This window comes from Mustela putorius, unplaced genomic scaffold (genome assembly GCF_011764305.1).
Source record: "Mustela putorius furo isolate JIRA1106 unplaced genomic scaffold, ASM1176430v1.1 tig00000460_pilon_pilon_pilon, whole genome shotgun sequence".
NCBI classification, from domain to species: domain Eukaryota; kingdom Metazoa; phylum Chordata; class Mammalia; order Carnivora; family Mustelidae; genus Mustela; species Mustela putorius.
In genome coordinates this window covers 16,152,774-16,224,862 of record NW_025421389.1, presented here as the reverse complement: position 1 = coordinate 16,224,862, position 72,089 = coordinate 16,152,774, and the positions used below count along the sequence as shown (strand labels likewise).

Genomic DNA, 72,089 nt, shown 5'->3' with positions numbered 1-72,089 from the left:
AAGTTATGTGTATGTAATTCAGGAGACTGAAGGAAAGACTGTACATAGAGTTCTTCATGTCAGGAAGAAGTACAGTCATATAAAACCTAAACTGATCCCTGAAGGAATGGCTATCCCATTGTTTTCCTTCACTTTGATCTCTGATCTATATACTAGAGAGATAATTAACCGCTTATTTATTTAACAACACAAGAGTTGGAATTATATTTTCTAATGTAGGAAATATAATTCCCAATAAAAATCAGCACAGATTTTTAAACATGCATTATTTGGGCTACACATTGAATAAAGCTATGGGTAGAAATAACCATTTTCATCAACTGCAAAAATACACATGCCATTTAAAAATTTTCATGATAGTGAAGCAATACAAACTCTCATCCACAAGGCACCTGTTGTCATCTTTTTTCTCTGCTTTTGGGTAAGTGCAGTCTATCTGTCAATTGATCCATCAGTTCATCCATCCATCCATCCATCCACCCATCCATCTGTCTGTCTGTCATTAAGGAAGCATGTATTATATCTTAAGAGCATGACCTTAGAGGTCAGATCAGAATTAAAAATCCTAGCTCTTCCACTTATACCATTGGTAAACTTGGAAAAGCCCATTTCCCCTTTCCTTGTTTAATTCTATAAGTGGGGACAATCATTGTGCTCATTTCACAGGACTATTGTAAGGATTAAATAAAATCACATAGTCCATAACAGCACACAATCAACATTGGCTATTATTTTCCATCAAAGCATGTGGTATGGTCCACATTATCAGGCAAATCCAGTGATTGCATTTGTGCCTGAGGTCTGAAGTAAACCCGTAGCTTCCCAAGACTTGTCCCATAGCAGATCTCAGTCCCCAGATTTGAAGCAGCATGATAAAGGCCTTTTGTCCCGGGGCTCTTGGTGACTGTCATCAGCCACAGGGAAAGGTAGAAATAAGGGACATGACCAGAGCTCTTCCAGATGCCTAGGGCTCATGTGAGGGGATCCTTTCTAGTGTCACCTTCCTTCCACTCAGTTTTGCTTTAATAATCTGTTTATCAAGTGGAGACAAGCATTCCAAATGATACGTCACCTTCCAGAATTGTTCAGAAGGCTTCAGAGGGTGTGGAATGAAATTTGGTTTCCCGCTGGACCCCGAATGGGTAGAAGACCCAACATTATAGCTATGGCTGCCATCTGGCTACTTCCTTCTATACCACCAATCATGGCATATCTGTGATCTTATCCCTCCCAATTTTTGTCAGTGCTGAAGAGACTACTCTTGCTAATGCAAACAGGCTTTCTGGGGACTGAACAATTTCCTGGTCATGAGATTTTCCTTGTTAAACCTAGGAGAGCTGAGGGCAAACTGAGACAGGTGGTCCTCCTCAGGAAGGTTCTAAACCACATAGAAACTAAATAATCTCTCACCATAGAGCTATAGAATCTATTGTGAAAGAATTTCAGAGAAAATTCTTAGAGATTTCCTAGACACTTTCTTGCTTACACAGCATCCAAGGGCACAGTGTAAAATTACTGGCATGGCCTAGAGAACAAGGAGCTTTGTAATATGGTGTCGACTTATTTCCCCAGCCTCCCCTGTCTGTGCTCCATCCCACAAATTTGTGCTATGGCCAGACATTCTTTCCTGTTTCCTTTGGCATCGGTCCCTTTAATCTAGAAGGTCCTTGCTCTGCTGATGCCTGAAAGTTTTCTACTCATCTTTCAGTGTCTCATTCATGTGTGATCTACTAAGGAAAGTCTTTGCTCCCTTTTTCCGAAATGGTCAGTCGGTCTTTGTAGCCTCCACAGTCCTTCACGTTTCCCTGGGCTCACAAAACATGCAGCCATTTGCCCTTCTGGATGCCCAGGTTCCCCCATTAGACTATGAGTTCCAAAGGGGCTTTGTCTCATTTTCTTTTCATCCCATGTTTGTGGCATATCTTTCACTGAAAGATTCTTTTTTTTTTTTTAAGGTGCATTTATTTATTTTAGAGAGAGAAAGAGAGAGAGTGGAAGGGAGCAACAGAGGGAGAGGGAGAGAGAAACCCAAGCAGACTCCATGCTGAGTACAGAGCCCCACACTGGGCTTGATCCCACGACCTTGAGACCATCACCTGAGCAGAAACCAAGAGTTGGATGCTCAACTGACTGTGCCACCTAGGCTCCCCTTGCACTGAAAAATTGAAAAAGTCTTAAATCCTATAGAAGAAATGCATTCCCCTCTGTCTGGATGTCCCTGTTATCTAGACACTGAATCCAGGATAGTATCACTTAGGTCTTAATGTAGCTCCTGAAATCATAAGAATTCCAACCAAAGGTCATTATTTACTAATCAAATTATTTTGAACAAATCTCTTAATATTCTTAGTCTCAGTTTCTCCTTTGTTAAAAACAACAACAACAACCACCAGAGAGAGACAAAGAGAGGGAAGAGAAGGTGGTATAGATTCCCACCCAAAGAAGAAATCGCAATCTCTCTTGCATCCATATCAATTCACATTTTAAATTTAATTCTTACACATAGAAGATCAATTTTTATGCAAACCTAAATTCCCTTTTGTCCTGTTCTTTTTCTCTTGTCTCCCCACTGCCCTGCCATCTCGGTCTTCATTCATTTTTATAATTTCTTCTCTCTGCATAGAAATAATAATTTCTCCCCTGGGAAATCCAAAAAGTACCCTCCTTTCCCCATTAGAAACTAAAACTTCTCCAGTTACATGATGTGTACAATTTAGTCAGGATCACATGATATTATCAACTTACGATAGACTCATCTGTGTGATGGGAAAAGAAGCAGGCTCCACATGCAGTCCTGGGGAAAGGGACATTAGTACCCAAACACTAGCATTCTCTGGCCGTTCCAAACCCTGGATGAGCTGAACGAGGCTTAAGCTAGAGGCTGAAACTCATCTGGGTCAGAAAACTCTGAGAGGTCTTTGGTGAGCAGAGCATAAAGGTCCTGCCCTCCTCACCATGTATTTGTCAAGCCCAGGCTGTTAGGAGATCTTGGCTGAGCTCTCTGTTCCCAACCTCTCACAGCCTTCTAAATAAGTATGTATCTCAGAAGAGTTTCCATCACTCTACCTCTGCCTGCCTTCTGGAATCTTCTCTGCTCATGGTCTCTACCTGCCTTTGACTCAGCCATAGCGCCATAGCCTTCTGCTTGCTTCAGCTCCTTGCTCTTTGCAGTTTCTTGGGGAAGCCCCTTTTTGAGCTGGGCAGGAGCCCTGGGCTCTCTGATACGCCCCAGCTTGATTTCGTCACTGTGCTCTTTTTGTACACTTCTCTGGGCACATCTGTCCTCTTTGTAGCCTTGTTCAAAGGGTTGGCCGAGATGTCTGTTGGCTTTGAGCTCTGGAGTCTCTTTCTGGAAAGCAGCTTCTTCCTTCCCCTAGTCTCCATGGGGGCTGATGTCACTTCTGCTTCCCCCTTCAGGGGCAATTAACTTGCATGAAAATAAGGCACACTGGGGATTTGTTAACAGCAAAATGGGAGCTAGGGCTTTTCCAGGAAGTTTGCTTTGTTGCTGGTAGTGTCCCTGAAGCACAGGATCCTGCTGAGAGCATACACCTACCTGATCAACTGATAGGAAGGACCACTTCTCCTGTTTCTCTCTCTTGTAAATAGGAGATAAAGTTGCCTTATTTGTTTATCCCATAAGGATGTGGAGATGGAATTTGAAAGCACTTTAAAGCCAAAAATGTTACATGAATGCCATATGTTAATTACCTAAAAGTGCCCTTTGAATTTCACTCAGCTTGAAAGAGTAAATTCCTAGGACTGGCAACACTGTTTCAGACAGAAATGTCTTATCTTCCAATAGGCAAGTAAGAGACTGAGCTAGGGGTGCCTGGGTGGCTCAGCTGGTTAAGCAACTGCCTTAGGCTCAGGTCATGATCCTGGAGTCCCAGAATGGAGTCCTGCATCAGGCTCCCTGCTCAGCGGAGGGCCTGCTCCTCTCTCTTGACTTCTCTGCTCTTCTGTGCTCTCTCTCCCCTTCTCGCTCTCTCTCTCTCAAATAAATAAATAAAATCTTAAGAAAAAAAAAGAGAAAGAGAGTCTGAGCTAGATGGAGCATGCAATTTTGGCAATTCTTTTAAAGTCAAACACACTAGAGCTGGAAGGCCCTCTGGAGGAATAATCCAGAGCTACCCCCCCCCACCCCCACCCCATTTCACACTTAAACAGAACAGTTCTAAAGAGATTAAGTTAAAAGAAGAAAGATGATACTGTGTAGGTAGTGGAAACAATCTCCTACAAATCGGTGTAGATAGATGATAAGGAACCCCCCATCTATGAGAATAGAGGAGCCGAATAGAGCTGGGCTAACTATAGACCAGAAAATTACCTTGCAGTATTTCCTAGCTCACCAGCGGGGAGTTGCAATTGGTGTTTTCAGCAATTGAGAGAACCCGCACATTGCCTGTGGAGTAAGTAGGGAGTGTTTTGATAGAGAGGGGCACATGGAAGCCCTGGGGCTCTTCACTTCCAACAAAGTAGTCATCAAATCTTTTGTGTCTTTGGAGAGGCTCACAGAGATTGAGACTATTATCAAAGATTCAAAGATTCAGGATGGAAATCTCTAGGTCATCCCCACTTAAGTCCCGTTGGACAAGTGCGAACAAGAGAGAGTTGGAATCTGTAGTAATGAAGTCCTGACTATCTCACAGCTCCAGATCTAGACGTGGTCCTGCTAGATTGTACTGGCACAGCCTTCGGCACTGCTGCACCTCCAACTCAGAGAGACATCTAATTTGAAACAGTTTCCAAATATGTAGGAGTACATCAAAACTTTCAATATACAGAAGTTGTTTTTTTTTTTTTTTTAAGATTTTATTTATTTATTTGAGGCAGTTAGAGAAAGAGCACAAGTAGACAGAGTAGCAGGCAGAGGGAGAGGGAGAAGCAGGCTCTCTGCCGAGTACAGATCCAGATGGGGGGCCTATCCCGGGACCAGGGAATCCGGGCCTGAGCTGAAGGCAGCTGCTTAACCAACTGAGCCACCCAGGCACCCCCAACGTATGAAAGTTTTAAAGTACACCTATGTATTGTGAAAGTTTTACAAATTAGATGTATATATAATGCATACATAATACACATATAAAAATGCTAATAAAAATGTGCATAACCATCATCCAATATCAGAATAAAATGTTATAAGAACCATGAAGCATCTTTGTCCTTTTCTTCCATGACGTCCTCTGCTCTCCCCATGAGAGGTAATAACTATCCTGAAATTTGTTACTCCTTCCCTCGATTTTCTTTTGACAGCTCACCAAATATGTGTTCTTTCGTATTTTGAATTTCATATAAATGGAATCATATAGCAGTATTCTTACCTAAAAGATATGTTTTTGAGACTCCCTGATTTTTTTTAAAATTTTTAATTTTTTATAAACATATCTTTTTATCCCCAGGGGTACAGGTCTGTGAATCACCAGGTTTACACACTTCACAGCACTCACCATGCACATACCCTCCCCAATGTCCATAATCCCACCCTTCTCCCAATCCCCCTCCCCCCAGCAACCCTCAGTTTGTTTTGTGAGATTAAGAGTCACTTATGGTTTGTCTCCCTCCCAATTCCATCTTGTTTCATTGATTCTTCTTCTACCCACTTAAGCCCCCATGTTGCATCACCACTTCCTCATATCAGGGAGATCATAGGATAGTTGTCTTTCTCTGCTTGACTTATTTCGCTAAGCATGATACGCTCTAGTTCCATCCATGTTGTCGCAAATGGCAAGATTTCATTTCTTTTGATGGCTGCATAGTATTCCATTGTGTATATATACCACATCTTCTTGATCCATTTGTCTGTTGATGGACATCTAGGTTCTTTCCATAGTTTGGCTATTGTGGACATTGCTGCTATAAACATTCGGGTGCACGTGCCCCTTTGGATCACTACGTTTGTATCTTTAGGGTAAATACCCAGTAGTGCAATTGCTGGGTCATAGGGCAGTTCTATTTTCAACATTTTGAGGAGCCTCCATGCTGCTTTCCAGAGTGGCTGCACCAGCTTGCATTCCCACCAACAGTGTAGGAGGGTTCCCCTTTCTCTGCATCCTCGCCAGCATCTGTCATTTCCTGACTTGTTGATTTTAGCCATTCTGACTGGTGTGAGGTGATATCTCATTGTGGTTTTGATTTGTATTTCCCTGATGCCGAGTGATGTGGAGCACTTTTTCATGTGTCTGTTGGCCATCTGGATGTCTTCTTAGCAGAAATGTCTGTTCATGTCCTCTGCCCATTTCTTGATTGGATTATTTGTTCTTTGGGTGTTGAGTTTGCTAAGTTCTTTATAGATTTTGGACACTAGTCCTTTATCTGATATGTCGTTTGCAAATATCTTCTCCCATTCTGTCAGTTGTCTTTTGATTTTGTTAACTGTTTCCTTTGCTGGGCAAAAGCTTTTGATCTTGATGAAATCCTAATAGTTCATTTTTGCCCTTGCTTCCCTTGCCTTTGGCGATGTTCCTAGGAAGAAGTTGCTGCGGCTGAGGTCGAAGAGGTTGCTGCCTGTGTTCTCAAGGATTTTGATGGATTCCTTTCGCACATTGAGGTCCTTTATCCATTTTGAGTCTATTTTCGTGTGTGGTGTAAGGAAATGGTCCAATTTCATTTTTCTGCATGTGGCTGTCCAATTTTCCCAGCACCATTTATTGAAGAGGCTGTCTTTTTTCTATTGGACATTCTTTCCTGCTTTGTCGAAAATGAGTTGACCATCGAGTTGAGGGTCTATTTCTGGGCTCTCTATTCTGTTCCATTGATCTATGTGTCTGTTTTTGTGCCAGTACCATGCTGTCTTGATGATGACAGCTTTGTAATAGAGCTTGAAGTCCGGAATTGTGATGCCACCAACTTTGGCTTTCTTTTTCAATATCCCTTTGGCTATTCGAGGTCTTTTCTGGTTCCATATAAAGAGACTCCCTGATTTTTATGGCCGTGGTTTATTCATCTTTTTTTTTTAACCTCTATGTTTCTCTTTTATGAATAAAGCTTGTTTTTCATCTCTCTTTCCTTTCACAATATTCTCTTTCCAGACAACCCTTAAATTTTGAACATTTTTTTGGCTAGGTGTAAGCAGAGCCGCTAAGGATATGTTTACACATGGTAGAAAACACACATGTACAAAATCTATGTTGGTCCTTGGAGAGAGTCTGCTGGACCACACAGTGACAGATCTATACCTGTGTTGGAGATCTCATATTCACACCAATTTTCACATTAACTAGAGGGTAAGAGAGGTCACGGGATCCGCTTTTTTACTAGTACTTGGTATATACACAGATGACACATTTAAAAAAAATCTACTATTGATAACATACATTTATATATTATCATAGTTTAAATATGCACTTCTGTGATTACTAAGGAGGTTGAGCATGTTTCTTTGGTTTCCCTACCTTTCTTATATTCCATTTCTCTGAAAAGTCTATATGCTTTTTCTTATTACATTTATTTGTTTTTTTTACCTCTTGATTTATATACATTTATCTATAATACAACTACTGCTACATTTTGTCTCCCACTTAGTTTATGTGTAGTAAATATACTCAATGTGGAACTTAGCTGTTCTGTTTTTATAATGTCTTTTGATAATTCGGCCACATCAAAATTGAGAATTTCTACTTGATTCATTTTGTGTCTTTTAAAGAGAAATCCTTCCCTACACATCGTATGGATTTACTGAAAGCTTTTTTTTTTTTTTTAATCACATACGTGACAGGTATAGTTTTGGATCATGCTTTTTTTTTTTTAATTTTTTATTTTTTATAAACATATATTTTTATCCCCAGGGGTACAGGTCTGTGAATTACCAGGTTTACACACTTCACAGCACTCACCAAAGCACATACCCTCCCCAATGTCCATAATCCCACCCCGTTCTCCCAAACCCCCTCCCCCCAGCAACGGTGGATCATGCTTTTTATGTAACAGTTTCACTGTAGTGACTTTGTTCACTCACGAGCCCACAGGGTATTATGCTGGGTAACTATACCAGTGACATCATGCTAATAGGAGCTGGTATGTAGGAAATAGAACATAGCCCAGATGCCCTGTGAATATGTTCACATTCATATGTGAACGGCATTGTGGGAGTCGAGCCTACAGAAACAAACTGCCACCTCAGTGACATTTCTGGTCATCTATTTGCCTTGTGGGGAGTTAGGCTAGTTCACAAAATCTAGTCCAATTTGATAATGCTTAGCAATGTCAGCTTGCACTGTGCTCAAGTTTCTTTTATTTCATTTTACTCCTGAAGTACCAAATAAGTAATTCCAAGGATCTTGTGATAGACTGACATAGGACGAAGGACACGACTCCCCCTGGCGTGTCAATTTCCACATGGGGGGGCTCTTCAAGGTTTCATTTTCTTGACCCACTACATGATGAAAAATATCTGGCCTGTAATAAAACATAAAATTCTAGAATTATTGGCTTTTATCCCCCTGCTGAAAATTTATTTGCACTAAAACAAAAGGCAGTAATTTTTCTACTCCGATCTCTTCCTTACCCAGACAGTGAATCTAGGTAATTCCATGAGAAGCCCCTGCATATGACTATATCTGTATGTAAAAATGAATCATAAATGACTGAAGCAATATATTGCAAGATCAAAACATGGTGGTGTCTTGGGCGCCTGGTGGCTCAGTGGATTAAGCCTCTGCCTCGGCTCAGGTCATGATCTCAGGGTCCTGGGATCGAGCCCCGCATCGGGCTCTTTGCTCAGCAGGGAACCTGCTTCTCCCTCTCTCTCTCTCTGCCTGCCTCTCTGCCTACTTGTGATCTCTGTCTGTCAAATAAATAAATAAAATCCTTAAAAAAAACAAAAAAACAAAGAAAACCCCATGGTGGTGTCTTGCAGAAACAATGGTGTGATTCATCTCATTGACGACATTGACATGCTGAGCGACCTGATGAGACAATGTGTGGAAGAAGACAAGTCCTTAATGTTAGCTATTCCCTCATAACCAGTTGCAAAATAAGTCTTGTACCTTCGACATGTATTTCTACATTGGTTTGGTATGTGTGTATTTCCATGTTTTATTTTCCTCTGCCCGGTCCATTATTATATCTAGGATGTGTTCATGGTAATTTTACTGTTTTGTCCATAGGGCACACGATGTTGAACTCAACTTGCCTCAGAACCAATGATAGAGTTGGATCTGGGTGGAATAAATGGTGATATCTCAGAATGGCTCCATGTGTGAAGGGAGCGACGTGAGGACTACAGTCATGCTGTAGTTGGTGCTGACATCGTGTGTGTGTAAGTAGGCAGGGAAGGATGTATACAGATGGTGTGCAGTCATTGCAGTGCACAGCCATGGATCTTTACTGGCATACTTATTTGTTCCCAGGTTGGCTGTGTATCATTGAAATCCTCTTCCTGTAATTGGGGCTGCATTTTGCCATAGAAACAGCAATACCAGATGCTTTCCCATTCCCTCCAGCAAAAAGGGACACAGACATGGGATCTAGACTTGAGCAATGGATATGTCAACTTAGACTTTGGGTCAGAAGCAAGGGCAGTAAAAGGCACATGCTAGAGAGGATGATTCAGAGGATGGCCATGACAGGGTTAATAACACAGAGATAGGAAAGGTAGGGTGACAGCATCCTGCAGGGTGGTAAGGGTTCATGCCTGGGGTGACGGTAAGCTGCTATGGACTGGAGCCCTCCATGAAACGTCAGTGGGCCGTCGTCACATATTTATTAGGCACGATTTTGCAATAATTCTGCCTATTCCTATTTCCTGTTCCTCCTCCAAATTTGATTCATTGGTTTTTCTAGGGGTTTCCTACGAGAGAGAGAGAGAGAGAGAGTATGTGAGTGTGTGTGTGTGTGAGAGAGAGAGTATATGGGGGAAATGTGTTTAAACTGAAATATAAAGTTTTGTTTAGCTTCCTTTTTTACTTAAACTATATAATATCAGCATCTCTATACAGGTCAGTAGATCAAGATTCAATTCCTTTATTTCTGGCTTTTGTGTATAAAATAACAAACAAGATTTTAAAGTAATTAGATTACATCTCATATGCTACATTAGTATTTTCATCTTTTGAAAATATTTTGTCTGTTTTTCACACCGCCATTCTCAACTCCAGATTAATAATCTCATTCATATCCTTTTATCCCTTTCTCTATATCTTTGTAATATATGGTTTGTGATTATTTGCTTTAAGCAAATGAGACAACGTTAATCACACTTCTAGGCATCATGTTCCCTCCCCCATTGAAAATATCCCATGAAAGCCACCTAGAGTTAATTGGAATGGGTGTAACTCAGTCTTTTAGTAGCTGCTTAAGATTTCATGATGTAACAACACCATGATTTATTCTTTCTAGGGTTTTCTACTTGGTTTTCAGTTGTTTTTCCACTAGAAACCATGTATCAACACACATGTTTGAATGAAGACACCATATCCTTGTGCTTTAATAATCAAGAATAGATTCCTGGAGTGGAATTACTGGAATTAAGAGCACACACGATCTTAAATTCACTAACTAATGTTGTATTGCTTTCCTAAAGAAGGCTCTGTAACTATACAGATTTGTACCAACACTATGGGGGAGGAAATGTTCTCCTTCATCCAAGCCAGCAAGATATGTTGATATTAATAACTTGAGTTAGTTACCTTAATTTTAATAGTTCTGACAAACCAATAAGAAAAAGACTATTACCTTAAAACAAAGAAATCAATATAGTGCATGAAAAGCTTATTTATAAACTAAGATCCACTTTTTTTTAAAAAAAAGATTTTATTTATTTATTTGACAGAGATCACAAGTAGGCAGAGAGGCAGGCGGGGGCGGGGGTGAAGCAGGCTCCCCGCTGAGCAGAGAGCCCGATGGGGTTTGATCCCAGGACTCTGGGATCATGACCTGAGCCGAAGGCAGAGGCTTTAACCCATTGAGCCACCCAGGTGCCCTTAAGGTCCACTTTAATATGTCAAGTGTTACACAGGCTTATAAGACCATAAAAGTTATAACAGCAATGCAATCTATTACATGTGCAACAGGGAAATAGGTATCCTTAGGTATTTCCTTAAGAAAAACTACTCTAAAGCTCTAAACAACCAAAAAGGGTTAGAAACTTTCATGTTTTAAACATAGCTTAAAAAGATGGTGGAAGAGAGAGTTGCACTGAGATGGAGAGTGGGGACAGGTAGAGACCATTTATGGATTCTGGTCAAGTTAAAGTTGAGAGTCAGCACTGTTGAGAGAAAAGGTAACTGTGTCCTCCTTCGTTCCTCTTAGGTATAAATACAAGTTTCAGAAAGACATGAACTGTTCTCGGGAGGGTTCAAAAAAGCAAACACAGTGGGACATCTATGCATGATTATTAAAAACCTTTCATTAGTCTCTTGCTCGTGTTTTTCTGCTCATCAAGGGAACCTGGAAACCCAAGAGGAATCCTTCCCCTGGGTCACCAAAATAAGTTAATTCCCTACCCATCTAGCCATGCTAGTTTCCATTCCCTGAACTTCAACTAGTTTGGTTCTTGAATAGAAATGAGCCACTTTCATCAAAGAATCACAGGTATGTCTGTTCTTTGAGTACAGCCTCAAAAATGATAGAAAAAATTGGAAGAAAAAAAACAGATGAGTTTTATATGGAAATGAATCACATACTGTAAGGTGAGTTTTTAAAATGGTAGATTTCTCTTAGTTTCTCTTCTTCCCCTCTTGAACTTTCCCTGAGAGATAAGATGCTTGGGCATTGTTAGACATCTTTCTACACTGGGTTATCAAGTCTCACGTTGACACTGTCTATGACTCTGTATCCCATCTCTGTTGTCTGCCTGTTTCTCTCTTTCTTTACACACACACACACACACACACACACACACATGCACGCACACACATGCACACACACACACATGCACACACACACTTATTAATTAAAAGCCTACTAATAAGGACAAAATTGTTGCAGCATGGACAAACAAATGAAACATTGCTAATCAATAGTCCTGCCTTAAATCTCAGGCTACTCTGTAATTCACCTGATGAAAAAGTTCACCTGATGAAAAGGTTCATATTTCATCTAATGTGAATATGGAGATACCCTGGGTATGGGATCCACTGGTAAAGTAGAAACTTCAGATACATTTGTACCAGTTCTTGAATTCTGATATCCATATAGGTGATTATGACAATTTTGTCTCTGTTATTTATTCGCCTATTGGAAAAATATAGATTAACATTTTTTGTGGGTGCTTGTATATTTGACACACAACATCACACTGTTTTCGGGTATACAACGTAGTGATCGACTTTCTCTGTAGTTTATGCTCTGCCCACCATAGGCGCAGCTACCATCTGTCATTATACAATACCATGAACTGTATTTCCTATGCTAGGCCTTCATTCCTGTGGTTTATTCATCCCCTACCTGGAAGCCACTCTCCATCCATGAAAATTACAGCTTAGATGTAGCTTAAGCCACATTGTCTAGACACAGGATACATTTTGTTTAAGCTTTGCTGGGATCAGTAATCTGGGCTTCTCTCATATTGTGGAGCCAGTTTCACAGTTTTCCTCAAAGAATTAATTAATAATGATCATGAACTGAACATGAATTTGGTTAAATTTTAAAAATATCAACTCTGTCTCAATTTTCATTGTGTAGAATCCCAACTTTTCTTGACATCAAGCTGGCAACATCCTTTCCTCTGGTGTTGGCTCTATTCTTCCTATCTCAGGTAGTAGGTCTTAAATAAGAGCCATATCCTTGATGGAGATATTTTCTCTTTTAAAGATGTTGCCTTATGGTAAATAGGAGTTTTCAAAACCCTGCCCTTAGGATCCTAATTCCCCATCAGTCAAGAAACTGTGTCCACCTTCACTTTCTGTAGTTAGAAAACACAGTTACAAGAACAACTGAAAAAAAAAAAAAAAGATGTTGCCTGAATTTATGAGTATGAGAAGTAGAAGATAGAGGAAAGGATATCATCTCTAACAACGCGAAATGGAAAATATCTAGCTATTTAAGATGGAAGGATATATGTTAAAAAACTATCAATGGATTGATTTGGGAGAACACATATTAAGTTTATGTTCTTAGGGCCTAATAAAGGATAGCCTAGTGTAAAAGTATGGAACCGCAGTGTACAGGGCTTGGTATTTTCTGAATCAGATGGAAGAGCATGGGGATCATGTCATGGAGTTGAGTTTCCCAACCTCTGCTGAGGGAAATCCTTTTCTAAGCAGGTGGTGGTTGTAATGAGACACTAATACTGGGGATGAGACCTTCCTCAAAGGTCTAGCTTGGAAATTGAGAAGTCTCACAGCACAAAGAGAATTTATTCTTCCTCTCATTCCCCCCTCTCTATAGATAGTTTGGGGGATAGATAGATAAATATATATTTAGTTAGGCAGGAAGTTCTGTATCACAAGGCAGCCATTTTGTATGATTCATTATTATTTTTTGAGCAGCTCCCAAGTGCCAATACTTTATTAAGGATCACATCTATTATCTTATTTAATACTTGTAACATTTCAACTCGTATTACTGGCCTCAAGTTATATATGACAACTCCCTCACAATTATTCAGCTGTAGTGTAGACCTTTGAAGTATGCATTGCTATCAACAATAAAATTCTGAACTCATTAAGTTACCACATGAACTCTGGAGACAAAATAAAATTCCAAAACCCCCTTCCCTCCATTGTTGCCCCATGGTGTTCACTCCCCGTCTCCCTGCTATGTGGCCTCCTCTTGAGTATGGGTGAGACTTGTGACTTTAATGGGTTATCACTCATGATGTGTTCTGTTACATCACACTTTATCACAGCAAACTGGGAGAGGTTCTCCTACTGGCTTTATAGAAGTAAGTTGCTGTGTTAGATGGGACATCAAGCTGGCAACACAGAGCTTGGTTAGGGTAGTTAGGACTTGTGGGTGGGCTTTAAAACTGGGACTGAGGATCCCTATTAACAGCCAGCAAGAAATACAGATACCTCAGCCCTAAAACTGCAAGGAACTGAATTCTGCCAACAATCTCCATTGGCTTCACAGAGAAACCCATGCCTCAGATGAAATTCCAGACTTAGCTGACATCTTGATTTTAACCTTGAGCAGAACACCCAGCTCACCTGACTCAAGCACTGTAAGAAAGGAAATTTGCATTTCCTTTGTGCTGCTAAGTTTGTGGTCGTTTATGATATATAACTATAGATTAATACAATGGATTTCTATGACTTTCTACTGCATAGATCTGTGTGTGCCTCAGTTTGTGTGCAAGTGCTTTTGCTTACCTATGAGGGCGGGGTGGGGGGGTTATGTTGAAATCATTCTATCATCTTTACCAAATAATTTTTGTAACAAGCTAAGTTGAGTTTGACTCTAGAATTATCTACCATGGGATGATGAAGATGACACATGAAAATGGGTTTTCGGTTTTCAATTAAATGCTAGGTGCTCTCTCTATTCCCATAGGGAGAGACACAAAAGGCGTGGAAAATGACAAATGTGAGCCTCGTCACAATGTTCTTCCTCATGGGCCTTCCCCATGCTCCAGCAATGGACATGCCCCTCTGGGGAATCTTCTTGGTGATTTATGTACTCACTGTGGTGGGGAACCTCCTCATCCTGCTGGTGATCAAGGTGGATTCCCACCTCCACACCCCAATGTACTACTTCCTGACCAACCTGTCCTTCATTGACATGTGGTTCTCTACCGTCACTGTGCCCAAAATGCTGATGGCCTTGGCATCACCAGGAGGCAGGGCCATCTCCTTTCCCAGCTGTGTGGCCCAGCTCTACTCCTTCCACTTCCTGGGGAGCACCGAGTGTTTCCTCTACACAGTCATGTCCTATGACCGCTACCTGGCCATCAGTCACCCACTCAGGTATGCCAGCATGATGAGTGGGAGGACATGTGCCCTCCTGGCCACCAGCACGTGGCTCAGTGGCGCTCTGCACTCTGCTGTCCAGACCACACTGACATTCCGTCTGCCCTACTGTGGGCCCAGCCAGATCCAGCATTACTTCTGTGATGCCCCTCCCATCCTCAAGCTGGCCTGTGCAGACACCTCTGTCAATGAGATGGTGATCTTTGTCAACATTGGGGTCGTGGCCTTGGGCTGCTTTCTCCTGATAGTGTTGTCCTATGTGTCCATTGTCTGGTCCATCCTGAAGATCCGCACCTCAGAGGGGAGACACAGAGCCTTTCAGACCTGTGTCTCCCACTGCATTGTGGTCCTTTGTTTCTTTGGCCCTGGTCTTTTCATTTACCTGAGGCCAGGCTCCCGGGATGCTGTGGATGGGGTTGTGGCAGTTTTCTACACGGTGCTGACACCCCTTCTAAACCCTGTGGTATACACTCTGAGGAACAAGGAAGTGAAGAAAGCGTTGCTCAAGGTGAGAAGTAAGTCAGTATTCACTCAGCATAAATAAAGAAGAAAGGCCAGATATGACTAGCTTCTTTTGTTTTTGTTTAGAATTAAATTAAACCACCAACATGAACATTATACTTGTAAGGAACATTTCAATGATCCCATCTTAATTTTTTAATTAAAATTTCATGCATTTTAAAAAGTTTTCCCTCTTAATTTCTTGCCAGAATCCCAGTAAAAGCAACCGCAACCATTTAGGTGGTAATCTAAGAGGAAGGATGATGGCTTATTCTTGTTTATGTTCTACCAAGTAAATCATCAGAAAAAGGTTACTCCTATCCTCAAATAAGTATTTTGCGGAACTGCTCTTCAGTACAACTCACATATATTTTATTTTGCCAATTTAAATCAAACAATCTAAAAATCTCTTTCAATTTTCAAGCCATTATATTGAAGAAAATCACATGTAATATTTGTAATTCATTATATAACATAGTATCCATCTGATGAAATTCTACATTATATAATATCACACCAAAAGAACCTGATTCTCAAGAATGCCTTTATCCACATTTATAAGATGACAAAAACTCCATAACTCTAATTTTTTCACTTTGACTTTCAAGTTTTTTTAAAGTAAATATTTATCTATTTATGTGTTCTATGCACTATTTTACTGGATTACAACTGTCTAGATTGTTGTTTCATATTTACAGAGCTCCTGACTTTTATCTTAAATGCAAAGCTTCTAATTTCAGCAGTCTTCAAATTGTTTTTGTGAGTAAATAAGGGACAAATAGCAAATATGTGAAAAATAATAAAATAATCTTTGAAAAAAACACTACCAATAAATATTGAAATTATTTTCCAGTTCTAGAACAATACCTAGTAATCAGACCTGTGTGATTAGGTTATCAGTAGTTCACATTTGTTTGACTTAAAGTGTAAAATGAACTTTGGACACTGGGGAGTTAAGAGTTGGGCCATGAACCTCAAAGGAGTCATTCAAATATATGCCTATATTATAGCATAAAGTAGTTTTTCTGAAAATAAATGCTTAATTTAAATGTCACATGTATCCTGTTAATGCAATAAATGTCAACACTGCCTAGCATACCAAGAAGAGAAGAAGAGAAACTGATGGGCACCTGTTAGAACTGGAGATTGCTTGTCAGACTGCTCAGATTTGCAGCACCTGACTTCCAGAGATGCTTTAGCGAGACAACCATCTGTGCTATATTGTATCTCTTGCTCTAAGTAAGTCATGAGGCTATGCTGGGAAGAAAATTGTACTATCTATACAGGTATGAGCACTGTAAGCCACAAAACAGTGATTTATCTAAGAGGTCAACTACTAGAGTTCACTTCAATAAACCAGACTGATATGGCTTAGTCTATGATCCTACTCAACTTGCAAAGGAGAAAACTGAGGATGAGTTTGATCAAACTTACTTAGCCAATGGATTCACATGCATTCTTTCTAGTGTCTTGTAATATCATACTATTCTACTTAACTCATAGTAGCACAAAATGTTATGGGACATTGACTGAATGTTATGTTATGTAATAAGCAATAGAAACAGCCAAAGAACTGATAAAGTACCTGCATTCATGAAGGTCATCATCTGGTGTGGGTGCTACATCTGGTGATGTAGCATCATCCAGAGGACATGGTGATAAGTGTGGGTACCCAAGGAGAGACCCATTAAGAGTTTTAAAGTGGAAATATGCTGAAAGATTCAAAATTCTCTGATAAAACATATTAAACGAAACATGTGGAAAGTAAGTTAAGTGTGTAATGATGATAGGTAAGATAAATATCAGTGTCATTTTTTAGTTGACATTGTTACTAAAATGATTGTAGAATCATGTACAGTTGTATGCAATAAAATGGAGAGATCCACGGCATCAATATGCTCAGTGTACCCCAATGGCAAGAATTTGTAAAACTGTAGCATAATATCACAACCAGGATATCAGCATTGATCTAATCCACAGATCTTGTTTTCATTTGCCCAGTTTTATGTGTACACTTGTTATGTGTGTGTGTGTGTGTGTAGGTGTGTGCTAAGTAGTACACAATCGTAACACCTGTGTAGTTTTGGGTGTCCACCACCACAGTAAAGATTCTGAACAGTTCCGTGACTGTAAGGGTATCTCATGTGAGGATTTTTATCGAATATAAATATTGACCACTGAATAAAGCTATCAAATATTGGTAGTTTGTTAGAGGGTTAGATAAAAGAAATTAAAAGTTGTTTTACTCACTCGAGCATTTTTTATGTTCTCTTTTTCCTCCTTCCTGCCTATGTCCACCTACTTACTAATTCAGTACATAAATCCATATTAACTGGCTATTGTGTGCTATGCACAATGAGTGCAACAGACATCCTTTCAAGGAATTTACAGTCTCAATAAAAAAGTTGGGGGAAATTCGAGGGGGAGACGAATCATGAGAGACTGTGGACTCTGAAAAACAATCTGAGGATTTTGGAGGGCTGGGGGTGGGGGTTGGGTGAGCCTGGTGGTGGGTATTATGGAGGGCACGTAATTGCATGGAGCACTGGGTGTGGTGCATAAACAATGAATTCTGGAACACAGAAAAGAAATTAAAAAAATAAATTTAAAAAAAGGAAGTGCAAAGGCATAAGAAGAGGAGTCAGAAAAGGTAGACAAGTCATAAAGGAACTTGTCTAGAACACTAGGAAAAAGGATTTTCATCTTGCACATTTTGGAAAGTTGTTGAAATACAGAAAATGCCACAGTAATATGATGGCATTTCCATTTAGAGGTATGATTAATAGCGGCATGGAAGATAGCTTGGAGGAAGGCAAGCTTTAAGAGAGAATGATAACTAAAGAGCCCTTTCAACTGCATCTCAGAAAAAAAGAAACGCACACTCACGACTCTCCAGGTCAACTACTCGTGTGGACAGGCAGCAGGCATCCTGACAGCATGGTGCAGCAGGTGGCAAATGGTAGCCAACTGTGTGAGGAGGTCGAGTTGATGAAGGAGTTTATGCAGTTGTGACATAACAAAGTAGAGAAAGTAATGAATGAGTTCTGAGGGTACAATCAAGCATCTAATTTTGGAACTGTTTGGGCTAAATACCTGAAGAAATTTTAAGTAAAATTTTCTAGTTGACAGTGTAGCTTAGGAGACTAGGGAGGTAAAGCCTACAAGGTTAAGTAAGCAAGAGAACGGGCCCCTGCGTTCTGTCGTTTGTGCTGGCCTTAAACATCCATTCCCTAAATGTGCAGAAAGAACCTTTTCCTGTTCCATGAGGAGCATAAGCAGGTACCAGCTCAGGGAAGAGAAACCTCCACCTTTCTTACTTTTCCACATAAGCCCAAGAAACATGGTTTGGAGAAATCTGTTTGTACAAATCTGTTGTTGCAACTCATTTGTCACAATAATACCCAAAGACCTTCTCAGAGATTGTAAAGTTAAAGAGCCCCTAAGACAGTGCTTGGAAGAGGAGCTACTTCTCGATGGTAAGGTCCTGGAGATACCAAGGGATGGGAGATCCTGAACATTGTTCCACCAATTCCCTAAGGCTATTGAACTATTCTTCTACAGAGATTACATGCATATAGCACCAGGAGCATATCCGAAGAAGATGAGATGGAAATGAAGTCAAAAGCCTTAACATGAATCATGAAGGGAGAGCTGGAGGGATTGGGGGACAAAGAGGCACACAGAAGGCACATAGTGCACATGGAAACACATAAACTGGGCATTTAAAGGCAGTGATGAACCTTGTAACTCATAGTAATCCAGAGTGTGGACACTTGGCATAAATATTGATGTATAGATCAATGGAGAAGCATATGAGTCTAGACCCACACATATCACTCAGTTGACTTTTAATCAAAATGCCAAACCACTTCAAAGGGGGAAAATATGTACTTTGAACAAATGATGCTTGGAAAGCTGGCTATGCATCTGTAAATACTGCATACACAGCAGTTATGTTAGATTGGATTACTGACCCAACTGTAAAAGCTAAAGTTATTACATTTGTATGGGGGAAAAATCAAGAGAAAATATTTGTATACACGAAGTATCACAGATCTCTTAGAAAGGATAGAAAAACATGAGCCATAAAAGTAAATGAAAAATACCCTTATTAAAATGCAAAAAAACTGTGTTCTCTGGATGAAATTAATGAAGATATGAGTAGGCAAGATACACACTGAATACACATTACTAATACACATTAGTAATGTATATATCTGAGAAAAAAATTCAAGCCCCAAATGTGTCAAGATACCTCATACGTCAATAATCAGAAACAAAGGACTAATGAGAAATGGGCATAAGAGTTGGGGGCTCACTCCACAAAGAAAAACATGGGTAGCCAACAGAAAGGTGAAAAAGTACCCAACGTTATTAATAAACATTGAAACCTCAATTAAACCATAATAAGATACTACCATACGTAATCAAATGGCTAAAATTAAAAAAAAAACTGACAACATCAAATATGCATAAAAATGCAAAGCAATTGGAACTCAGATACTTCTAGTGGGTATATAAAATGGTATAACCAGTTTGTAGCAAAATCAGATAATTTCTTAAGGTATTAAACCTACACTTGTAATTTGACTTACCATTTCACTTAGCAGTTCTAGCCTCTGATGTTTACTCAAGAGAATTGCAAACATCTGTCCACCCAAATATTTGCAAATGAATCTACAAAACATCTTGATAAATACCAGGCCCAGACTGGAAGCAAGACAAATGTTAAATAATGGGTGATAAATCATGACGTAGCTATACAATAGACTACCATCTGGTGAGAAATGAATGATTGATAGGCACAAATACACAGATGAACAAGAAAAACAAGGATGAGTGAGAGAAGCTGGTCACAAAAATGTATGTGGTGTGGAGAGGGGGGTGGGGTTATAGACACTGGGGAGGGTATGTGCTATGGTGAGTGCTGTGAAATATGTAAACCTGGCGATTCACAGACCTGCAACCCTGGTGATAAAAATACATTATATGTTTATAAAAAAATAAAAAAAAAATGTGTTTCTATAAAAAAAATTAAAAAAAAAAGTCTGTTCTATGAATCCTTGCTGGAAACTCCAACAACCAGATGTCATCCACAGTAAGAAAGCAAGCAGCTCAGTCTGGGTTTCAGACTGGTGAAGAGCAACAGAAGGCACACAAGGATTCCACTGTGGTGATGGGAAAGGTTTTTATCTTGATTGTGGGAGTAACCGACATTTATTAAAGCTTCAAACTGGCTACCTGAAATGGGTACATTTCAGCATATGTAAATTATATCTCTCTAAAGTTGCTTTTTCAAAGCAGGCAAGGAGAAAAGTCAAATTCCAAATTAAAAACAAAAAGAGAAAACATTACGTCTACACAGCAACGATGAAGTAGCAGTCAGTCTTAACCTCCCTCTGCAAAAGTATGAACTGCATACAATATACTCCTGCACCATAAAAATTATAACGGAAATTCCAAAATTGAATAAAATAGGGGCACCCGGGTGTCTCAGTTGGTTGAACCTCTGCCTTCAGCTCGGGTCATGATTCCAGGGTCCCGGGATCGAGCCCCGCATCAGGCTCCCTGCTTGGCTGGCAGCCGGCTTTTCCATCTCCCTCTGCCTGCCACTTCCTCTGCTTGTGCTCTCTCTCTCGCTCTCTCTCTCTGTCAAACAAATAAATAAAAAAAAATCTTTAAAAAAATAAACAGAAATAGGTTTTAAAAAACCCCAACCCACCCCAAAATTGAATTAAAAGATCCAGATTGAAGAAGTACGAGAAGGAATAAATAGTACTCATAAGGGGAATGTATAGGTAAAGATAAAACACTGTTATTTAAAGCACAAGTAATAATAAAAATCAACTAAGTAATAAAGTACCAATAATAATGTCCTATGAGGTTTATAACATAATAAGAAATAAAATATAGGACAAAATATAAAGTTAAATGATTGTAAGGGTTTTGGACTTTTTAGGATGTTGTAAAGTGCTAACGTAAGTAAATTATTATTTTTTTAAAGATTTTATTTATTTATCTGACAGACAGGGATCACAAGTAGGCAGAGAGGCAGGCAGAGAGAGAGGGGGAGGCAGGCTCCCTGCTGAGGGGAGCCCAATGTGGGGCTGAGGTTCAATCCCAGGACCTTGGGATCATGACCTGAGCCGAAGGCAGAGGCTTTAACCCACTGAGCCACCCAGGCACCCCTAACATAAGTAAATTATAATATTAAAAATTATATTGAATATCATAAAAAGATAAAGAATAATGAAAACAGGTAAAAACAAAAAGTAAATAAAGCAATGAAAACCCTTGTTAAATGCAGTAAATACTTTGATTAATAGAAGGAAGACAGAAAAATTATGGGAATAAAGAAAAACGAATTTAAGGTAAGAATTGAAAACAAGTAACAAAATGTTCAATTTAAATCTAACTATATCAGCAATTACAGATAAAATAACCACCTTAAATAATATAAAAATGATACAGACAGCCTGGAAAATTCTTAATTACCTAGCTTATTAGAAACTGTATTAAATACAAACAATGGAAATTAAAAAATGGAAAGTACCAGAATGGAAAATGTATGCCACAAAAACACCAGGAAAAAACCCAAGTCTATATTAATTATCAAATATGGTGAACTTTAAGGTAGGAAGTAAGAAGCAAGAAGGATATTTTTAAAAAAATTTATTGAAGTCCAGCTGATATACAATATTATATTAGTTGTAGTGATTTGACAATGATCTGTATTAGGAAATGCCATCAGGATAAGTGTAGTCACCATCAGTCACTACACAAAATTATGTATTTGCTGCGTTTAATCCCAGTGACATGTCATTTGATAACCAAAGTTTTTACGTCCTTGTTTCTTTCACCTGCTTCGCTCATCCTTCCACTTCCTCCCCTCCCACTAATCAGTTCTCTGTTTGAGCGATTTGTTATTTGTAGAGCCTGTTTCTGTTTTACTGTTTATTTGTTTTGTTGTTTAGATTCCACAGGTAGGTGAAATCATATGCTATTTGTCACTCTCTCTCTGATTTCTATCACTTAGCACAACATAGGTCCAACCATGTTGTCACAAATGCACGATTTCATTTATTTTGTGGCTAAGTATAAAGAGCATTTTATAAATATAAAAGAATCAATTTAACAGGAGGCTATTAAAATCCCAAATTCTTATGAATTAGCAAAACACCTTCAAAATATAGGACTTGTGAAAATTGCTTTTAATAAGTTCTTCTTCAGTGAAATACTATTTGAACAGCTGATTGAGCCTCAGCAATGATACAAGTCGACAAATATGGAAATACATTGCAAAGAGTATGAGAAGATAACTGTCAATCCAGAATTGTATGCTATTGAATGCAGAGAACTGGTGGCTGCCAGAAGGGCAGGTCTGGGGGCAGGGGTGAAGTGGGCGAAGGGGAGCAGAAGGTACAGGCTTCCAGGTATGGAATGAGTAAGTCCAAGGAGAAAAGGCACAGCATAGGAAATACAGTGAGTGATACTGTAGCAGCATCCTGTGGAAGCTATGTTTCCAGTGAACAGAGCATAATGTGCAGACTTATCCAATCACAATGTCATACACTTGAAACTAATGTAACATTGTGTATCCAACATGTTTCCACAAAAAACAAATATAATTGAATGTTGAGTAACTGTCAAATCTGAGTGTGAAATAGTAACATTTAGAGACATTAAAAATGAAGAGTTTCTAGCACTACTATAATCATACCAACTAACTTCAAAATACACAACACAATAATAAAACTTATCCTGAAATGAGCATTTGCGATATAAGAAGGAATATAAAGTTAAAAAAAAATCATACGTATTAGCAAATCTGAATAACTACCGTATCATGTAAAAATAATGCTCAGTTCTTGAGCTTAAAAAGTCATGATTTGTGACTTCTGGTTTCATCTCCAATATGTAAAGAGTTGGAAGCTGTCCTTGCCTTCTTAGAACAAGGCAGACTAGGGCACACTGAAAATCAAGGCTTTACAAGGATGTGTAATTAACATACAGCAGGCTGCCCATTGTGACTTTGCTCTTCTGTGTTGATTTTAGAATATCGTCCACCTATACATATTTTGTCACACTTTGTTACTGATTTCAATACCCTCATATCTTGTTTTCACATGTGTGAATATACAGCCAACCGGCAGCTTTGGAGGAGAACTAAATAGAATTCCTCCCATGTCTCACCCACTAATAGCTCACTCCGTGAGAGCCCTGTGTTTTCTGTTTCTATCAAATGATCTGAAGGGCAATCAGTAGGGCATCTGACCCCCTGTCATTTGCTGCACAAATTTCACTATTTTCAAGATTCTACTATGGCTTTCCCTAGCCCCTGCTGACTGTGGGTGAGCTGGAGGAATAGAGTGATAACGAATCTGTAGGGTTTCACCAATGTCTCCTTTGATCTAATATGTATGCCCCCTGGTCACTGTGATAATATGGGCATCCAAACATGGAAGCAAGGGCCCTGAAAATAATTTGATAGTGATAACTTTGAAGAAGGATATACTCTTATTTATATCTATTTTGATAATGTCCCCCTATTCTACCAAAGAGATATGGCTTTGTCTTAATTTTGCCCACAGCGAGAAAAATAGGGTCACACTGCAAACATTTGAGTTAGACCTTAGTCAGACTTCGTGCAGCCCACCTAATACTTCCTCACGTCTTCCTGGAGGACATGGTGGCATTATACCTTCTTGTGGCATTACACCTTTCCTGTGGTTGGGTGGGGGAAGATGCTGGCCCACATGTATGCCTGGTCAGGATACAGAGATTTTCAGACAATAAAAAGAAATGTGAAATGCCCTGGGTTTAGTCTCTTGTGTCCAAGTTTTCTTCTTGTTAGAATGAAAAGATTCAATATGCATTATGATTTGGCCTGGAAAACAGAAGCTCTGTAAATTTGGAGCAGACCCCAAAACACATAGACTGAAATCGTCTTTATGTTATTCATATTTTATATGTACTAATTATTTATTATGAGTTATGTCATTGAAGCAAGCGTTTGTTATCTGGATATGGTATTTTCCAGGTGGAAATTCACTCTACTACTTAATCTGTGTTAGATATCACGTCCTTTACTGTAGTACTCCATATGTACAGTAGGACACTGTAAGATTCACTTGTGTACTTGTGTGTTTCTCATTGAACTCTGGAGTTCTGGAGCATAGATACTGTCTTGATGCCCTTTATTTCCTGTGCCTTAAATATAGGTGTCACCTAATTTAAATTGTTGAAGGAATTACTGCACTGATTAATTTTTTGAGAAAGTATGAGCGAATGAACCAGTATCAACACTGGGATCATTATAAGAGTCACCTATTCATTCATAATTTGAGCCTGATTTTTTCTATTAGTTAATTACTTCTTATAATTCAGCTATGACATCTATAACATAGATGGTTTTCAACCACTAGTGAACTCAGAAAATATAGCTTCAATGAATCCATCAGACACATCATGCTTCTACCAAACAACATTTTCAAAATTCAGTGAAATGGTACCAGTCATTAAGAGCCTCATTAGAGAAGGTCAGTACTCCAGAGCTGCTATTTTGAGGAGAAACCCAGGAGAATACATCAAACTGTGACACGATGTGGTGAGACATTTGCTCACATTTCATTGGTCCCCATGTGGAATGTAGACACCAATTCTCCTGTATTTTATTCTTTTTTATTTTCCTCTTTTGGAAGCAGTACTAACAGCTCTTGGAGCATACTAACAACACAATGAAGTATTTACAAAAGAAGGTGTTCCAATTGTTATTTTAAAATGCAAAGGATTCATTATTAAAATTTTAAAATTATTCAACATTGTTCTTTATTTTCTGAAATTTCTTCATGCCATCCTACCTCTGTCTTCCTTCTCTATTTCTTCTCTTACCCCCTTCCCAATTGCATGAAGAAGAAATGTATGAACAGAGACTATGGGAAGGCCTTCCAAGTGTCAGGGTTACTTTCGTTGAGTCAATCATACTACAGAGAGACAAATGTTGAAGAAAAAGGAAAAAAGGATTTTGGTATAGACATAGGAAGTTTGATGTGATAGCTTTATCTCCAAATGGAAGCATCGAAAAAACTCAAGTTACCAGGGACTTGAACAAAGAAGGTAGGGACAGCATTGAGAGAAAGAGGTGGCATCTGTTTAGCAATGACATCTAATACGTTGAGTGTGAATCAGAAGTCAGGTCCCTCAAAAAGTAAATGTTTGGAAATAGAAGGGTCAGGAGCAGGGAGAATATTCTAAAGAAATAAGACCAGATTGATGTAGATGGAGACTAAGGGGCTAAGACAGTATTTTTCCCAAAGGAATCCATACCTTCATGTGGAACACATGACACATTTGCAATTTCACTTAGGTGGAGGTAGAGTAGATCATATGCTTTTCCTGGTCTATGGGGGAAATGTGGTTTCCAACAAAACTTACATTTCAGGTATAAAATACACGTAACTATTCAAAGATCTGTGTTTTGTTATTCCAATAATTACTGATGTTCATTGATATGACTCTGCTCTCCCCCAAATAGAAAGTTCCCGAAATTAGTGATTGTAATGTGCAGTAGAATTTGCCACCATGAGCTTTGGTACCAGATAGCCTGAAATTAAACCTTGACTATATTCCTTACTAGTGTGTGACTTTATCAAGTTATCTAAGCTGCCATCATTTTCTTTTTTATTTTTTTTATAGTAGCAGAACCTATCTTATAGCGTTCTTATAATAATTAATTTACAAAATGTCTAGCATTTATCCTCAGCTCAATAATGTTTACTGTGTTTGCCTCTGAATTATTCTAGAAAAACTTAATTCATTATAATTTTAATGTTTCAGATACTTTCCTATAAATTCCTTGAAGGCTAGTAAATATAGGGGTAGCAAATTTATGAAAATAGTTAATGAATCAGAATGATTACATTGTCCATAATTAGCTAGATTTATTATCTAGAAGGTGATTTAAAGAAATCAACATTCATGTATCTTCAAAAATATTATTTTGGTGGCTGGGAGTCATTGACAGAATTTGTGAAGAGAATGATTCTGAGAATGAGGCTATCTGACTGGTGGCCCCAGGTTTAAACTTTAGATCTCTAATTGGGAATGTACTGGGGTGCCTGGTGACTCAGTTAGTTAATCATCTGCCTTTGGCTTGAGTCATGGTCTCAGGGTCCTGGGCTGGAGCCCTATGTTGGGCTCCTGGCTCAGTGGAGACTCTGTTTCTCCCTCTCCTTGCCCCTCCCTGCCCTGCTCTGGCTTTGTCTTTCACTCTCAAATGAATGAATGAATGAATGAATGAATGAATAAAATCTTTAAAAAAGAATTATTATAAATCACTGTCACTTAAACCACTTCTATACACTCATTTAATCCTCATAACAGTGTTTTGAGAGAGGGGCATTTTTGAGATGGAAAATTGAGGTGTAGGTCATAGAATTATTTCCAAATATTGAGCCAATATTTGCTTTTGTTTGGGTGCAAGTATAGCATATCACCCATAATATGTGGATGCCCACAAGTGTGGGCCATGTAGCATTAAATAGGTATTTTCAGAGGGTTTTGTCCTTTCCAGGTTTTTTTTTTTCTGATTTGTAAAAGAAATGTTGTAATCCCATGAACAGGTTACTTAAAGATATTTTCATTTTTCTACCTTCTACATAGGAAATAGCATTGGCCCCAGCTTGTAATGTGGGTGTTCCTGTCCTAGACCAGGTTGTAATTTGGTACAGCTGGATTTCCAAGACCCTAAGAAGGCAGTAACAGGAACTCCCTGAGCAGACGACCAGCTGCCACCAGCTGCAGTAGAAGAATCCAGTGTTGAATGGTTTGGTGCTAACTGTGGACATCTGGTCAGATAGCATAGGAAATCAAAGTCAGAATATGTGGTGGAGATGAATGGTTACTGTCCTTCCCTTCCTCTTGATCTGCCTCACCCAGCCTGGGAAACTGCAGGACCCTGGCAAGGTGGCGGTTGTTGGCAGTTCCTGAGAGGAGCACGTCAGTACCACAGCCTGTCCCAACACACCCACCTGGAGAGTTAAGGAGCTACTCAGAGCTTAGAGCTCTTTCAGTGTGGGAGCAATGAACACGGTCACGATGTGCCAGGTGAGGGGTGGTCACACACAAACACAGATGTGATGGAGAAGGCAGTCACACAGCTGCAACCATGAATCAGTGACTCTGATATTTTCTGCTGTCCTTGGACACTATGCTTAGGAGTATAATTCCCAAGTTGTATACATAAACCTCAAGCAAAAATTTTTTTAAAAAGCATATTACAAACTTACGTAGATGACTAAAGCAACGCTGGTGTCTGAGTTCCAAGCAGAATACAGAATTTTTAAGAAGGCAAAACAATGTTATATGTCAACTGTAGCTCAACAAAATGGAACAAAAGACACAGAAAAAATTCACAGAGAAAAATTTGATAGACCAAAACTTAGCAAGTTCATCATCAATAAAATTTAATTCTGACTTTTAAAAAATTCCTCAGACAAACCTGTGAAACAAATATTTCTGAGTGGATGATTTTGGAGAACACTTAACACTGAGAACTACACATGTATATGTTGCACCTTGGTGACTGAATTGTATTAGTATTTTTTTAGAAAAATGATGATATCTACTTTCCAGTGTTTATTTGCTCCGGGAATATGTTACTATGTGTATAAGCTTCCATAGAGCTTTCTTCACTTCCTTGTTCCTCAGAGTGTACACCACAGGGTTTAGAAGGGGTGTCAGCACCGTGTAGAAAACTGCCACAACCCCATCCACAGCATCCCGGGAGCCTGGCCTCAGGTAAATGAAAACACAGGGAACAAAGAAACAAAGGACCACAATGCAGTGGGACGCGCAGGTCTGAAAGGCTCTGTGTCTCCCCTCTGAGGTGCGGATCTTCAGGATGGACCAGACGATGGACACATAGGACAGCACTATCAGGAGAAAGCAGCCCGAGGCCACTACCCCGATGTTGACAAAGATCACCATCTCATTGACAGAGGTGTCTGCACAGGCCAGCTTGAGGATGGGAGGTCCATCACAGAAGTAATGCTGGATCTGGCTGGGCCCACAGTAGGGCAGACGGAATGTCAGTGTGGTCTGGACAGCAGAGTGCAGAGCGCCACTGAGCCACGTGCTGGTGGCCAGGAGCGCACACGTCCTCCCACTCATCATGCTGGCATACCTGAGTGGGTGACTGATGGCCAGGTAGCGGTCATAGGACATGACTGTGTAGAGGAAACACTCGGTGCTCCCCAGGAAGTGGAAGGAGTAGAGCTGGGCCACACAGCTGGGAAAGGAGATGGCTCTGCCTCCTGGTGATCCCAAGGTCATCACATTTTGGGCACAGTGACGGTAGAGAACCACATGTCAATGAAGGACAGGTTGGTCAGGAAGTAGTACATTGGGGTGTGGAGGTGGGAATCCACCTTGATCACCAGCAGGATAAGGAGGTTCCCCACCACAGTGAGTACATAAATCACTAAGAAGATTCCCAAGAGGGGAATGTCCATTGCTGGAGCGTGGGGAAGGCCCATGAGGAAGAACGTTTTGACGAGGCTCACGTTTGTCATTTTCCATGCCTTTGGTATCTCTCCCTATAGGAATAGAGAGAGCATTTAATTGAAAACTGAAAACCCATTTTCATGTGTCAACTTCATCATCCATGGTAGATAGTTCTAGAGCTAAACTAAATTTTGCTTCTTATGAAACTTATTTGCTAAAGATGATAGAATGATTTCATCATCATCTTCTCTCTTCCTCTCTCTCTCTTTCTCTTGCCCACACAGATACACATGCATGCACAAACAGAAGCACAGATAGATACATGTAGAAGAAAGTCATAGAAATCCATTGTATTAATCTCTAGTAATATATCATAAATGACCACACACTTAGCTGCTTACAAACCATTCAAATTTCCATTCTTACAGTGTTTGAGTCAGGTGAGCTGGATGTTTTGCTCAAGGTTGAAATCAGGATGTCAGCTAAGTCTGGAATCTCATCTGAAGCTTGGGTTTCTCTTCCAAGCCCATGGAGATTGTTGGCAGAATTCAGTTCCTTGCAGCTTTAGGACTGAGGTATCTGTCTTTCTTGCTGGCTGTTAGCAGGGATCATTCCTCTTCGCTTTTGAGCCCACCCTTGTGTCCTAACCACCCGGCCATCTGATAACATGGCGGCTTAATTTTATAAAGCTGGTAGGAGAATCTGTCTCCAGTTTGCTGTGATGAAGTGTAATGTAAGAATGTATCATAAGTGATATCTCATCATGGTCTCATCACAGAAGTAATGCTGGATCTCACCCACATAAAGGAGAGACTATTTAGCAGGGAGTGTACACCAGGGGGCAGCAATCAGGGGGACCTCTTGGAATTCTATTTTCTCTCCAGAATTCATGGAGAAATTTAAAGAACCAAGTATTTAATTGCTGATAGCAATGCACACTTCAAAAGTCTTTGGTACACCTGAATAATTCCTTGGGGTCCTCATATGTAACTTTATAGTAGTATTCTCAGCTAGGAGATAAAAACTACATAAGGTAATAGTTGTGAAGTCTATAATAAAGTATCTGACAGTTGAGAACTTCACAAGAAATTGTAGTGAATCATACAAAACTGTTGCCTTCTGATAGAGAGTCGCCTATGTATCTATCTATCATCTATCTATCTACCTACCTATCAACAGAGAGGGGGAATGAATGGAAGAATAAATTCTCTTTGTGTTGTAGAGACTTCTTAGTTTCAAAACTAGATCTTTGAGGAAGGCTTCCTCACTGGTATTTGACTGGTATCTCACTACAGCCATCACCGGCTTATAAAGGGATTTCCCTCAGAGAAGGTGAGAAACTCACCTCTAGGATATGAGACCAGCTACCTTCCATTTCATTCAGAATACCAATCTTGTACACTGCTGTCTCCTTGCCTCTCTTACACTAGACTTACAATGTATGCTTACATAATGGATTTTGTGAGGCTCTAAGAACATAAAATTTATATCTGTTCTCCAAAACACAATCCACTGGAAGTTTTCTAACATATATCTTTCTATCCTAAATACCTAGATATTTAGGCTAATTTGGCTTTGTTAGAGATAATATCCCTCCCTCCATCTTCCACTCTCATACTCATAAGTTCAGGCAATGCCCTTATAGGAGAAGACATCTCCACCAAGGATATGGCTCTTATTTAAGACCTACTACCTGAGACAGGAAGAACAGAACCAACACCAGAGGAAAGGATGTTGTCAGCTTGATGTCAAGAAAAGTTGGGATTCTACACAATGAAAATTGAGACAGAATTGATATTTTTAAAATTCAGCCCAAATTCATGTTCAGTTCATGATCATTATTAATTATTCTTTGAGGAAAACTGTGAAACTGGCTCCACAATATGACAGAAGCCAGGATCGCTGATCCCAGCAAAGCTTAGACAAAATGTATCCCGTGTCTAGACAATGTGGCTTACGCTACATCTAAGCTGTAATTTTCATGGATGGAGAGTGGGAGGTTCAGGCTTCCAGGTATGCAATGAATAAGCCATGGGAATGAAGGCCCAGCATAGGAAATACAGTCAATGGTATTGTATAGTGACAGATGGTGGCTGCACCTGTGGTGAGCAGAGCATAGACTACAGAGAATGTCAATTAGTATGTCGTACACCTGAAAATTGTGTGACGTTGTGTGTCAAACATACAAGCACACACACAAAATGTTAAGCTATATTTTTTCAATAGGAGAATAAATAACAGAGGAAAAATTATCATAATCACCTATATGGATATCAGAATTCAAAAACTGGTACAAATGTATCTGAAGTTTCTACTTTACCAGTGGGATCCCATATCCAAGACATCTTCATATTCACATTAGATGAAATATGAACCTTTTCATCAGGTGAATTGCAAAGTAGACTAAGATTTATCAATTAGAGGTGTCAACATTTCATTTGTTTGTCCATGTTGTAACAATTTTGTGCTTCTTTGTAGGCTTTTAATTAATAATTGTGTGTGTTTGTGTGTGTGTGTGTGTGTGTGTGTGTGTAAAGAGAGAGAGAAATAGGCAGACAGACAGAGATGGGATACAGAGACATAGACAGAGATAGTAACAACCTGAGACTTGATAACCCAATGTAAAACGATGTCTAACAATGCCCAAGCATCTTACCTCTCAGTGGAAGTTGAAGAGGGAAAGCAGGAAGACTAAGAAAAATCTACCATTTTTAAGAACTCACCTACAGTATGTGATTCATTTCATTATAAAACTCATCTGTATTTTTTTCCTCCAATTTTTCACTATTTATGTCGAGGCAGTAGTTTGCACGTTATTACTCAAAGAACAGTTACCTGTGGTTCTTTGGTGAGAGTGGCTCTTTTCTAGTCAAAGACCCAACTAGCTGAAGTCCAGGGAATAGAACACACTCAGCCAGATGGATAGGAGCTTAACTTGATGTAGTGTCTCAGGGGATAGATTCCTCTTGAGTCTTCAGGTTCCTTGATGAGCATAAAAACAACAAGAAGAGACTCATGAAAGGTTTTTAATAATCATGCACAGATGTCCCACTGTGTTTGCTTTTTGAACCTTCCTGAGAGGAGTTCATGTCTCTCTGAAACTTGTATTTACACCTAAGAGGAAGGAAGAAGGACCCAGCTCCCTTTTCCCTCAACAGTGATTCAGATAAACACAAAACTGTTGGCTCTCAACTTAAACTTGTCCAGAATCCATAAACAGTCACCACCTGTCTCCACGCTACATCTCAATGCAACTCTCTTTTCCAACACCTTTTTAAGCTGTGTTAAAACCATCTAAATTCCTAAGAAACTTTGTTTAGAGCTTTTTTTTTTTTTTTTTTTTTTTTTTTTTTTTTGGTCAGAGAGAGGGAGAGAGAGAGCGAGCACAGGCAGACAGAAATGGCAGGCAGAGGCAGAGGGAGAAGCAGGCTCCCTGCTGAGCAGGAGCCCGATGTGGGACTCGATCCCAGGACGCTGGGATCATGACCTGAGCCGAAGGCAGCTGCTTAACCAACTAAGCCACCCAGGTGTCCCTAGAGTTTTTTTTTTTAAAGACTTTATTTATTTATTTATTTGAGAGAGAGAGAGCTTGAGAGGGGAGAAAGTCTGAGTGGGCAGCAGACTCCCCATGGAGCTGGGAGCCTGATGTGGGGATGTGGGACTGGAGCCTGATGGGGAACTCAATCCCGGGACTCTGGGATCATGATCTGAACTGAAGGCAGTTGCCCAACCAATTAAGCCACCCAGGCACCCATTGTTTAGAGTTTCAGAGTGACTTTGCTGAAGGAAATGTCTAAGGATATATAACTATTTCCCAGCTGTATATATAGTAGGTTGCATTGCTCTCATAACTTTTATAGTCTTATAAGCAAGGGTAAACACATGATATAGCAAAGTCATTCTTAATTTGCAAATAAGCTTTTCACAAACAGTATTTATTTCTTTGTTTTGAGGTAACAGTGCTTTCTCCCACATAGTGTTGGTACAAATCTGTAAAGTTACAGCGCCTTCTTTAGGAAAGCAATATGAGAGTAGTTACTGAATATGCAGATCTATAACTGTATTGGAGATCTAGTGTTTGCACCAATGTTCACATTAGCTAAAAGCACAAGAGAGTCCTTGTAGTCCCCATTCTTGCGAAGACTTTGTATATTTACAGATGACACATTTTTCTCCAATCTTCAAAGCATAAATTTATGTATTATTGTAGGTTTTTTTTTAAAAAAAGATTTATTTATCTACTTGAGAAAGAGAGAGAGTAGGAAGGAGAGGTAGAGGCAGAGGGAGAGAGAGAATCTCAAGCAGACTCCACACTGACCATGGATCCTGACGAGGGTCTTGATCTCATGACCCTGAGATCATGACCTAAGCAAAAATCAAGAGTTGGATGCTTAACCGACTGAGCTACCCAGACATTCCTATTATTGTAGTTTTAATATGCATTTCCATGATTTCCAAAGAGGTTGAGCATAATTTTTTTTGCTTTTTCAACATTTCTGGCTTTCCATTTCTCTGAAAACTCTATTATCTGACTTTTGCCTATTATATTTATTTCTTTTTACTTTTTGATTTATTTATTTTTCCATACTGCAACTAATACTTTCTATTTTCTCTTTAGTTTATGCATAGTAAGCATTTTCTCTCAATGCATAACTTACCCTTTCTCTGTCTTTAGAATGTTTTTGATAATTTGACCAAATGAAAATGAAGTATTTCTACTCAATTCTTTTTGTGTCTTTTTAAGTGTTTATCTAAATTTCAGTTAGTTAATGTACAGTGTAATAGCTCCAGGTGTGCAATTTAGTGATTCAACACCTACATACAACACCCAGTGCTCATCACAAGTGCCCTCCTCAATCCCCATTACCTTATGATCCAGCAATTGTGCTACCCAAAGGATATAAAAATACTGATTCAAAGGGGAACATGTACCCTGATGTTTCTAATAGCATTATCAAAAATAACTAAATTATGGAAAAAGCCCAAATGTCCATTGACTGATGAATAGAAAAAGATGTGATATATATATATTACTCATTCATAAAAAACAATGAAATATTTGTCTTTTATTTAACTATTTATTTATTTATTATTAACATATAACATATTATTAGTCCCAGGGGTACAGGTCTGTGAATCGCCAGGAATATTTATCTTTTAAAGAGAATTTTTCTACAACATGATTTTATTTATTCAAAGCTAATTTTTATCACATATGTGACAGGTACAATTTTGGATCACTATTTTTGTGTAACGATTTAGCTGTAGTGACTTGCCGACCCATGAACACACAGGGTATTATGTGTTGACTATACTGGTGACATCATGCTAATTAGGAGCTGGTGTGTGGGAAAGAGAACATAGCCCATGCCCTAGAAATTCATATGTGAACTGCATTGTGGGAGTCGAGCCTACAGAAAAAAACTGCCACCTCGGTGATATTTCCGGTCATCTAGTTGCCTTGTGGTGAGTTAGGTTAGTCCACAAATCTGGTCTAATTTGACAATGTTCAGCAATGTCAGCTCATACTGTGCTCAAGTTTCTTTTTATTTCATTTATTCCTGAAATACCAAATAAGTAGTTCAAAAGATTTATGTGACAGACTGACATAGGGTAAAGGACTTGACTTCCCCTGGTGTCCCTACTTCCATGGTTGGGGGGTTGCTCTCCAAAATTTCATTTCATTGGCACATTATGTGATGAAAAGTATCTGGCTGTCATACAGCACAAAACTGTCAAATTGCAGGTTTTTATCCTCCTGCTGAAAAAATACTTGCACTAACATACAAGGCAGTAATTTTTCTACTCTGCCCTCTTTCTTACCCAGTCAGTGAATCCAGGTAATTCTATGAGAATTCCTGCATATAACTACATCTAGATGTAAAAATTAATCATAAGAGTGCAGCATAAATTAGCAAGATCAGTTAAGTGTTTTGTCTTGCAGAAACAATGTTGTGATTCATCCCATCGACGACACTGACATGCTGAGCGTCCTGATGAGACAATGTGTGGAAGAAGACAAGTCCTTAATGTCAGCAATTCCCTCATAACCAGTTGCAAAATAAGTCTTGTACCTTCGACATGTATTTCTACATTGCTTTGGTATGTGTGTGTTTCCATGTTTTATTTTACTCCCCCCATTCAGTCCATTATTATATCTAGGATGTGTTCATGGTAATTTTACTGTTTTGTCCATAGGGCACACGATGTTGAACTCGACTTGCCTCAGAACCAATGATAGTGTTGGATATGGGTGGAATAAATGGTGATTTTTCAGAACAGCTCCATGTGTGAAGGGAGTGACGTGAGGACTACAGTCATGCTGTAGTTGGTGCCGACATCGTGTGTGTGTAAGTAGGCAGGGAAGGATGTATGCAGATGGTGTGCAGTCATTGCAGTGCACAGCCATGGATCTTTTTTTTTTTTTTAAAGATCTTATTTATTTTTTTTATTTGTCAGAGAGAGAGAGAATGAGAGCGAGCACAGGCAGACAGAGTGGCAGGCAGGGTCAGAGGGAGAAGCAGGCTCCCCGCCAAGCAAGGAGCCCGATGCGGGACTCAATCCCAGGACGCCAGGATAATGACCTGAGCCGAAGGCAGCTGCTTAACCAACTGAGCTACCCAGGCGTCTTCAGCCATGGATCTTTACTGGCATACTTATTTGTTCACAGGTTGGCTGTGTATCATTTAAACCCTCTTCCTGTAATTGGGGCTGCATTTTGCTGTAGAAACAGCAATATCAGATGCTTTTCCATTCCCTCCAGCAAATAGGGACACAGACATGGGATCTAGACTTGACCAATAAAATATGTCAACTTAGACTTTGGGTTAGAAGCAAGGGCAGTAAAAGGCACATGTGAGACAGGATGATTCAGAGGATGGCCACGACAGGGTTAACAACACAGAGATTGGAAAGGCAGGGTGACAGCATCCTGCAGGGTGGTAAGGGGTTCATGCCTGGGGTGACGGTAAGCCACTGTGGACTGGAGCCCTCCATGAAACGTCAGTGGGCCGTTGTCACATATTAGGCATGATTTTGCAATAATTCTGCCTGTTCCTGTTTCCTGTTCCTCCTCCAAGTTTGATTCACTGGTTTTTCTAGGGCTTTGTTACATGAGTATGTGTGTGTGTGTGTGTGTGTGTGTGTGTGTGTATGGGGGAAATGTGTTTCCACTGACATGTAAATTTTTGTTTAGCTTACTTTTTTTTTTTTAACCTATTGTGGACATCAATGCAAGTCAATAGATCAATATCCAAATCTTTAATTTTCTGGTTTCTTTAGGCATATAACAATGTGTATAATTTAAATCAATCAGTTTATATCATATATGCTATACTTCTGTTCTCATCTTTAAATTTTTTTGTCCTTTTTTCAATACTACCTCTCAACTGTAGATTTAATAATCTTATTTTTATCCTTCTTCTCTTTTAACTATACTCCTACAATGTACAAATTGTCATTGTTTTCTTTATAAAGATGGCACAAGGCTAACATCACTTCTGTGCATTATTGAAAATATCCTGCAAAAGCCACTCAGAGTTAACTGGTGTGGTTATAACTGCTTAATATTTCATGATGTAGCAGCACAATGATTTATTAAACCATTTCTCTGTAAGGATATTTAAACCCTCTCTGTAACAATATTCACTTGCTTTTCAGTTGTTTTGTCACTAGAAACCATGTATGAACACAGACTTCATTCACTCATTTATTTATTTATATTATTTTAATCTCACACCCAACATGCGGCTTGAACTCATGGCTCCAGGTCAAGAGTCACAGGCTCATCCGACTGAGCCAGCAAGGCTCCCCAAAGCACATGTTTGAATAAAGACAATTATGACTGGTGCTTTTATAATCATGAATAGATTCCTGAATTGAATTACTGGAATAAGTGTATATGTATTCTTAACTTCAACTACTGTCCTATTGCTTTCCTAAAGAAGGCTCTGTAACTGCATAGATTTGTACAAACACTATGTTCGAGGAAGCTTTCTTCTTCATCCAAGTCAGCAATAGATGTTGATATTAGTAACTGGAATTAGTTACCTTAATAAGTAAATTTCCTGACAAACCAAAAAGAAAAGTCTATTTCCTCAAAACAAAGAAATCAATATTGTTCATGAAAAGCTTATTTACAAATTAATACCCAACTTTTGTAGCAACATGGACAGGACTGGAAGAGATTATGCTGAGTGAAATAAGTCAAGCAGAGAGGGTTAATTATCATATGGTTTCACTTATTTGTGGAGCATAGCAAATAGCATGGAGGACATGGGGAGTTAGAGAGGAGAAGGGAGTTGGGGGGAAATTGGAAGGGGAGGTGAACTGTGAGAGACTATGTACTCTGAAAAACAATCTGAGGGGTTTGAAGGGCCGGGGGGGGGTGGGAGGTTGGGGTACCAGGTGGAAAGTTTTATAGAGGGCACGGATTGCATGGAGCACTGGGTGTGGTGCAAAAATAATGAATACTGTTATGCTGAAAATAAATAAAAAATAAATTTTAAAAAAGAACAACTTTAATATATCAAGTGTTTATACTTGCTTATAATACCATAAAAGTTATGAGGGCAATGCAACCTTTTATGTATACAGCTGGGAAATAGTTATATATCCTTAGGTATTTCCTATGCAGAGTCACTCTAAAACTCTAAGCAACAAAAATTTTTAGGAATTTAGATATTTTAAACTCAACTTAAAAAGGTAGTGGAAGAGAGAGTTGCCTTGATATGGAGAGTGGGGACAGGTGGTGACCATTTATGGATTCTGGACAAGTTTAAGTTGAGAGCCAGCGGCTGTGTGTTTATCTGCATCACTGTTGAGGGAACAGGGTAACTAGGTCCTCTTCCTTCCTCTTAGGTATAAATACAAGTTTCAGAAAGACATGAACTGTTCTCAGGAGGGTTCAAAAAGCAAACACAGTGGGACCTCTATGCATGATTATTAAAAACCTTTCATTAGTGTCTTGCTCTTGTTTTTCTGCTCATCAAGGAACCTGAAGACTCAAGAGGAGTCCTTCCCCTGGGTCGCCAAATCAAGTTAAGCTCCTATCCATCTAGCCATCTTCCTTTCATTCCCCAAACTTCAACTATTTGAGTCCTTGGATAGAAATGAGCCACTCTCACCAGAGAATCATAGATATATCTGTTCTTTGAGTGATAACTTGCAAACTACTGCCTTGACAATGATAGTGAAAAATTGGAAGAAAAAAAACCAGCTGAGTTTTATGTTAAAATGAATCACATACTGTAAGGTGAGTTCTTAAAATGGTAGATTTCTCTTAGTCTTCCTGCTTTCCTTTTTGAACTTCCCCTGGGAGGTAAGATGCTTGGGCATTGTTAGATATGCCTCTACAGTGTGTTACTAAGTCTCTCTGTCTCCATCTGTCTTTTTCTGCTCACTACACACACACACACACACACACACACACACAGAGTGACACCATAATTGATAATCCTGTGTTAAATCTTAGTCTACTTTGCAATTTACCTGATGAAAAGGCTCATATTTTAATTAATTTGAATACAAAGATATCTTGGATATAGGATCCCAATGGTAAAATAGAAATTTCAAATACCTATTTGTATCATTATTTCAATTCTGATATCCATATAGCTATGATTATGATAATTCTTTCTGTTATTTATTCTCTTACTTGAAAAATATGATTTCAAAATCTTTTTGTGTGTAGTTGATACATTGTTGCACTATTTTCAGGTATATAATATACTGACTCAGCTTCTCTGTACTTTATGTTCTGCTTACCACAAGGGCAGCTACAATCTGTCGCCATACAACACTGTGACATTACCATTGACTCTATTTCCTATGCTGTGCCTTTACTCCCATGGCTTATTCAGTCCATACCTGGAAGCCTGAACCTCCCACTCTCCTTCACCCATAAAAATTACAGTTTAGATGTAGCTTAAGCCACATTGTCTAGACATGGGAAACATTTTGTCTGAGCTTTTCTGGTATCAGAGATCCTGGCTTCTCGCATATTGTAGAGCCAGTTTCATCGTCATCCCTCAAAGAATAATTAATAGGGTGCCTGGGTGGCTCAGTGGGTTAAGTCTCTGCTTTTGGCTTGAGTCATGGTCTTGGAGACCTGGGATCAAGTCCCGCATCGGGCTCTCTGCTCAGCAGGGAGCCTTGTTCCCCCTCTCTGCCTACTTGTGATCTCTCTCTCTGTCAAATAAATTAATAAATAAAATATTAAAAAAGGAATAATTAACAATAATTCTGAACTCAAAGCTAATTTGAATTAAAAATCAATTCAGCCTGCCTTTTCTTGACATTTCTTTACATCAAACTGGCAACATCCTTTCCTCTGGTGTTGGTTCTGTTCTTCCTGTCTCAGGTAGTAGGTCTTAAATAAGAGTCATATCCTTGGTGGAGATGTCTTCTCCTATAAGGGCATTGCCTGAATTTATGAGTATGAGAGTGGAAGATGGAGAGAGGGATATTGTCTCTAACAAAGCTATAATCATCTAAATATCTAGACATTTATGACAGAAGGTTATATGTTAGAAAACTGCCAGTGGATTATGTTTGGGAGAACAGGTATAGATTATATGTTCCTAGAACCTCATAAAGGATAACCTATTGTAAACGGAGTATGGAGCCAACAGTGTACAAGGCTTGTTATTTTCTGGATCAGACGGAAGATTGCAGGAATCATGTCACAGCGTTGAGTTTCTCAAACTCCCCTGAGGGAACTCCCTTTATAAGCTGGTGATTGTTGTAGCGAGACATCAGTCAAATACCAGTGATGAACCCTTCCTCAAAGATCTAGTTCTGAGGGGCACCTGGGTGGTTCAGTGGGTTAAAGCCTCTGCCTTCGGCTCAAGTCATGATACCAGGGTCTTGGGATTGAGCCCTGCGTCAGGCTCTCTGCTCAGTGGGGACCCTGCTTCCCCCACGTCCCGCCTCCCTCTCTGACTACTTGTGATCTCTGTTTGTCAAATAAATAAATAAAATCTTAAAAAAAAGATCTAGTTTTGAAATTGAGATGTTTCTATGACACAAAGACAATTTATTCTCCCTCTCATTCCCCCACTCTGGTAGATTGGTAGATAGATAGATATTGGTAGATACAGATTGGAAGCCGGTTCTGTATCACAAGGCAATTTTGTATGATTCATTATCAATAGTTGAGCAGCTATCAAGTGCCAGACACTTTATTAAGGACTTCACATCTACTGTCTTATTTAAAACTTATAATGTCTCAGCTGGTATTACTATTGCTGAGTTACCTATGAGGACCCCAGAGAATTATTCAACTGTGCTGTAGACTTTTGAAGTGTGCAGCCCTATCAGCAATTAAATTCTTGGTTTTTAAGTTTCCACACAAACTCTGGAGAGAAAATAGAATTCCAAGAGGACCCCCTGATTGCTGTCCTCTGATGAACACTCCTTGATAAATTGCCTCCCCTTGGGTGTGAGCAAGACCTGAGACTGTGATGGGATATCACTCGTGATGCATTTTGTTACATCACACTTTGTCACAGAAAACTGGAGACGGATTCTTCTACTGGCTTTGAAGCAGTAAGCTGCCATGGTATCAGATGGCCGGGTGGTTAGGACCTGGGGGTGGGCTCTACAGCCGAGGGCGAAGATTCCTACTAACATCTAGAAAGCCAGACACCTCAGTCCCAAGCCTCAGATGAAATTCCAGACTCAGATGACATCCTGATTTCAGCCTTGAGCATCACACCCACCACCTGACTCAAACACTGTAAGAATGGAAATTTGCATTGTTTTGTGTTGCTAAATTTGCCATCATTTATGACACATAACCAGAAGTGACACAATGGATTTCTATGGCTTTCTACTGCGTAGATCTGTGTGTGCCTCATTGGTGTGTGCATGTGTTTGTGGGTGTGCAAGAGACAGAGAGAAAAAAGAGAGAAAAAGAGAGGATGATGATGAAGCAAGTAGAGTATAACTCTTGCATTATCTGCCAGGAATGATGAAGTTGACACACGAAAATGGGTTTTCACTTTTCAGTTAAATGCTGGGTGCTCTCTCTATTCCCATAGGGAGAGACACAAAAGGCGTGGAAAATGACAAACGTGAGCCTCGTCACAACGTTCTTCCTCATGGGTCTTCCCCATGCTCCAGCAATGGACATTCCCCTCTTGGGAATCTTCTTGGTGATTTATGTACTCACTGTGGTGGGGAACCTCCTCATCCTGCTGGTGATCAAGGTGGATTCCCACCTCCACACCCCCATGTACTACTTCCTGACCAACCTGTCCTTCATTGACATGTGGTTCTCCACCGTTACTGTGCCCAAAATGCTGATGACCTTGGCATCACCAGAAGGCAGGGCCATCTCCTTTCCCAGCTGTGTGACCCAGCTCTACTCCTTCCACTTCCTGGGGAGCACCGAGTGTTTCCTCTACACAGTCATGTCCTATGACCGCTACCTGGCCATCAGTCACCCACTCAGGTATGCCAGCATGATGAGAGGGAGGACGTGTGCTCTCCTGGCCACCAGCACGTGGCTCAGTGGCTCTCTGCACTCTGCTGTCCAGACCACACTGACATTCCGTTTGCCCTACTGTGGGCCCAGCCAGATCCAGCATTACTTTTGTGATGCCCCTCCCATCCTCAAGCTGGCCTGTGCAAATACCTCTGTCAATGAGATGGTGATCTTTGTCAACATTGGGGTTGTGGCCTTGGGATGCTTTCTCCTGATAGTGCTGTCCTATGTGTCCATCGTCTGGTCCATCCTGAAGATCCGCACCTCAGAGGGGAGACACAGAGCCTTTCAGACCTGTGCCTCCCACTGCACTGTGGTCCTTTGTTTCTTTGTTCCCTGTGTTTTCATTTACCTGAGGCCAGGCTCCCGGGATGCTGTGGATGGGGTTGTGGCAGTTTTCTACACAGTGCTGACACCCCTTCTAAACCCTGTGGTGTACACTCTGAGGAACAAGGAAGTGAAGAAAGCTCTATGGAAGCTTATACACATAGTAACATATTCCCGGAGCAAATAAACACTGGAAAGTAGATATCATCATTTTTCTAAAAAAATACTAATATAATTCAGTCACCAAGGTGCAACATATACATGTGTAGTTCTCAGTGTTAAGTGTTCTCCAAAATCATCCACTCAGAAATATTTGTTTCACAGGTTTGTCTGAGGAATTTTTTAAAAGTCAGAATTAAATTTTATTGATGATGAACTTGCTAAGTTTTGGTCTATCAAATTTTTCTCTGTGAATTTTTTCTGTGTCTTTTGTTCCATTTTGTTGAGCTACAGTTGACATATAACATTGTTTTGCCTTCTTAAAAATTCTGTATTCTGCTTGGAACTCAGACACCAGCGTTGCTTTAGTCATCTACGTAAGTTTGTAATATGCTTTTTAAAAAAATTTTTGCTTGAGGTTTATGTATACAACTTGGGAATTATACTCCTAAGCATAGTGTCCAAGGACAGCAGAAAATATCAGAGTCACTGATTCATGGTTGCAGCTGTGTGACTGCCTTCTCCATCACATCTGTGTTTGTGTGTGACCACCCCTCCACCTGGCACATCGTGACCGTGTTCATTGCTCCCACACTGAAAGAGCTCTAAGCTCTGAGTAGCTCCTTAACTCTCCAGGTGGGTGTGTTGGGACAGGCTGTGGTACTGATGTGCTCCTCTCAGGAACTGCCAACAACCGCCACCTTGCCAGGGTCCTGCAGTTTCCCAGGCTGGGTGAGGCAGATCAAGAGGAAGGGAAGGACAGTAACCATTCATCTCCACCACATATTCTGACTTTGATTTCCTATGCTATCTGACCAGATGTCCACAGTTAGCACCAAACCATTCAACACTGGATTCTTCTACTGCAGCTGGTGGCAGCTGGTCGTCTGCCCAGGGAGTTCCTGTTCCTGCCTTCTTAGGGTCTTGGAAATCCAGCTGTACCAAACTACAACCTGTTCTGGGACAGAAACACCACACTGCAGGCTGGGGCCAATGATGTTTCCTATGTGGAAGGTAGAAAAATGAAAATATCTTTAAGTAACCTGTTCATGGGATTTCAACATTTCTTTTACAAATCAGAAAAAAAGGAAATGCTATACTTGCACCCAAACAAAAGCAAATATTGTCTCAAACCAGTTTTGAAATAATTCTGTGACCTGTACCTCAATTTTCCATCTCAAAAATGACCCTCTCTCAAAATACTGTTATGAGGATTAAATGAATATATAGAAGTGGTTTGAGTGATAGTGAGTGATTCATAATAAATATTTTTTGAGATTTTAGTCATTAATTCATTCATTCAATTGAGAGAATGAAAGTCAGGATGTGAGAACATTTTCAAAATGGGTATAAATAAGGGTCTTATCCTTCTTCAAAGTTGTCATTATCAAACTATTTTGACGGACATAAAAAACTATTTTTATGTTTTCATGTTTGGATACCCATATTATCACAGTGACCAGGGGCCATACATATTAGATCAAAGGAGACATTGGTGAAACCTTACAGACTCGCTATCACTCTCTATTCCTCTAGTTCACCCACAGTCAGCAGGGGCCATGGAAAGTCATCTTAGAATTTTGAAAATTGTGGAATTTGTGCGCAAGTGTCAGGGAGTCAGATGCCCTACTGATAGCACTTCAGATCATTTGATAGAAACAGAAGGCACAGGGCTCTCATGGAGTGAGCTGTTAGTGGGTGAGACATGGGAAGAATTCTATTTAGTTCTCCTCCAAAGGCTGTCTGCTGGCAGTATATTCATACGTGAGACAATGTGATATGAGAGTATTTGAAATCAGTAACAAAGTTTGACAACCATTCATAGGTAGACCACATTCTAAAATCAACACAGAAGAGCAAGGTCACAATGGACAGCCTGCTGTATGTTAATTACACATCACTGTCCCAGGCCAGTTTGCCCTGTGACCTCAGCTCTCTGATGGGTCCAAGAAAAGCCTTGATTTTCAGTGTATCCCAATTCGCTTTGTTTTAATAAGGTGAGGGACTGATTTCAACTCTTTACATGTTGGAGATGAAACCAGAAGTTACAAATCATGACTTTTTAAGCTCAAGAACAGAACATTATTTTTAATGATACAATCGTTATTCAGATTTGCTTAGAGTTCTGATTTTTTCAACTTTCTATTCCTTCCTATATCTCAAATGCTCATATCTGGATGAGTTTTATTACTGTGTTATATATTTTGAAGTTACTTGAAATGGTTGTTGTAGTGATAGAAGCTTTCCATTTTTTAATGTCTCTAAATGTTATTATTTCACACTCATATTTGACAGTTACTCAGCATTCAATCATACAGAAGTAAAGCTGGATCTGGCTGGGCCCACAGTAGGGCAGACAGAATGTCGGTGTGGTCTGGACAGCAGAGTGCAGAGAGCCACTGAGCCACCTGCTGGTGGCCAGGAGGGCACACGTCCTCCCACTCATCATGCTGGCATACCTGAGTGGGTGACTGATGGCCAGGTAGTGGTCATAGGACATGACTATGTAGAGGAAACACTCGGTGCTCCCCAGGAAGTGGAAGGAGTAGAGCTGGGCCACACAGCTGGGAAAGGAGATGGCCCTGCCTTCTGGTGATGCCAAGGTCATCAGCATTTTGGGCACAGTGACGGTGGAGAACCACATGTCAATGAAGGACAGGTTGGTCAGGAAGTAGTACATGGGGGTGTGGAGGTGGGAATCCACCTTGATCACCAGCAGGATGAGGAGGTTCCCCACCACAGTGAGTACATAAATCACCAAGAAGATTCCTCAGAGGGAGATGTCCAGTGCTGATGCATGGGGACGACCCATGAGGAAGAATGTTATCACTATGCTCATCTTGGTCATTTCTTTTCATATATGGAGCTCTGTCCTTACTGGAAAGAAAGCAAACACAACATTTACTGAGATCATATATTGTGGTAACTGCATTTTAACTGATAGAAAACACAAAATGTAATTGTCATTTTTGTGTTACATGGCATTTTCACTTTCATGGGACTTTGAGGAGGATTGGTCACTTCCTTATCACAGTACCCCAATCAGCCAAGTAGAAAAGAGGAGTAAATTGCATATTTTATTTTTGGTAAAATTAGAAAAGTTATACCAGAAGCAACAACTTTCCAGAGTTGGCATGTTCTTCCAACTGGGTAAGTCTTTACCCAGACTTCTCTCTCTCTCTCTCTCTTTTCCTCACTAACCACCCTCCCCACACAAAGTACACACAAGCACATGCACACACGTGTACAAACCACAGCACTATATACAGATGCAGTCTATCATCATCAGAGGATTTCCACTATAAATACAGATTTCTAAAGAAAGCTTCATCCATAATGCCTGAGAAAACTGCCCTCATAAAACTCCCTGAGAAGCAGCAGCTGTGTCAGGGTGGGACCCCAGCAAGGGCTTAGCTTCACGGATTCATCTGCTCAATGCGAAGCAATGATCATAGCCCCCTAAGCAGTTGTGAAATCTGACCCAAGCCTCAAGAATAATGGTCAGAGGGTCCTGTTAATAATAAGGGTCCTGTTCCCCACCTCTTCTCATCCGATGTTCATTTCTATTTATAAATTTTATTATTCCTCATTCTCCCCCTGAAGTATCATCAGATCATGTCAGAATGTATTTTGAGGGGCCATGAAGCATTACATCTGCTTAATTAGTAAAGGAGTCCAAACTGCATGCTTGGGTTTTGAGTTCTAAGACAGAATATTTATATTTGCTATAAAACAGACACCAATGTTCTTTTAAAAATAAAGGAAAAATATGTAGTCTGAAATAATGTTTATTTTTTCTAGGATTTCTATTATTCCAGGGCTCAGACAGCAGTTTCCTTCCTTCTTCCCTCCTCTCTCCTTTTTCTTTCTCTCTCTCTTTTGAGTGATCTGAAGGTCCTCGAAAATATACATTGAATGAGAAAACGCATAAAGAGGGATGAAGAAATGAAGAGGAATCTGGTTCAACACTTGGAACTCTCTGATAGAAAAAGAGCATTTCTTTACCAATTTCTAAGGTTCTTCTGCCATATAGAGTCATGGCAGCGACATGTCTCCATTCTGGTGTATCTGATAAAAACAGGCTTTTTCTGTTGTTTCAGCTCAGAGTTGTAAATGTTATGTTTTATCAAGAAAACTCTATTTACTGTGATTTTATAGAAATTTGAGTGTTTCATAAAACCATGTAAAGCTCACCCTGCAGCCATGACTAAGCAGTATAAGAGAAAGCTGAAGAAGAAGAAAAGCAAAATGATGAATTCTCATCAATGAAAAGTGCTGAGGTTTTGCCAATTTTGCTACTTACCAATTTAACAACTAAGTTTGGGTCATAAGGTAAAATTCAAAATTTAAAGAAACTCTCAGTCTTTGACAAGTAAGATGCTTGTTCTTCTTGCATACACAAAACCACAGGAAGAACAAGTGATAGAAACAAACATTTTTTAAAAAATATTTATTTATTTAAAAAATTAAAAAAAATTTTTAAATTACTTTTCAGTGTACTAGAATTCATTGTTTATGCACCACACCCAGTGCTCCATGCAATCCGTGCCTTCCACAATACCCACCATCAGGCTGGCCCAACATCCCACCCTCCGCCCCTTCAAAACCCTCAGATTGTTTTTCAGAGTCCATAGTCTCTCCTGGTTCATCTCCCTCTCCAATTTCCCTCAACTCCCTTCTCTCCATCTCCCCATGTCCTCCGTGTTATTTCTTATGCTCCACAAATAAGTGAAACCATATGATAATTGACTCTCTGCTTGACTTATTTCACTCAGCATAATCTCTTCCAGTCCCGTCCATGTTGCTACAAAAGTTGGGTATTCATCCTTTCTGATGGAGGCATAATACTCCATAGTGTATATGGACCACATCTTCCTTATCCATTCATCCATTGAAGGGCATCTTGGTTCTTTCCATAGTTTGGCGACCATGGCCATTGCTGCTATGAACATTGGGTACAGATGGCCCTTCTTTTCACTACACCTGTATGTTTGGGGTAAATATCCAGTAGTGCAATTGCAGGGTAACAGGGAAGCTCTATTTTTAATTTCTTAAGGAATATCCACACTGTTCTCCAAATTGGCTGCACCAACTTGCATTCCCACCAACAGTGTGGTAGGCTTCCCTTCTCCACATCCTCTCCAACACATGTTGTTTCCTGTCTTGTTAATTTTGGCCATTCTAACTGGTGTAAGGTGGTATCTCAATGTGGTTTTGATTTGAATCTCCCTGATGGCTGGTGGTGATGAACATTTTTTTCATGTGTCTGTTAGCCATTTGTATGTCTTCTTTGGATAGGTGTCTGTTCATGTCTTCTGCCCATTTTTTGACATGATTATCTGTTTTGTGTGTGTTGAGTTTGAGGAGTTCTTTATAGATCCTGGATATCAGCCTTTTGTCTGTACTGTCATTTGCAAATATCTTCTCCCATTCCATGGGTTGCCTCTTTGTTTTGTTGATGGTTTCCTTTGCTGTGCAGAAGCTTTTGATCTTGATGAAGTCCCAAAAGTTCATTTTCGCTTTTGTTTCCTTTGCCTTTGGAGGCATATCTTTTTTTATTAATTTATTTTCAGCATAACAGTATTCATTATTTTTGCACCACACCCAGTGCTCCATGCAATCCGTGCCCTCTATAATACCCACCACCTGGTACCACGACCTCCCACCCCCCGCCCCTTCAAAACCCTCAGATTGTTTTTCAGAGTCCATAGTCTCTCATGGTTCACCTCCCCTTCCAATTTCCCCCAACTCCCTTCTCCTCTCTAACTCCCCATGTCCTCCATGCTATTTGTTATGCTTGAAAGAAGTTGCTATGGCTGATATGGAGAGGTTACTGCCTATGTTCTCCTCTATGATTCTGATGGATTCCTGGCTCACGTGCAGGTCTTTTATCCATTTCAAATTTATCTTTGTGTACGGTGTAAGAGAATGTTCAAATTTCATTCTTTCACATATAGCTGTCCAATTTTCCCAGCACCATTGATTTAAGAGACTGTCTTTTTTCCACTGTATATTTTTTCCTGCTTTGTCAAAGATTATTTGACCATAGAGTTGAGGGTCCATATCTGGGCTCTCTATTCTGTCTATGTGTCTGTTTTTATGCCAGTACCATGCTGTCTATTTATTTATTTATTTGGCAGAGAGAGAGAGAGAGAGAGAGACTGTGAGAGTGGGAACAGAAGCAAAGGGAGTGGGAGAGGGAGAAGCAGGCTTCCTGTTGAGCAGGGAGCCGGATACTGGGCTCGAACCCAGGACCCTGGGATTATGACCTGAGGTGAAGACAGATGCTTAACGACTGAGCCACCAAAACAAACATTTTAAGTAACAGAGTTTAAAATGGATTTGACACCTCAGGAGATATTGCCTTGACCCTTGAGTCTTTCTGGATGAGGATCATGCTTCTCCATGATGATAAATACTCAGAATGTTTTCCAAATGCCTTGTTTAGCTTGGTTTTATATATGACAGGCCAACATTCCAGAAAACATTTTATTTAGCAGAAAATTAATTTGTTATTATTAATTATTATTATTTATTAATCAATTTATTTTTAAGTAAATAATCATGACACTCTGGGTTAGAAAATGCCTTGTCTTGGGAAGATATAGTTATGTTTTGTTCTTTCCTCTGATTTCTTCTTGAAATTCAAAGGTAGAAAATAAGAGCTTTCATCCTCAAAGGGACAGTTCTCTGGTGAGGTTCATAGTATCCTTGATGAATCTTTTACTTTCTGGTGATTATGACCCGTATGAATAGGAGCTCTGAAACTTCTTTACCCCAGAGACCACTGGAGTATTCCTCCCCCAAGATAAACATCTTACTAATTAAACTTTCTCTCTCCAGGGCTTGGCAGACTGTAAGTTTTTCAAGTATGGATGCCACCTCACTTGTCTGATTCAGAGATTTTCTTTTTTCTCAGGGACTGCTGCCTTTGTACCTTCTTAGAACACATTTAGATTTTCTGTGAAAGTTGATTTTTTAAAGCTTGAATTAATATAAATAAAGAAGGGGAAAATACATGTTCCTACTAGAACTAATGTATGTCTTAATTAGCAGGAAAAGGGCTTTGTGAAACCAAGAAAACTTGATCTAGGGGCACTGGGGTGGCTCAGTTGGTTAAGAATCTGTCTTCAACATAGGTTAAGATCTTGGGGTCCTGGGTTCAAGCCCCGCATTGGGGTCTCTGCTCAGTGGGAATCCTGCTTCTCCCTCTCTCCCTCAGCCACCCCCCCCATTCATTCATGTTTTTTCTCTCTCTAATAAATAAATAAAATATTAAAAAAAAAAGAAAGAAAGGAACCAGGGACACCTGGGTGGCTCAGTCATTACACATCTGCCTTCAGCTCAGATCATGATCCCAGGGTCTTGGAATCCAGCCCAGCATCAGGCTCTCTATTCAGCAAGAAACCTACTTCTCCCTTTCCCACTACCCCCTGCTTGTGTTCCCTTCTCACTGTGTTTCTTTCTTTAAAATAAATAAATAAATAAAATCATAAAAAAAAAGAAGAAGAACTGCACTGAATCTATAGATCAATTTGAGAGAATTGACCCCTTAACAATATCTGACCATGAACACTGAGTCTCTTTCCTTTCTTTCAATAATGTTGTATCATTTCCATGTTCAGGTTTCTAGCACATCTTTTGTCAGATTTATCCCTATCTTCTATTTTGATGCTATTTTAAATGGTAGTTTTAACATTTTCAATTTCTAATTATTCATTGCTAATAAATAGAAATACAGTTGATTTTGTATAATGATTATGTTCTACAACTTGGCTAAACTCATTTATTTGTTTTTGTAGCTTTTTTAGATATTTCACCAGATTTTATATATAGATGATCATGTTGTCTACACATGTAGACAGTCTACTTCTTCTTTATAATCTGGATGACTTTTACTTCTCTTTCTTGCCTAATTGTCCTCATACTACTCCTGATTTTAGGCAGCAAATGTTGTGTAATTTTAACATGAAGTATGAAGGTAGGTGTGAGTTTTTTGTAGTTTTTTTGGTTTTGTTTTTCTCTTTTAATATGTTGAAAATGATTCCTTGTATTCTTAATTGCTGCCATGTTTATCAGGGATACATTTGGGAATTTGTCAAATGCATTTTCTGCATCTATTGTGACAATCATTTAGTTTATTAATATGGTAAATTATATTGCTTGAGTTTTAAATGTCAGACCAAACCTACCTTCCTGGAATCAGCCTCACTTGATCATGATGTATAGTTATTTTTGAAATATCAAGGACTTGATTTGATAAAATTTGTTAAGAATTTTTGTATTTGTGTTTATAAAGAATATTAATCAATAGCTCTATTCTTGCAATGTCTTTCACTAGTTTTTTGTATCAAGGTAATGTTGGGGTTATAGGATGTGTAGGAAAATGTCTTACTTATTCAATTTTCTGAAAGACAATTGGCATATCCTCTTCACCTATTACAGTCTAGAATGTGCCTCCCAGCAGAAGTATTCACACCGTTTGTTTTTCTTCTGTTACAGTCATGTTCTGCCTATTGTCTCATAGCTGAACATACATGTTTTTATACTTTTTGTTCTAGTTTTATATTTATGGCATGAGAAGAGAGAAGAACCACATGGTCCTCTCAATTGATGCAGAAAAAGCATTTGACAAAATCCAGCATCCATTCCTGATTAAAACGCTTCAAAGTATAGGGATGGAGGGAACATTCCCGAACCTTATCAAATCTATCTATGAAAGAACCACAGCAAATATCATCTTCAATGGGAAAAAGCTTGCGTCCTTCCCATTGAGATCAGGAACATGACAAGGATGCCCACTTTCACCACTCTTGTTCAACATAGTATTAGAAGTCCTAGCAACAGCAATCAGACAACAAAGAGAAATAAAAGGTATCCAAATTGGCAATGAAGAAGTCAAACTCTCTCTATTCGCAGATGACATGATTCTTTATATGGAAAACCCAAAAGACTCCACCCCCAAACTACTAGAACTCATACAGCAATTCAGCAATGTGGCAGGATACAAAGTCAATATACAGAAATCAGTGGCTTTCTTATACCCTAACAATGAAAATACAGAAAGGGAAATTAGAGAATCGATTCCATTTACTATAGCACCAAGAACTATAAGATACCTGGGAATAAACCTAACCAAAGAGGTAAAGGATCTGTACTTGAGGAACTACAGAACACTCATGAAAGAAATTGAAGAAGACACAAAAAGATGGAAGACCATTCCATGCTCTTGGATCGGAAGAATAAACATTGTTAAAATGTCTATACTGCCTAGAGCAATCTATACTTTTAATGCCATTCCAATCAAAATTCCACCAGTATTCTTCAAAGAGCTGGAGCAAATAATCCACAAATTTGTATGGAATCAGAAGAAACCCCAAATCGCTAAGGAAATGTTGAAAAACAAAAATAAAGCTGGGGGCATCTCGTTACCTGATTTCAAGCTTTATTACAAAGCTGTGATCACCAAGATAGCATGGTACTGGCATAAAAACAGACACATAGACCAGGAGAATAAATCCAGTCCCTGTTATCATATCATAGGCCAGAATAGAAAACAGATAATTTAACTGTTTTTATTTTTAATTTATTTAAACTTTTATAAAATTTCTTTTAATTTCTAGTTTAGTCATTTGCTTGTGTTGTGAAATATAACTTATCTAGATAAAAGCTGATAAGCATAAATGTACAGTTAAAGTTCATTATAAAGCAAACACTTAATGTCACCACCACACAAATTAAGAAATTAAATGTAGCTCACAATCTTGAAGCACTCACATATCCCTTCCTTGAAGTCAGTTCTCTCTCATTCAACTATCATGACTTCTACTGTAATTCTGATTTCTTATTAATTTTGAAGTTACTACTAAACAATTGCTAAACTTTGTCTTTTTAGAATGTAAATTTGTGGGATCATGTGCTACTACTTAATTTCTAGTTTCTATTATTTAAAATTGTGTTTTACATTATAACTACATCATAGTTATAAATTCATTCTTTATATTGATGTGTATTATTACATTGCAAAGCATGTTCTTGGTAGACATTTGTGTGTTCAAATTTTAGCTATGGCAAAAATTCTGCCTTGAATATGCATACATTATTTTGATCCACATGTGCATGGGTTTCTACAAAGAAATTTCTGTCTTATGAGGGAAATATCTCTCACCTTATACAAAAATAATTAACTATTTTCTAAAGTAGTTCTATAAATTTATAGTCCCTTCAACAATGTGAAAGTTCTAGTAATTGATGATTTTGATATTTAAGCAAATTTTATTGCAATATAAATTTTCATTTCCCTATATCTTCAAGAGATGGAGTAGATATTTTTGTTATTGTCCATTGACTATTTGTATTTTCCTTTGGTGAAGACTGGTCAAGTCATTTGCCTGCTTTCATATTGAATTGCTTGTTTTTAAAATATGCATACTAAAAATAAAAAAATAATAAAATAAAATATACACTATTGGAGTTCTTTACATATTGTGCTATGAGTCATTATTAGTAATATATACTATAAATAACACCTCTAATTTTCACTTTTTCTTTTTGATTTTCCTTTTCATTCTTTTAATGTTGTTCTTAGTTTGAAAGCAACCAAAATTATCAATGTTTACTTTATTGTTACTAGTTTCTGTATCAGGGTCAGAAAAACTTTTCTCAGTTTAATTTACAAAGCTGTATTGCTTGTTTTACAGATTAGAATTTAGAAAATCCTGGAATTGATTTTGTAAAAGGTATGTGGCAAGAGATTAAATGTATCTTTTACTTATTGACTGAGTTGTCCAAGCATCATTTATTGAAAAAAAAATTTCTCCATGATCTTCCATATCAGCTTTGACTTAAAGTCAATTATCCGTATATTCAGGGAAAATGTTTTTATGTTTTCTCTTCTATTCCATTTCTCTGTTAGTCTAATCTAACATTAACACATTGTTTTAGCTGCTATAAGGAAAAATAATAAATAGACATTTGTAAACATGTTTAGCCTTAAGAGTTACTAAAAATTAATATCTAAAAATAGTTGGTTGTCAATTGCTTATGATAAAAACTGCAACTTTTAAATATGTTATTACATAATGCTGGTAAAATTGGCCCTCATAAGCACGGCTGCCAACAAAGTAAGTAATTTGCCAATAGTCTTAAAAAAACAACATTCATTGGGATGCCTGGGTGGCTCAGTTGGTTAAGCAGCTGCCTTTGGCTCAGGTCATGATCCCAGCATCCTGGGATCGAGTCCCACATTGGGCTCCTTGCTCCGCAGGGAGCCTGCTTCTCCCTCTTACTCTGCCTTCCACTCTGTCTGCCTGTGCTCGCTCTCGCTCTCTCTCTGACAAATAAATAAATAAAATCTTTAAAAAAAACAATATTCATTAATTCTTATGGCATTTCTATTTAGGTCAGCTTATTATTTTTCTAAAGATTTTATCTATTTAACCAGAGAGAGAGAGAGAGAGAGAGCAAATGAGTAGGGGTATGAGCAGAAGGAGAAGGAGGCAGAGAATCCCAGGCAGACTCCACACTGAGGAGCCTGACATGGGGCTCGACCCCATGACCCTGCGACCATGTTCTGAGCTGAAGCCAAGAGTCATTCACTTAACGTCCTGAACCACCCCAGCATCTTATAGGTTAGCTTGTTTTTAATAAGGTCTCAAATATGGATAACTGTATGAGCTAAGAGGTTTATCACAGTGTACTTTATATATTATCTACTTACCTGCTTAATTTATTTTGGGAAATATAAGGAAACCTGTTAATTTAAAAATTGAAATTAAAAGGGAGACATGCAAAACTACATATGTGGTATGATTGTATGTAGTTCAAAATATACCATAACCATGTGGTTCAGTGATTGGTAAGAAAACACCATACTGTTAACATTGGTAATGGTAAGGCAGAGGAACTGTGGTATATTTTCTTGCTTTATTGGATATTTACCAAAAAACATATAAAGTTGCAATGCTACTTTTATGATGAGTATATGTCATTATGAAACAATGAGGTAAATAATGGAAGAGGGTACGAGGAAGGAGAGAAATTTCTCTAATTATTCCCTTTGCTCATTCATGCTCTGTAAGTCTGAGTATTGGGCCACTGGGGATATGTCTCAAAAGAAACTCTCCAGCTTGAAAACATAAATCATGAATTTCAGGGTCAGACTACACAGCAGGGCTGAGTGTAGAATCTATGTGTCTTAGGTTTTAGAGCAGAGAGTGCAAAACCTTGCCTCTGTGTGTGGCATCCTACAACAAAATAGGGTTTTAGCCTTACGAACACATTCTTCTTGCCTAGAAACTAGAAAAATCCCTCTACCATGTTAAATGGGTTTTTCATTAGCTGGTATGTGTTTAAAACTTTGCCTGCTTCTCTTTAACTTTTGTTCTGCTTATACGATTCTTGTCTCTCTTTCTGTCCTGTTTCCACTCTGTATTTGTCCTGCTCATTTCCCCTCCTCAACCAACCGAAGAAGGAGAATCCTGGAACTTAAGAAAATTCTTAGATGTGGCTGAGTTCAGAGACCCATAGTAAGTCTGCCCTCAGAAAGAAATGAAGGGGTGAAGTCAGATTAAAGTGTGTTTGTGTGGCAGGAAAGTGGTTTGTAGGAGTAGGTGGTGAAATTGAAGGGGATGGATTCTTTGTGAATCTATTTTGCAGAAGGTACAAAAATTGGAAATTATACCTACTCTTGACATCTTATCAATATCAATCCACTTTTCTTATCAATAAGAGAATTTCCTATAACAGGGGCATATTTTCATTCCTTCATTGAAGATGAAGGCATAAAAGGCAAATTTCAGTGAATGTGGTGGTAATGAAACACAAAATTTATAAAAAGCTAATAATACTAAGTTTTAGAAGTTCCAGTTGGAGGAAAACATGTTGTCTACCTTCCTTTGCAGGAGAATTAATTTCTTCATTCATTTCCCCAAGAGATGAGCCTATAAATTCTGCTTGAAAATCTTCTGTGATGGAAATTTAGTCCTTTTACAAATGACTTTAAGATTATGCAACATGTGGTCTTAGAAAATCTTTTTTTTTTTTTTGGACTGATGTTACATTCTTTCTTGAAAATAAGTTTGGATGGAGATGAGTCATTGAGCGCGGACAGCAGGGGAGGACTGAGAAATATTTCAAAAGTGAATCTAAGGTAATTTTTGAAATTTACAATATTTCCTGGGGCAGACCTTTGTGAATTCAGTTGTTGATCTAGAAACAGAAAGTTTCAGATTAAAGGGAGAGTTTATGCACTTCTAGTCAACAAAGAGATCTTTTAATTCTCCCGGTATTATTTACCTAATACTCTCTTGTGGATCTAATGAAAATAACATTTTTCTAACCTGAGTGTCTTTCTCTCCTTTTTCTCAAGGAAAGACTTATTTTTTTATAGAGGAATTTTAGGTTTCCAGCACAAGTGAACAGAAAACAGAGATTTCCCATATACTGCAGTCACTGGCATATGTACAGCCTGCCTCATTATCAAACATTCCCCACCAGGTAGTACTTTGTTAAATGATGAACCTGTATCAACACATTATAATTTTTCAAAGTCCATAGTTTATATAAGGGCCCACCTTCAGTGTTGTACATTCTATGGATTTGGAAAATATAGAATGACATATGTCCACCATTTTAGTATCACACAGAGTGTTTTTACTGCCCTAAAAATCCGTACCCTTCTTATTAATCCTACCCTGGCCCTCAAACCCGGGCAACCACTAGTTTCTTTACTGTCTCCAGAATGTCATAAAGTTGGAATTACACAGTATGTAGCCTTTTCAGATTGGCTTCCTTCATTTAGTAATATGCACTTAAGTTTCCCCTGTATCTTTGCATGGCTTGATAGCTCATTTCTTTCTAGTGGTGAATAATATTCCACTTCTGGATGTACCATAGTTTATTAACTCATGCCCCTACTGAAGGAGGTCTTAGTTGTTTCCAGGTTTTGACAATTATGACTAAAGCTTCTATAAATATCCATGTGTAGGGTTTTGTGTAGATGTAAGTTTTCAACTCCTTTGAGTAAAAACCAAGGAGCATGACTGCTGGATTGTATGGTAAGATTATGTTTAGTTTTGTGAAAAACCCTCGAACTGTCTTCCAAAGCAGCTGTACCATTTTACATGCCCACCAGAAATGAGTGAGAGATCCCACTGCTTCACAGTCTCACCAGTATCTGGTGTTGCCAGTGTTCTGGATTCTGGCTGATTCTATTAAGTTTGTAGCAATATTTCATTATTGTTTTAATTTGCATTTCCCTGGTGGACATATGATGTAAAACATCTTTTCATATGCTTATTTGACATCTGTACATCTTCTTTGGTAAGGTGTCTATTAAGGACTTTGGCCCAATTTTTAATTGGGTTGTTTGTTTTCTTATTATTGAGTTTTAAGATTTTGTACAATTCGGATAATGGTCCACTATCAGATATATCTTTAGTAAAATATTTTCTCCCAGTCTGTGGCTTGTCCTCTCATTCTCTTGACTGTCTTTTGCAAAGCAGAATTTTTGAAAATTATGATGAAGTTCATCTTATCAACTTTTTCCTTAATGGATGGTGCTTTTGGTGCTATATCTAAAAGGTCATTGCCATATCCAAGGTCTTCTGGATTTTCTTCTATGTTATCTTCTAGGAATCTTACATATACTTTTGTATTTCACATTTATCTCTGTGATTCATTTGTGAAGGGTGTAAAGTTTGTGTCTAGATTTATTTGTTTGCCTATGGATGCCCTGTTGTTTCAGATACATTTGTTAAGAAGACCATATTTTCTCCATTGTATTGCCTTTGCTCCTTGTTCAAAAATCAGTTGACCATGTTTATGCTTTGTCTGCTTTTTCAAATCTCACAGATCTTTTTCAAATCCATTTCTAATTATATCTCCATCACATTTGCTTTTGTCATTACCATACTATCACCCATACTATCACAGTCTTACATGCATAAGGTTGGTTGTTCAACTAATATCGAACATTTACTACAAAGTGTCAAGCACTGAGGTAACCATTTCATGTTCATTATCTCATTCAATCCTCACAAAGACCTTATGAGGCAGACAGTATTATGACCCATTACTCTTTTGCAAGGTATGAGGCCCAGAGATATTAAATAAATTGTTTATGGCCCCAGTATTAGTGAAAGGCAGAGATAGGGTCAGGTTTATAACCAATTTTATGTACCTCTTGAGTAGATTTTACAAGAAGAATACTTCATTTTATTCATCTTTATATTTCTAGCAAGTTGATAAAAAAATGAATGTTTTTGAGCTTGAATCACTTGTTATGTCTTAAACTCAATATTTAAACTGCATTTGGGGCTGCAAAAGAGTCTTTTTGTCTTCCTGTCTATCTTTGCTGGGATTATAATCTTTTCAAACACTTTGAGCAGGACAAGCTTTATATAGGGGTACATGGCTCTATAGATTGATTTCAAGAATGGTCTGCTGAGCTCTTATTTTCTCTATTTCCTTATTCTTGCTAGAAATTCTACGTATTGAGATTTTTGTCCATGAGACTTTATCCTTGTTAAAATGGAGATAATGCAGGAGATAGTAACAGATCAGCAATTTATAAGCTGGTATGAATATATTTATCAGATGATTTCCTATGAACAAATATTGATCACAGAGGGAAATCAGTTATATCCAATGACAAATATGGAAGGCTAACATAAAATTGGATACAAATGAACAGAAAGAGATATTGTCCTTCTGAAAATATAATCAAGGGGTTTTTTTAGGTTTATCTGCTGACATTAATAAAGCTAATGATATTAATGTTATTGAAATTTAGATTTGTGAGTTCTATAGTAAATAAATAAAGTCTAGCTTCAGAAAGATACATTTCTAGTGAGTGGATAGCTTATAAATATGAATGGTCTAGTTTTCTTCTTGAATATAAACACTTGAGAATGGAAAGAGTATTGTTGAAGGTAAAAATAAGTGGGGCCTATTTACCACCAACTGATTACAACTTGGCTGATAATTAAAATAAGACGGCTACCTGATGACAAATTTTCCTTGGAGAAATGCACCAGTTTGTGTGATGATAAATCAGATTGGGAGAAACTATTATAAAATTGATAATAAGAGTTGATTCCTGCAAGAGGTTTGCCAACTATAAAGATATATTACTCTGTGATTTAATTTAACACATGAAAAAACAGGCTGGAAGTGACACATGACTTAGCTTCAGGGCCAGATTAGTGTTGGTCTCCTTTTCCTTTTTTGGATCCCTGTTGCTTGTAGCCCTTGCCTCGGAAATAATTCTACTCAGAAGGTACTTTCACAGTCATTTGTGATCTGTCACAACTATTACTTTACTTCTCCAGGATGCCCCGCTGTGCGAACATGCGGAACTACACTTCTGTGACAGAGTTCACCCTATTGGGAATTCCCAATACTGAAGGGTTGGAGAACATGCTTTTTGTCTTATTTTTGGCCTTCTATCTCTTCACCTTGCTGGGAAATCTGCTCATCTTCCTCACTATTCTGGTCTCCTCCACCCTGCACAGCCCCATGTATTTCTTCCTGGGAAACCTGTCTGTGTTTGACATCTTTTTCCCTTCCGTGAGTTCCCCCAAAATGATGCTCTATCTCATGGGGCAAAGCCGGACCATCTCTTACCAGGGCTGTGCCTGCCAACTCTTCTTCTACCACTTCCTGGGGGGCACTGAGTGTTTCCTGTACACTGTGATGGCCTATGACCGTTTCGTGGCTATTTGTCACCCTTTGCGATACACCATCATCATGAATCCTAGGGTGTGCACTGGCTTGACGTTGGGCACTTGGCTGGGTGGCTGTCTACATGGAAGTATCCTCACATTTCTGGTCTTCAGGCTACCCTACTGTGGCCCCAATGAGGTGGACAATTTCTTCTGTGATATCCCGGTGGTGCTGCCCCTGGCCTGTGCAGACACCTCTCTAGCTCAGATGGTGAGTTTCACTAACGTGGATGTTGTGACTCTTACATGTTTTTTCCTTATCCTTACTTCCTATGGTCACATCGTCCTTTCCATATTGAAAATCAGCACCTCTGAAGGCCGGCGCCGAGCTTTTTCAACCTGCAGCGCCCACCTGATTTCAATCTTCTTGTTCTACGGCCCGGTGATGCTCATCTATCTCAGGCCTGCGTCCAGCCCCTGGCTAGATTCTGTTATTCAGGTGTTGAATAATATTGTCACTCCTTCTCTCAACCCTTTGATTTATACCTTAAGAAACAAGGATGTGAAATTGGCTTTGAGAAAAGTATTCACTCAAATGGCCCACATTTCGGGGGCATGAGGTATAGGGGTAATTCCTCTCCGAAATTCTTTGTGAAGTTGCTTCTCATCCACTACTCTTAGAATGGGATTGTGGCCAAATAGTGAACTGGGCAAAGTTACTACCAGTTCCTTAGGAGTCCTGACAGTCACGTGGTAGGGGTCCCCGGAGCCACTGAATTAATCCTACATGGAAACTTTCCAGATTAACCCAGCCTTATCTCTTTTTAATTTGCCAAAACAATGTACTTTTTCTGCCTCACACAGGCTGTACTTGTTGGAACTCTGGTTTGATCAATTACCACAAATCTTCAAGTTTCTAGAAGCCATGGCCTATCTTCCTTCCTTCCTTCCCTCCCTCTTTTTCCCATCCTTCCTTCTTACACCTTACTCTATTCTGTTATGGTCTGTCTCTGGTCATTCAACAAAGCTAGGTTTCATGGTTGACATGCTATAAAATTTAAAAGCAGGATCGCACAGTTTGGTAAATTTAGGTTTAAACTTAATTTATAAATTTGGCTTTAATGATATGCTCCCATTAGACAAAAATTCCATTTGGAGCTTTATTCCTTTGGCCCTCAGAGATGTCTGGCATTGAAATTTACTCATTCTATCTCAAGTGAGAAGCTGACCATTAATCTATTCTTATAAGATAAAAGAGTGGATTCCTGTAAATTTTAGAGGAGAGGTTTTTGAGCCAGAATTCTCTATACACTATAGATATTTTTTGTTTCTTGAAAATATATCTGTAATTAATTGAAATTGAGCCATTAACAATATTTACTATTTATTTTTAAATCTTTCAACACCTAAATTTTAACATTTCATCAAATGAATTTCAGGCCAATTACCTATCTATTCAGTCATCCATTCAAACATCAAGAAAAGTAAGCTACCATTGAAAAATCTTACCATGTGTATGATGGTGTTCTAAGCGCTTTCCATGTATTGACTAAGTTAACTCACAAAATCTTAAGAGGTAAATACTGTGATATCTTTCTTTTAAAGATGAAGAAACCTATCTTCATCAGATAAGTATTGACACAAAGAAGTGAAGTCAGAGAAGTATTGTCACAAAGGAGTCTGAATCTGGAACTAAACCTTCACTGCCTTATAAGAAGCAGTGAAAAATCATAAATTCTGTATAATCAAACTAACCCTTATATCTTGCTTTTTATATATCATTTACAGTTCCAATATTTTGCACATTAACATGTAATATTTTGCACATATTAACTAATGTAATCTGAGCAGCATCTCTATTAGGTGGATACATTTACTCTCCTCAATTATATGTGAGAAAATGGAGACACAAGGACATTAAGTAACTGCAGGAGAGACAAATAGTGAGGCATTGGACATAATGAGGAAAGCGCTCTGGGTGATATAAGTAGAAATAAACAATGATGGAAAAATAAGAACCTCAACTCCTTTCCACCCCATTGTAATATCCATTCAGTTGGTCATGGCCTGGCTAACTTAAAACTGTGTATCTGACTAGTGTCAGATGGGATCAGAACAGAGCATCCACTAAATTACTTATGCAAAGTGTAAAAGGGAAGAAGTATTTGTGGGAGCGACATCTACCTGTCTATAATGTAAATCAAGTATTTATATAAAACTAGCTGATTTACTCTAACAGTTGCTAATATCTCTACTTTATTAGTCAAGGGCCACCTTATTTACTTTATTTGAATGTTCCTGAATCCATGGCACTATCTGTGTATTGTATCCATTTGTATTATAGTACAACAAATTACTCAGATACTAAGCAGTTTGAAACAAAATCATTTATGGTCTCATAAAGTTCCTGAGGGTCACGGATCCTGGAGTAACTTAGTGTGTGGTCTTGACTTGGGATCTCTCATGAGGTTGTAGGCACACTGTTGGGTAGGGCTGCACTCATCTGAAGGCACAACTGGGGCTGAAGGACATGCTTCCAAGATGGCTCATTACATGGCTGTTGGGAGAAGGCCACTGTCTCTCACTCAGTACCTGGGCATCTTCTATATATAGTCATCGACATGTCTTCGCAACATGGCAACTGGCTTCTACCAAAGTGGCTGATCCAAGAGAGAGTCTGAACAGGAAGCTGCAAAGCTTTTTATGAAAAACTTTCCCAAATCATGTACAAGATTCCTGCTTTTATTTTCTTCCTGTTAGAAGTAAGTCAGTACATTTAGCCCACCTCCCATGGGAAATTAGGCTCTACTTTTTGAAGCAAATGTCAAAAAAAAGTGCTCCCTCACAGTTATATGTCTAACTTACATAAATTTTTTTTTCTAATTGTAATTCTTCATTTGGGATTATTTCATTTGCTAAAGACATACCCTGCCATACATATTTCTTTACGTGGTTTTCTTGATTTAGAATGTCCATTATAATTCTTTCTGCCTTTATGAGAACCACATAAATGTTGGGTTCTTGTTCATCCTCAAACATTTCTGTGATACTTTCTCCAAACCTCCCATTCTACAATGATCCATTTCTTCTACCAGCAGATAGTTCTTATTGCTTTAATTGTTCACTTATCAGTAAGAAATACAAATTATAAGAGTTCTTAGATCATCATCATTTTGGTAGTTACATGATTCATAAGTTACTATTTAATATTTCAATTAGTGACTAGTCCAGAATACAATTAAGTCAGAAGGACGGCCATCAGGGTAACATCAAATATTTATTGGCAGTTTACTATTTATATATTGATATAGTGCTATCCAAAGAGGATGGAGTAGTACGCTAGATAGATAGAATCTCTGTCCTTACAGAGGACAAAACATATTGGGCAAGACAGACTTGGAACAAACAATACATGATTGGAATAAAGGCTTTGAATAAAAAAAAAAGAAGAGACTGTGAAGACTCAAGTCTAGGTGAAAGTACAAGGACCAAGGAAGAAAGAAAGATAGAAAATTCAGCAAAAAAGGAAACCTATAGCATTTGTCTAGAGACTAGGGATATTAACTATATTGCTATATATTATTTAGTTTCTGTTTCTGTAATGCCACATTTGACGAACTTGAACACTATCAGTCCTCCCAGCTGGCACTGTGAAATAAACTGAAATGGTGCCCTTCCAATGAAAGGAATGGCCCTTTATAAAATGAAATATGATGAATATTGTTCAAAATATTTTAAAAATGCCTTATACACCAAGTTGAGTAGTTACTTGGTGTTCCTGTTTTTCAGGAAAAAGAAGGCTTTCCATTTGACAGGGAACCTCACTGAAATAAACATTATTTTAAAAAGGAAAAGAAACAATTTTAATGAATGGCCTACTTCCTCAAATAGTCTACAATTTTTCTGAGATAAAAATTTGTACCTAATATCTCTCCATCTCTCTATTTCACCTCACATAGTTCTCTTGCAGAGTATGTCCTTTCTGCGATCTGTTCTAAACCTGAGAAATTCTATCCGTATTCAAACCCATGAAAGAGTTAGCAACTACTGTCTCTGAATCAGAGTCTAGAAAACCATTTTCCCTTACCTTTGGGAAAATTCAGCTCACTTAAACCTATGGAAGGAATAGGTGTCTCTGAATGGCTGGACTAGAGACTCCTTTCATTTTTTGACACCTCAGTCATAGTCTTTTTTTTAAAATTTATTTATTTTCAGCATAACAGTATTCATTGTTTTTGCACCACACCCAGTGCTCCATGCAATCCGTGCCCTCTCTAATACTCACCACCTGGTTCCCCCAACCTCCCACCCCCACGCCCTTTCAAAACCCTCAGATTGTTTTACAGAGTCCATAGTCTCTCATGGTTCACTTCCCCTTCCAGTTTCCCTCAACACCCTTCTCCTCTCAAACTCCCCTTGTCCTCCATGCTATTTGTTATGCTCCACAAATAAGTGAAACTATATGATAATTGGCTCTCTCTGCTTGACTTATTTCACTCAGCATAATCTCTTCCAGTCCTGTCCATGTTGCTACAAAAGTTGGGTATTCATCCTTTCTGATGGAGGCATGATACTCCATAGTGTATATGGACCACATCTTCTTTATCCATTCGTCTGTTGAAGGGCATCTTGGTTCTTTCCACAGTGTGGTGACCGTGGCCATTGCTGCTATAAACCTTAGGGTACAGATGGCCCTTCTTTTCACTACATCTGTATCTTTGGGGTAAATACCCAGCAGTGCAATTGCAGGGTCATAGGGAAGCTCTATTTTTAATTTCTTGAGGAATCTCCACACTCTTCTCCAAAGTGGCTGCACCAACTTGCATTCCCACCAACAGTGTAAGAGGGTTCTCCTTTCTCCACATCCCCTCCAACACATGTTGTTTCCTGCCTTGCTAATTTTGGCCATTCTAACTGGTGTAAGGTGTATCTTAATGTGGCTTTAATTTGAATCTCCCTGATGGCTAGTGATGATGAACATTTTTTCATGTGTCTGATAGACATTTAGTCTTTTATATGCCCTCGGTATAGTCACACAGTGTGAGATGTGTTAAGTCAGTTCACTGTCACCCAAAAGTTTTCACAAATTCATCTTATACTCTCATTGATCCCCCATCCCCTGGGCTGCCTACAGTTTGATCCATTTCTTTTGCAATTGCCAACCTGGGGTGTAATCTACTTATTGATGGGGGGGCAACACTCTTGATTTCCCTCCCAAGTCCAGAAACAATTGAGATGAAGACAAAGGTGTTTGAATACATAAAAATAGCAACTTGATTGCTGATAATTAAGTTATACAGTTACTAAATTAAGAAATATGGCTTAGGGTACTTAGGTGGCTGAGTTGGTTAAGCATCTCCCTTTGGTCATGAACCTGGCTTCCTGGGATCGAGCCCCACGTCTGGCTCCCATTTGGTGGGAGTCTTCTTGCTTCTTTCCCTCTCCCCCTCTTCCTTTCCAAGCTCATGCTCTCTCTCTCTCAAATAAATAAATAAACCTTAAAAAAATATGGCTCAGATCTGTGGCCAAATATGTTTCTTAATTTTTTTTCCCAGTGAAAGCATTTGGTTCCCCCCTTTGTTCTGTCTCTGGAATCTTTCTCAAAGAATTTAGTTTATGTTTTCCTTTTGCTTACATATTGACTTGGGTAAGGCATCCTACCCTAGGTGTTAGTGGGATTATCAGTTTCTATGGCATGTGGTACCATAATAGCTCAACAGTTAGCAAGTGAGTGAGGCATGGAGGTCCCTTTCTTCATCTGTTGCTGTGGTATGAGGAAGTACGGAGGAAAGCAGAGAGGACCCCAAATTTCATCACAGCGATAGCTGATATTTCAAAGTGAAGTACTTCAACTTCCAAAAAGCTGTTGTGGCTTCAAGCTCTTTTGAAAGAACTTATGTCTGAAATATATTAGACAGTCCTTATATGTGATCTCTTTGTACAAAGTTCTGCTCAAGACTGACCCAAACAATCAGGAAAAGAGCTCTCTTTGAAAGAGTAAGCTGTAAGAATAAACATTTGAGTGGTGACATTGGATGTCTACCAAAATTATTCTACCATTTAGACTTTATGAGGCTTATCACTAATATTGGAGAGAAGATACTGTGAGAATTTCAACAAAACCCCCCAAAACAATTTACAGTCTTTGAGGATAGTTGAAAAGGGAATGGATACACAAAAGATTTGTATGGGAATTTTCATAGAGATATTATTCATAATCAAAGCTGGGAACATTAACAACACAGGAAACAATAGGTGTTGGTGAGGATGTTGAAAAAGGTGAGATTTGGTGAGAATGATAACTGTTGCAGCCACTCTGGAAAACAGTATGGAGGTTCCTCAAAAAGTTAAAAATAGCACAATCCTATGATCCAGCAATTGTAATACTGGGCATTTACCCAAACAATACAAAAATACTAAATCAAAGGGATACATGTACCCTGATGTTCAGAGCAGCCTTATCAACAAGAGCCAAGTTATGGAAAGAGCCCAGATGTCCAGTGACTGATAAATTGATGAAGAAGATGTGGTCTATATATAAGACGTGGATGGAGCTAGAGAGTATTTTATTAAGCAAAATAAGTCAGTCAGACAAAGATAAATATGATATGATTTTACTCATATGTGGAATTTAACAACACAATCATAGGGGAAGAAAAGAGAGAGGCAAAACAAGAAACAGACTCGTAACTTTAGAGAACAAACTGATGGTTACCAGAGGGGAGGTGGGCCAGGGCTGGGTTAAATAGGTGATGGGGATTTAGGAGTGCACCTGTTGTAAACACCAGGTGTTATATGGAGGTGGTGAATCATATTGTACACCTGCAAATGATATTATGTTGTATGTTAACTAACTGGAATTTAAATTTAAAAAAATCTGAGAAAACTCTAAATGCCCATCATCTAGTGAAATGATAAATGAAATGTGGTATCTTCATATACTGGAATATTAGTTGGCAATAAAAAGGACAAATTATTTTTACATATTACATCCTAGATGAAGCTTGACAACATTAGGCTAATGAAAACAGCCAACTTCAAAAGGCTACCTATTATTTCATTTCATTTATATGAAAGTTCTAAAAAAGGCAGATGTGTAGAGACAAAAAGCAAATTAGTGGTTGGTTTCCTGGGGAGGGGAATAGAAGTGGGAATCAATTGTATGTTGGCCCAGGGAAATTTTGGGGGTGATTAAGTATTCTTAATTTTGACAATGTCTGTACAACTGTATAAATTTAATAAAAATATTTAAACTGTACACTTACAATTGTTGAATTCTATAATAGGTAAACTGTATCTTGATAAAACTGGAAAATAAGAAGTAGATGTTGAACAAGTGGATAGTATATCTCTTGTGTCTGGGGGGAGGAAAGAACATCTGACAGGGACATTTTGACCTGCTTGACAGGTATGCTGATATGGTAAAAAAAAAAGTGCATCAAATTACTGTAGCAGAACACTTGGTTATAATCATCCTGTTCCCTCTGATTTAACTCCACACTTAGTAAAACCCTCCTGAAAGAGCATTTTGCTTTGAATGTAGATTATTATTACTTTGGAGACAAATAGACTGACCCACTAACACACGCTTTCCAGTAAATATGGTGTTTTATTTCTCCTTACAAATTTATATACTGATATTCATATGTAATATGTAAATCATATATTCATAAACTCATGTAAAAACCATATGTATGGTGGTCTTTTGAAATTGACTGACTGGGTGACAAATGAATATCTGCAACGGATACTTGTTGAATGAATTAATGATACAGGAAGTATAGAAAAACATTTAATACAAAGATACAATCTTGGGCTATTTCATTAATTGTTACTTTAATGACTCTTAAGATTTTGTCACAAACAATTCTAGGAAATCAAAATGAGATGGTATATACAGAGGTTCATTATAGCTTTATCTTTTCTTAACATGTGTATATTTAGGGGCACCTGGGTGGATGAGTCAGTTGTGTCTGACTTGTGATATCTGCTCCAGTCTTGATCACAGGTTCATGAGTTCATGCCTAGCTTTGGGCTCCATGCTGGGTGTAGAGCCTACTACATTAAAAAAAAAAAAGGAGGAAATGAAATCTTGCCATTTGCAATGATGTGGCTGGACTAGAGGGTACTATGCTAAGTGAAGTAGGTCAATCAAAGAAAGACAATTATCATATGATCTCACGAATATGTAGAATTTAAGAAACGAAACAGGATCATAAGGGAAGAGAGGGAAAAAATGAAACAAGATGAAACCAGAGAGGGAAACAAACCATAAGAGACTCTTAATTATAGGAAACATAACAAGGGTTGTTGGAGGGGAGGAGGAAGGAGGAATGGCACACCTGGGTGATGGACATTGGGGAGGGTATGTGTTGTAATGATCACTGAGTATATATAAGACTGATGAATCACAGACCTGTACTCCTGAAACAAATAATACATTATATGTTAAGTAACTGAATTAAATAAAATTTTAAAAAAGAAGGAACCTAATGTGTATTTGTTTTAAAGAGTTATAGTGATGATAATTATGAGATGTATAACCCCCTTAAAGAATTAATTCTTGGAGTTACTTAAATATTATATATTTATTATATATAATAATAACAAATAAAATCAATAGCAATAGATTTTAAAAAGAAAAAAAATAATGGAGGGCGCTTGGATGACTCAGTCATTTGTGTCTGCCTTTGTCTCAGGTCATGATCCCAGCATCCTGGGATCCAGCCCTGTGTAGGCTCCCTGCTTAGTGGGACACCTGCTTCTCCCTTTCCCTGTTCCCCCTTCATGCTTTCTGTCTGTCTCAAACAAAGAGAATCTTAAAAAATAAATAAAAGGAAAAATTAATGGAAATTAAGGTTCTAAAGTGTTCTACACTAAGCAAGTCTGGTAAGCATATAAATCTTAGAGATCTTGAGGGAGTAATAATGAGACATTATAAAACTAAATATAGAAACAACAGTTGTAGGTGTGCTTGTTTTAACGCTAAGTGGGTTGGTGCCTCTTTTCTTTGAGTGGTTCCTTTGCTAACCCATAGCCTCTTCTTCAAACCCCTGTCTTCTAAGCCCAGGGTCACTGGGCAACACAATCTCTGACCCCAGTGGAGGGTTCTCTGAGAGAGGAAAAACATGCCCAAGAGTTAGCACTAATCAGAGATTTAAAAACAGAATATAACTAAATACCGCTACTTAATTGGATTTTCATCTAAGAAGTTAATGAGGTAGAAGCAATGGGGAGAAAGAAGGAGGGAGGGAGGAAAGGAGTCCCTACTTTAATGGCTCCCTCTGCTCTACAGATCTTCTAGTCAGGACTCCCCAGGGAAGAGGGTCCCAAAGGAATATCAAAGACATTTACTCTCTCTAGAGGGTATGAATACTGTTCCTTCACTCAGGGAACAGAGAACTACTGGGTCTAGATTTTCAGACCTGAGTGGATGAGTCTGAGAAAGAGGAGTGTTTGGCTTTCTTGGTCCCAGAACCTGGCTCTTGAGTTCCACAGCATCTAAAAGCAACGGAAACAGAGGGTGGATGTGGAGCCTGGCTTTCAACCCAAGTTGGCCATTTCCCTTCAGTCTGATCTGTAAATGCTTTCTGTCTAGAGTGCTTTCTTTTTCTAATCTGCTGGGTTGTACACATCAGAGGAAGGTGGGAATGTGGGAACTGGCTCTATTTGAACTGGGCTAATACTGCCTTAGTTGACTCCATGGTACTTTCTTAAGATAGTCTCTGATTAATGAAGCTCAACCTTAAAACCTTAATGGTGATTGCATCTGTTCTGTCATATTGCAGATATAACTGCTACTCCGAGATTAAATTTCGTATTGAAAGAAGATGGTTGTTGTGAATATTGGTAACCGTCTATTGCATTTCCTTACATTAACCATTATCTTTCCCATCCAGTTTTACTGTGTTTTCACTACACAATTCTGTTTTCAGTTGTTTGGCTGATGATGGAGAAGGCAGTTTTGCAAGTCATTTGCAGCAATAGGTCATGTCAGAACTTCTGCAAGTCCAACGAACAGATAGAATGTGTGGAAATAAAGACTCATTAAACCAAACTACTAGGATCTAGAATGATTTTTTTAACAAGAATGGGTAGGATCAGATTAGGGACTTCATATACATTAAAGTATTAGTCCTCACAAGAATTGTAAGATATATGCTATGTATACAGATACAGAGATTCAGAGATTTCTTTTCAGTTATCCAAAGTCACAGAGCAAGGTGTAGATTAAACTCAGATATAGGCACTGTAAGCTATATTCACAGACCTCTATTCTATTCTGCCTCTAGTGTTATCTCTATTTTTCTTCCAGAGAAACAGGAAAAATAAACAAAAGACTTAACTCATGTCACACATTGATTAGTGACAGACTTGGATTGACTCCCTTTTATAGCAACAGAAGTCTTTCAGTTTCCAGTGGGTTCTCTGAAGATATTAGTTTTGGGGGAAGAGTTCATCTCAGCAAGGCCATTCTTTGCTCTTTCAGGACTGACCAGGCATGGAGATGAGGAATCACACTCCTGTAACCATGTTCCTCCTGATGGGAATCCCTTACACAAAAGGGCTGGAAAATGTGCTCTTTGTCTTCTTTCTGGCCTTCTACCTGCTCACTCTTCTGGGGAACCTGCTCATTCTTCTGGCCATCCTCACTTCCTCCACCCTGCACACTCCCATGTATTTCTTCCTGGGAAACCTGTCTGTGTTTGACATCTTTTTCCCTTCCGTGAGTTCCCCCCAAATGATGCTCTCCCTCATGGGGCAAAGCTGTACCATCTCTTACCAGGGCTGTGCCTGCCAACTCTTCTTCTACCACTTCCTGGGCTGCACTGAGTGTTTCCTGTACACCGTGATGGCCTACGACCGTTTTGCAGCCATCTGCCACCCCCTGAGATGCACAGTCATGATGAACCCCCGAGTCTGTGCCGTCATGACACTAAGCACCTGGATGGGGAGCTGTCTGCATGCATCTGTCCTCACGTTCCTCATCTTTAAGTTGCCCTACTGTGGCCCCAATGAAGTGCACAGTTACTTCTGTGATATCCCAGTGGTGCTGCCCCTGGCCTTTGCAGACACCTCTCTAGCTCAGACAGTGAGCTTCACCAATGTAGGTGTTGTGGCACTCTTGTGTTTTCTTCTTATCCTCGCTTCTTATACTCACATTGTTCTCTCCATATTGAAAATCAGCTCCTCAGCAGGCCGGCGCAGAGCCTTCTCCACCTGCAGTGCCCACCTGACTTCCATCCTGCTCTTCTATGGGCCCGTGGTCCTCATTTATCTCCGGCCTGCCTCCAGCCCCTGGCTGGATTCTGTGGTTCAGGTGTTGAATAATATTGTTACCCCTTCCCTGAATCCTTTAATATATACCTTGAGAAACAAGGATGTGAAGTTGGCTCTGAGAAAAGCACTAATCCAAGGAGTACCTACTTGTCGGGCATAACCTTTCAGGTCATGCTCTGTCCCTACAACTTGGTCTTACATTTATCGGGGCAACTTGTCCCTTAGAGTTGGAGTGATTGCTAGTGAAGTTTGGGATAAGTAGGTGAGGTTGAAAAGATTCTGGTATGATTTATGTGTATATATATGTTTATATAATTGTTTACTCAACAAAATCTTTTTTTCGTCTCTCTTTTTAAAAAATTTTTTATTTTTTTAATAAACATATGATGTATTATTAGCCCCAGGGGTACAGGTCTGTGAATCATCAGTCTTACATACTTCACAGCATCACCATAGCACATACCCTCCCCAGTGTCCATAACCCAACCACCCTCTCCCTACCCTTTTATCCCCGGCAACCCTCAGTTTGTTTTGTATGATTAAGAGTCTCTTATGGTTTGTCTCCCTCCTGATCCCATCTTGTTTCATTTATTATTTTCCTACCCTCCAAACTCCCCACATTGCATCTCCACTTCCTCATATCAGGGAGATCATATGATAATTGTCTTTCTCTGATTGACTTATTTTGCTAAGCATAATACTCTCTAGTTCCATCCACGTTGTTGCAAATGGCAAGATTTTATTTCTTTTGATGGCTGCATAGTATTCTGTTGTATATATATATATATATATATCACATTTTCTTTATCCATTCATCTGTTGATGGACATCTACGTTCTTTCCATAGTTTGGCTATTTATTCAACAAAATCTTTTATAAGGCTTACTAGGTGCCAAGCACTATTCTCTGCACTTTACAAATACTGACATATGTAATTACCATAATTATCACATGGAGTAGATAATTGATTATGATAAATGATCCCAATTTACTGAAGAGGATTTTAAGGCATTGAGAGGTAAGATACTTCCAGTGTCACAAAATTAGAAAGATGTTGAGCTAAGATATGAAAGGAATGGTCCTTACCTGGTGCTGATGTTTCCTCTGTATTGTAAGGATTATAACATAAATATGTATTTCTTCCAGGAACTTCTTTTCAATTAGTTTTCAGTGTATAGGTCTTTCAATTCTTTGGCTAAATTAATCCTGAGGTATTTTATTCTTTTAGATGCTGTTATAAGTGGGGTTGTTTATTCAATATCCATTTGGGATATTTTCATTGCCAGTATATGGAAATACAGTTGATTTTTTATATTGATCTATCTTGCAATCTCCCTGAACTCTTTCATTAGTTCTAATAGATTTTTAGTGGATTTTGTTGTATTTTCTATATACACAATCATGTCATGGGCAAATAGAGACACTTTTACTTTTTCCTTTCTCATACAGATGTGTTTTAGTACTTTTTCTTGCCTAATTTCCCTGGCTAGCAATTCTAGTACAATGTTGAATGGAAGGGCTAATAGTAAGCATCCTTGTCTTGTTCTTCACATGGAAGGAAGGTATCTAGTCTTTTACCATAAAGTATGCTGTTGACTGTGGGTTTTTCATGCATGTTCGTTATCCCATTGGGGAAGTTTCTTTCTATTCTTAGTTTGTTGAGTGTTTTTTATTATGGAAGTGTTTTGCTATTGTCAAATGATTTTTCTGCAGCTATTGACATGATCTAGTGATTTCTGGTTTTTTTTTTTTTTTTTGCTTTCTTGTTTATTTTATAACATTTTACTAGAATGATAAATGACAACAGATTTAAAAGAACGAAGCTTTTGGCAGACTATAGGACATTCACCCAAGAATACATTACTTTGGAACTTTTGTTACTTTCTTAATATATTTTTTATCATGTTATATTAGTCAGCATAGAATACATCATTAGTTTTTGATACAGTGTTCAATGATTCATTAGTTGTACATAACACCCACTGCTCCTCACCACATGTGCCCTCCTTAATACCCATCCCCCAATAACCCCATCCCCCATTCCCCTCCCTTCTGTAACCCTCAGTCTGGTTTCTGGAATCCAGAGTCTCCCCCATTTGTCTCCCTCTCTAATTTATTCCCATTCAGTTTTCCATCCCTTCCCCTGTGGTCCTCCACACTATTCTCACTTGCTTTTTAATATGGAGCATTATATAAATTGATTTTCAGATAGGACTGCAAAGTTGCATACCTGGGATAAATCCTCATTTGATCACAGTGTATAATTCTTTTGACACATTGATGGATTTGGCTTGTGAGTATTTTCTTGGGGATTTTTATATC

At 38.8% G+C, this 72,089-nt stretch overlaps 5 protein-coding genes and 1 pseudogene across 5 annotated transcripts; 4 read left to right on the top strand and 2 right to left on the bottom strand.

Annotated features, from left to right (window-relative positions):
- The first annotated feature begins 14,454 nt into the window (after positions 1-14,454).
- Positions 14,455-15,390, top strand: LOC101680147 (olfactory receptor 10G7). The gene has a single exon (XM_004750248.1). It carries the CDS (start codon positions 14,455-14,457, stop codon positions 15,388-15,390), a length of 936 nt encoding a protein of 311 aa, XP_004750305.1.
- Positions 15,391-27,983: 12,593 nt separating this feature from the next.
- Positions 27,984-28,918, bottom strand: LOC101693915 (olfactory receptor 10G9-like). Its single transcript, XM_004750121.2, is given in 2 exon segments — positions 27,984-28,681; positions 28,684-28,918. Coding segments are annotated over 2 exon segments (933 nt in total).
- An 11,997-nt stretch (positions 28,919-40,915) lies between these two features.
- Positions 40,916-41,851, top strand: LOC101694191 (olfactory receptor 10G9-like). The gene has a single exon (XM_004750122.2). It carries the CDS (start codon positions 40,916-40,918, stop codon positions 41,849-41,851), a length of 936 nt encoding a protein of 311 aa, XP_004750179.2.
- Positions 41,852-44,122: 2,271 nt separating this feature from the next.
- Positions 44,123-44,671, bottom strand: LOC101680449 (annotated as a pseudogene).
- Positions 44,672-58,173: 13,502 nt separating this feature from the next.
- Positions 58,174-59,106, top strand: LOC101680758 (putative olfactory receptor 10D3). Its single transcript, XM_004750249.1, has one exon. The coding sequence runs from the start codon at positions 58,174-58,176 to the stop codon at positions 59,104-59,106; it is 933 nt and encodes a 310-aa protein (XP_004750306.1).
- Positions 59,107-68,988: 9,882 nt separating this feature from the next.
- On the top strand, positions 68,989-69,927 carry LOC101681033 (putative olfactory receptor 10D4). Its single transcript, XM_004750250.3, has one exon. The coding sequence runs from the start codon at positions 68,989-68,991 to the stop codon at positions 69,925-69,927; it is 939 nt and encodes a 312-aa protein (XP_004750307.2).
- The last annotated feature ends 2,162 nt before the right edge of the window (positions 69,928-72,089 follow it).

Excerpts from the sequence above, each read along its gene's own strand:
- LOC101680758 (XM_004750249.1), top strand. The coding sequence starts at position 58,174 with ATGCGGAACTACACTTCTGTGACAGAGTTCACCCTATTGGGAATTCCC.
- LOC101681033 (XM_004750250.3), top strand. The coding sequence starts at position 68,989 with ATGGAGATGAGGAATCACACTCCTGTAACCATGTTCCTCCTGATGGGA.
- LOC101680147 (XM_004750248.1), top strand. The coding sequence starts at position 14,455 with ATGACAAATGTGAGCCTCGTCACAATGTTCTTCCTCATGGGCCTTCCC.
- LOC101694191 (XM_004750122.2), top strand. The coding sequence starts at position 40,916 with ATGACAAACGTGAGCCTCGTCACAACGTTCTTCCTCATGGGTCTTCCC.